Below are 72089 nucleotides of genomic sequence, written 5' to 3'. Positions count from 1 at the left end.
TTGGGAATGAATGGTCACCATGTCTCATAATACTACATCAATTAGGGAGCAATCTGGGAAATTACAAACCAGCAGGTATGTAGAAATACATATCACTTTACACGTTGCCTATCTTATCAAAACAAACTCTTGTACTATATTTGGATGCTAAAATTGTGTGTGGGTTCAGAAGATGACTGGAGAAAATTCAGACAAGAAATGTCCATCAGAGATTATTAAACACAATGATGCAGATCTGAACTCCAGATTGCTGGGAATAGTAAAACTGCCATGGGGAAAGCTTCATTTCATTGCTGCAGCCCTTTGCCTGTTTTTGCAGACATCTGCAGGGCCAGTCTGTGGGGCTGGCTGCTTGCACAGAGCACTGCTGGGCTGCAGTGGAGGGCAGCAATGGCCAGAACTGGAACAGCAATTCCTGTCCTGCTCCAGGCTCAGTGAAGCAGATCACAGAACATTTTGCTTTTCAACCCCAACAACCATACTGGCAGAATTTTCTACTGTAGCAAAATTCCTTGCCAGTGCACCAAGGGTTTTGTAGTACAAGTTCCAGCAATCCCTATGAGGCAATGAGGGCAAGTTAAGCCATCAGAAATATATATTTACACGTGGAAATTGTTAGTAATACTGCTCTTCTTTTCCCCAGAGACAACTCCATTTCCACAGCCTTGAGAAGCACATGCACACACACACAGACACAGAGAAACAATCAATAGATACACTTAGAGAGCCCCTTACAGCATGTCGTGCTCCACGGATTTTGATAATATCAATCATAATTGAGTTAGATAAAATCCATCTGACTTTCAGGATGCTGGGGTCAGCTGGGGACGCAATGCCTCACTTCACATCAATTACCACATGTAGTAAGGTGGTGGTAAGCAATCCCATTTGATAGTTTGCAGCTATAAATAATTATATGGCAATAGCAGTAAAGTTGGCTCTTGGGCACAATACAGAATCATGAATTTTCATTTACTTATATCTCAGAAGCTGTTAGGCCTCCTGGTTTGAAATGTGAGCCCCTGATTAGGTGTATCATTTTTCTATTAATACAGTATGTACAGCTGGTAGGTGCTTTTGAATGACCACTTTATACTTTTTCTTATTTTGTGAGAATATTTTCATTACAAATATGACCACATGATGCACAAGGATTGATTAGAAATTGCTGTGACAAAGCAAACTTGGTTTCAGTCTCCTTTATTATCATATTCCATCTTTCATTCAATTTAGGGTCTGTCCTATCTAAGTCTTTGCAGGATTTCAGTAAACTGGTTTTTTTTAGATATTGTATAATAAATTCTCAGCAATTTGAAAACATACAGAGTAAAGCAGGTTTATTAATCAGAAGAGTAGTGCAGAAAGGTTCCAAAAAAGATCAGATATTTTTTGTACTTCCTTGCTTTGCCTGGATACCTGTTCCTTTTAAAATGCTGGTTTTATTACACATTCTGTATTTTTAAGAACATTAGTCAACAGAGGCAGAAGGGACATAAAGTCAGATTAGGAATAAGGTAGGAGCATGGGATGGAGTTTAGCTGCTTTAGGTGTGAAGATCAGAAAGAACCAGGCTGAGGAACAACTAAGGCCTAAGGAAATCTGGACAGGTACAATAAGAACAGGATAATGGAGCAGAGAACTGGAAGAAGTACAAAGGCCAAGTCTTCGTAAACATATCAAGGTATCTCTATGATCCCTAAAAATGCAATGAAATTCATTTGACATTTTCAAAGCAATGTGGAAGTGGGGGCTGGAAGGATGTACAAAGCCCACCTGAGAAGAAGAAACTCACCACAAGCAGCAGCTCCTGTCATGCACCACCTCTCACCACAGATCAAAGAATGAACAGAGGAACATTTCATGCTCTGTCTCAGAGATTTCTGTGTTGGAAGAGGGGCTGATTTCACTGAGGAGCTTGTTTTGAGAAGTGGTCTGCCATAGAGAGGGGTTGCAGAGCACTCCCCCACAACACTGCTTCCAGTTTGCTGGGGCTGGAGGTGATGAACAGGACATGGGCAGGGAAAAACAGCCCTGGGGCAGTGCCTGGAACCAAATGATGTGAAATGGGGTAACAATGGCTGTGCAATACCAGGCAGGATTTAACAGTCAAGAAAAGAAAAAAGATCCTTCAGCAGCAAGATGGTTGGCATGGGGTCTGATTTTAGGAGTCTTGCTCTTTCTTTCACTCTGACCTGAAGACCAGTTGTGAAAACCATTAGCATTTGATCATTAAGGAAAATCAAAAATTGTTCAGCAACCTGAGAAAGAATTAATCTAAGAAAAAGTTTTCTAAACAGGAGGAAGATTAAATGCATTAAGGATGTCATAGATATTTGAACAAGAGTCAATGATTTAAAGGGAAGGCAGATTACATGTGCCAAAGGAATGCATAGTTGTCACTAATTCTAGATGAGTCACTACAAAACATTTGAATATAAAAGGGAAGGCTTGCTGTAGGATCAGGTAAGAACTGTATGCTTAAATATGATTTGATAGGACAGACCTAATTTTAGTAATGCAACCTATGTAAAAATTGGGCATCCATTGCTTTGGGAGGCCCTGGTCACAGCCCACAGAGCAGCATCTTGCTGATCAGAGAACTGGTATTTAGCAGCATGAACTGAACTGCAATCAACAAGGAGCCTGATTTGTGTTCTAAATTGGTGTTTAGCAGCATGATCTGAACTGCAATCAGGGGAGAACTTACAGCCTTTTCTAGGGGGAGCAAATGGATAATTTCCAGTCTCATTACACAAAATATTTGTAGGATCTTAAATTAGATTGGAAAAGATCCTAAATTATTTTAACATGAGATCTGTAAGAGAACTTTTTGAATATATTTTAGAGCAAAAACCTGCAGAAATGTAAAGGTTCTAGTGAAAGAATTACTCTAAGCATGTCTTTTATAATTTTTCACATTATAAAAGAAAAATCTCAGAAAAGCCATTGTCAATAACAAGTAGGGATTTTGTTGCTGTTTTTTACTCTGTTCCTTCATTAATTTCTCTGCTCTATAGCTCACTGCAGTACCTGCATGAATTGTTTTTTCTTCTGCTTCCCAGAAAAATTTCAACACATCTTGATAAGAAAGGTGTATTGCCTTGTGTCACAGGCCAGTTTCCTGAGGTCACTGCTCAGAAAATACTTGATCATAGCATCAAATAATAATCCCTAGCCATATTCAAGGATTTGGTGGCCTTACAGAGACCCTGATGCCCTGTGCATCATCCCACTGGCACTGCTCTCCCTGTAACTCTGTCATCAATCTGATATTATACCCCAAATACAATATTGCACGTTATCCTCACAATTGGATATTCCAACAACCACCTCCCATGCTGGTTTTGTACATTTTGTGTTTGTCTTGTGTTTTATTTCTTCTCCTATCTCTGTCACAGCCAACGGTCACTGAGAAGATCTGGCTCCCCGGCCTGTTGCCATTGCTCTGCATATTCATGAGCAAAATCTTTCCATATCCACATGGCAAACCTTTCAAACTGTCATAAAGAAGAAATAATCACCTTTTCTTTAAAATCTAACAAAGCCCACCAGAGCTGTGTTCTTTGTATAATAGTTAACATTGTCACTAGTAATCAATTTATTTTACTGGTAAAGACAGTATTCTCATGACAAGTCAAAGACCTTTGGAAACAGTACATCTGTGCCTGCTATTTAAGCACACACAGACACAAAGAAGCAGAATATATTAGAAACAAAAAATATGTCAGCTTGTATAATGGTCCCATTGTTTGCTCTACCAGAGAGGGATTGTGCCATAACATATGATGCTGAATGTGCTTTTCTTGTCCTCCAGCCTTCATAATAAAGTATTTGATGCAAATACTCTAATCACATGGAGAAGATGCGGATGTGAGTTGTCCTTCCTTTCACTGCTATCCCTGCTGCCTCAAGAAATATATTTTTTATGAATATTAAAAAACCCAAAGAGCAAATTGATGGAATTCTACTTTAGTGTGTTACTTTTAATAGCAGGTGCCTGATTCACACTTGGCTCAATATGAGCCCCTCAGCCAGACACTGGAGCTGCATCACAGCAATGTTCAGCAAATGGTGCCTCTCTTGTGCCTTCTCCATTAGCCTGCTTAAATATTTTGAATAGGATAACCCAGAAAAGGTAAAAAAGGCCCAGAGAGCAGCATATATCCTATGAAATTGCTTCATATATAGCACTGTAACTGTATGCAGCCCTTTGTAGCACTTCCTAATGGGTAGTGCCCACAATTTACAGAAAAAAGTGGCTTTCCAGAGTGTAGGAAGGGGTAGAACAGGTCAGTTCATTCATTGATAACACTTCCTCCTGTGCAGGGGAAGTCTCAACTCTAAGGTGCAATTTCAAATACACAAACTGGGAAGGAGCATAATTAATTATGCTGCATGGACCATAGAATTACCCAGTGGTAAAACAGTTCCTCCACTTCAATATTTCTGTTCCTACTCACTCATTTATTAATGCTTGATAAAGAATAAGGAACATCTGCCCATGAGAGAAAGACAAAGGGCAGGAATAACTTTGGAAAGGATGATGGCCTGTAATAAGGACTGGCAGCAGAGAGGAGTGACAGGTCCACCCCAGCCACACCCCACAAAGTGCCATTCTCTGTTGACAGGCAACAAACCCCTTGGCAAGGCAAGCTTGTCCCTTTCCTGGCTGTGCACACAGCTCTGCACAGCTGGAATCTGCCAATTTCTCTGTGAGGGGAAAAAGGGTCCCCCATGAAACAAACAGGACAGGGATGTTTATCCCAGCACACTTTGTTGTAGTACAGCTACATCACATTTCTACCAGAAGCAGCTGCCTCAATCCTATCCTATCCTATCCTACCTAGTGCTGCACATCTCATGGGGTGGTGCAGGAGCTGCCTGGAAAACAGGGGAGTTTCCAGAGTTCTGCTTTGTGAGACTTAAACATGTTCTTCCCAAGTATTTTGGTAGGAATATCATCATGCTTCTCTGCTGTCTGGATTTGGAATGAAAGAACAGAGCAGGTAAATAATCTTCTGCTTTCCCTTCCTGGGCACCCACTCATCAATTGGCTGTCATATCCATGTCTACATGAGAGTATTGCACACAAGCAGCACATGGGGCTTTAGAAAATCAATAGCTTCCATGTTATATTATCAAATTTCATACTTCCTTTCCTTATGGAAACCAAGGAAACTTCGTGTCTGTGTGAGTCAGCCACTGCAGAAAGCAATAATGCATCAAAATCAACTTTAAAGCAGCACTAGTTAAGTGCAATAGACCAAATATTGCCTGCTGCAGCATGCAGCCAGTATGAAACGAGCAGAAATAAAATCAGAGATGCAATTAAAAAGTTCTGTTAAAGGTACCTGATATTAGGCACCAGGTCCACGTGGCCATTAAGGTCTGGCACGAGCACAAGAGGCCTGCAGAGGTTTGTGTAAGGGATGGAGCTCCTTGGGACCCATTAACAACCTCAGCAGCCCTTCCCCCAGACACCAGGCAATGTAACAGAATTCCTACATCTCAAAAACCCACTCTATAAACAGAGATGAAATCTGAATATTCAAACCTCCAGCCCTCCTGCTGAGCACAGCTGAGCGTGCTGCAGCTCAACTTCAAAGCAAGAGAGTCATGAGAAAGGAAGCACAGCCTGGTGGCACTGGGGACTGGGAGCTGGTGCCTGGCTGGGCTGGATGTCTCTGTGTGTGTGCTGTTAAACTGTGCTCTAATGTACACAGCACATCTCCAGCTTTGCAAAAACAGGCTCAACATTTGGCTTTTCTCAGGGTCAAAAGCACCTAGTTATTACTCGACTGTTGATTTGCATTTCAAAAGGCCAGGCCAGCTCTCCATATACCACTGCTTTATAATAACTCACTGGGGCTTGGATAATAATTTAGGTTTTGCAGTGAGAGCAGAGGTCATTTTGTGCTGGGGCCAGGTGCTTCAAGCCATGGAGCATTTGAATCCTGGGGCTGGGACCATGCACACCAATCCCCATCAGCAGGTCTGTGCAGCAAGGCCAGGGCTCTGAGCTGCTGCTGGCCAAGGATAGAAATTCTGATTCCTGGGGCACAACAAATCAGGCTATACTGCAACAGCCAAGACTGGTGATTTAAAAAAATGTTCATGGATTTGGAGATTTAGTTGTAGTTCCCTATATTGCTCAATTCTGAATTTGCATCTTCTGCATGCCTAGCATATAATCAAACCACTGGCAGTTCAGAGGATCACTATCAGTGGTAGGTCCTCAAAACTTAACACTGTTCTGACTTCCCAACTCCTGTCCCAATATTCACTGAAACAAAAGCACCTTTCCTCCAAACCATTTCCCAAAACAGAATGTTTGAAACTTAGACTGGAAGAAAGTAATGTCCCTTTTGAGGGAGTAGTACAAGAAGATGCCATTGTCTTACTAGAGCTTCTGCTGCTGCCCAGGGACTATATCCAGTGTTTTCATCCAGCATTCCGTGCAAGTGTCATTAGAGACACCTTAACTCATTCAAGCTCACCTCTAATGAACAAGCATGAAGGAACCCGGGGTGCTTCCTTGTATAAGTGTGCTTGTAAGGACACTGTTTCTGTAGGAGTGACCAGACAGCTCTCAATTAGGCAGCACACTGTGAAGAAAACTGTTTGTCTGTTTTTTATGACTTAGGACTTTTAAATTGCTTAATTGCAGTTGTTGAGGTTTGTGCTAGGACATTTCAGAGCTTGCAGTTTTTTAAATGAGACATGTACCTGCAATGCAGCCAGACAGAAGCACTGCTGACATCCCTGGCAGAGCTATTAGAAGTTGCTGCATCTGAGGGTAAGATCGATTTACCTTTCTTCATCTTTTAGAAACACAGGCTGGTCTGTAATCTGTTTGGTTTTGGCAGTGGATTTACTTGTTGCTTCTTTTATCCTTAATGGAAACATACATTTACCTTTGGATCACTCATAACTTCTGTTTGCTCTCTGAGCTCTCAGACTGATCCCCCTTATGCCCTGTGAGCCAGCACTTTCTAATTATCTCTATTGCAAGGCCCATTCTAAAAGATAAAATGATAAGAGCATTTGTGCAATCTATGCCCAAGTGTCTCAATATGCCCTTGTCAGGCTGTAACAGCATCATTGCCTCTCACTGAGGGCAGGGCCTCTCTGAAGTTCAGATGGTAGCAATGGAAATGTGGACTGGTAACACAGTGACAGGTTCCATTTTTCACTGTCAGTGAAAGCATTTTTATTAAGCAGATATGTTAAAAGTGAGAGGTTTTTGAGAACGTGCCATGAGGTGAGTTGGAGTTGGGAAAGCCATCTTTACACTGACAGCAGGTGCAGAAGTGCATCCTCATGGGGACCTCTAAAAAATATAGATATGAGATTAACCTTCCTGGCCACTGTATATCATATGCATGTCATCAAAACCTCAGCATAGATCTGGCAGTAAAAATATCTGGTTGCTATTAGATGAGAAGTGAGGTGATGATGAGTGTTTTCCACAGTTCAGCATGTTGCTTATTGTTGGGATCACTGGCCTGGGGCTGGAGGAGGAGGAGCAGGGCAGGAACATTCATTTCAGACCCTGATTCTAAAAACTTTCAAACCTTAGTCTTACATAACAAAAGAACTTGTATTTATGAATTACACATGTGCACAGCCATGTGTGATCTCTGGCACTGGATATTGACTCAGTAAACTGCCTAGCTGGCAAACAGCTTTGACTCAGTAGAGCACAGTTACACCTCTAAACTGCACTGAAAATTCCTACAATCAAGAAAGCTTTCTTAGCAGTTATTATTTTAATGAAGAAACAATCAAAACCAAGATCTGGCACAAAGGCTCTTGTATAACAGGGAGTGAATTGCAAATAAAGATGCTGGGTTGTGCCAAGCAAGAGATAGAGCAGCTTTTCCCTCCAATTACTGACACCTTATTTGTTTATCCCACCAAGACTGAACACAACAACCTGAGTGACTGTCCAGAAGCACTCTTCCTTCCCCAGCTCCAGCACTCAGCAGCTCTAATTCATTATTAGGTGCAAGTTAGCTATAGATTTAATGACCAATTCCTTCCATATCATAGACTGTGGGATTTGATGAGAAATAGAAAGTGCATTAAAATAAAGGATAATTCCTTTTAGGATTATTTCCCATTTTAAAAGGAAAAAAAGGACCCTGACAATCATAGTAAGCCTGTTATACTTCCCTTGTTCTAACAAATGAAACCATTCTTATACAAAAAGATGAATTAATAACTCCTGTGTACCAGCATCAGAGATTGTCTATGGAAGAAAAAAAAATAACCCTTTTCCATTTGGATTGTGCTGATCACATTTATTTTTCTCTTTCCATCTGGAAAGCCTGTGGGTATCATGAGAATTGTAGCCAGGCTGATTGGGGTCACGTGTGAGGGCACTGGGATCAGAGCCAATGTCACGTCCAGCCCCCTGCAGCTCCAGCAGCTCCCAGAGAGAGTGTAAGTACAAATCTGTGGCATATTGGGACATGAGGCTGGTCACAGCTGAGGTCAGTGCCCAGAGTGTTTCACACAGCCTTGGCAGCACTGATGGGCTCTTAACCTGCAGCACATCTATTGAATGAATGGAGTTCCAACAGGGAATGGTGTGTCCTGCAGCAGTGATGCTCTGAACCTGTTGCTTTATGAAAATTGGGTGCAATTGTAGAAATACATGAACCTTATAAATTGCATAAGAGCTTTCTGTGTTCATGAGGCAGAGAAATTAGAAGGTCAGTCTCATACCTCTGGTTTATTCATTTGTTTAGCAATATTGCTGAGAAGAAAATTAGAAAACAATTAAATCAGTATTTTAAAAATAGCTTTCAAGTTGTCAAAGAAAGGCAAAAGTGAGAAATATCTATAGCAGTGGGCTGTGGGTTTCTACACACGGCGCTTGCATCATCTTTCTGAGATTGGAAATTATGTGCAAAATGTACTGTCTATGCTGTAACTCATGAAATAAAATATGAATTACTTTTTCATCCCTAGCCCCAGTCTCTGCTTTAGCTATGCTCTGCTACCATGTTACAAGGGCCAGTGGTACTGCACCAGAGTTTGTGGCCTAGACTGCAATACAAGGGAGGAGAGAACTTGGGACAGACATCCTTTCCTTCCAGAACCACCACTAAAAACCACGAGGAGAAAACAGAGACCAAGCCCTCAGGGACATGAGGAGGACATGTCTGAAAGTCCCCCTCTCTCTCTCTCTCTCACAAACTCAATGTTATGAACAGAGGGGAACACAACTCTGCAATGACAGCTGCAAGACTGGCTGGTGCTCCTGACTCTGTCTATGCTGTATCCAGTTAATGGAGAATTTGGAGTGGCAAAATCTGTTTCCCACCTTCCCTGAGGGTGTTCAGTGTCCCTTGGAGGAAGATTCGCTACCAGACAGCAGGAGCCACATGGGCTCCTTTTCCTTCCCTTTCCCTTCCCACTGAGATGCAGTGTATCCTGCTGGGCAGCAGGACCAGAGCATGCAAATCCAGGGCTGCCTGTCTCCCAACAGGACTTGTGTCACAAAGACTGGATCATTCTCCTTGCTCACACATCATGAACTGTGTGACAGGACAAAAGAAACCAAAGCCCTGCATTTATTTCTGCCCTCTGAGGACAGCTACCAACACGTGCTCCTCAGGGAATTTGAGCCTGTGAATGCCTGGTCCATGAGCCCTACCAGGGGTAGGTATGAGATACATTAAACACACAGCTTTGCCAAGCTGGCACATGAAACTGTCCAGTGTCCTACTAGCAGCAATCATGCACAGCTTTAAAAATATCCAACTTCTCAATAGCATTAGCTACAGTGAAGAAAAGATGCTTTAACTGAGATGGAAATGAATGGGAAATCCTGTAGAAGGAGGCATTTATCTAATGAAAATAGTTTGATAGCTTCAATTCTCTGGGATGACAAGTCTGGGTGGCTGGTAGCATCTCCAGAGAGGGTTCTTCCAAATTAATCTTGTCACCAAGCAAAGAACCACAATTCAACTATTCATCTTTCCAGAGATGAATGTTTTCATCAGCTGCATGTTGGCATGGGATGCACTTAGGTCATCTGCTCTGCCTCAAACCCAGCCCTGAAATTAGCCAGTGCTTTTAAGGTGCTCTTTCAAAAAAAAATCTGTTATGTCATTGTCACTTTACAGTTTTGTACATGTGTCTGTAAACATGTGTGCATTCTCATAAATATGTCTATATGCATACATACATACATCTCTATGTGTGTGTGTAAGAAGAAAACAGAAATTAACATCTGTGCTTTAGTTCAGCACCTGTGCTCTTGCCTCCCTGAAAATACAAGTTTTTTCCTGCAAGAGCAGATCACTCTTGGATCTTTCTCCCATCAGCAGCAACCCTGCACCGTTACACCTCAGTGCCTCAATAGATGAACATGTCTGCTAGTGAGAAGTCCAGCACTCTGTTATTCAAAGCCAGAGTGTTGTTAATCACATGTTCTCAGCTTGTAAACAACAGTAAAATCAGTAGACAGCCTTCAGAAAAATATTCTTTCATTCTAGCCTCTTAAACTGTGCCTGAACTTTAAATTGTGCTTGGACTGCAAAACTATATATACCTTGCATAAGTTGAAAAATTCCTTACAATGTTTTAAGATTTCTTTATAATAAATCAGGTTCTAATTCAAGTGTTTCTTTCCCACTGGATTTGCATGTAAGGTTAAGAGAGCTGGCACATAGAAAATGCAATATAGGCAGTTTACTGCCTGATTCCTAGCATGTAAAAGGAGATTCTAATGGGAGAATCACAGGCTTGAAAGTGAGCATGGATACCATAGGTGTCCCTACTCAGATAGCTACTGGAGCAGTACTGTTTCACTGTGTTCATTTGGTACACCCATTTCATAAAAATAACAAAATCCAAGAAATTACAAGGGCCAAAAGATTTTTCACATGCATGAGCCAACCATTCAACTTCAGCCTATTAGGGAATGTGGTCAGCACAAACGTGATAAGCCTCAAAAATTTAGAAATTTATAAATTAGAGCAGAAATTCTTCTGCCAAATTTTACTGGTTTAGAACCAAGAAAAACCCTTTGAGCAAAAAAATGTTTGGATGATTTGGTAAAAGTTGCCCCTTGTCCTTCAGCTTAGGGGGATAAAATAATAGTGATTTGCCAGGTATTTTTCAGCTGACAGCAAGCTTTTGAATACAACTGTTTTGTTTTCCCTATTTATGAAATTCCTCTCACAGTTGGAATAGATCTCTCTGCAGATTATGGGAAATGCCTGACTTGTTCTTCCTGGGAAGCACACCAGCTTCAATGATACCAGTGATGAAAAAAATTTCATTTTTACAGCTTGTGGTATAACCACAAAAGGAGAGATGGAGGCCTCTGAGGGGAGTAGGACCAAGTCAGCTTGCAGTGGATGAAACTCTCAGTGACATTGCTGTGGGTTCCTGCTTTTAGAAGTTCTCAGGACCAATATGATGGCTCCAGTAAGGGACTGCTGCCCTCAGCACCCCCAGGGACACCATGCAGCTGTCACAGACCCGCTGTGGGGGCAAATTCTGTCCCACTGTAGGAGCTCAGCTGAGCACTGGGCTCCCTGCACTGCCCAACACGCTCAGGAGAGCCAAACCTTTGGATGTCAGCTGCAGTGGGGTCAGTAGCTCTGTTGTTTTAAATTATCTTTTTCCACACAAGAGACCTGGAAAATCTGCTTTCATTCGGGAGCTACAGATATCTTACACAATTCCTGAGTTCTTTCAACCTTTAAGCTGTCCTATTCTATTCCAAGCTTCCCCCCTCTGCTCGTGCTCCTTCTCCCCCAGTTAATATGTTGCATTTTATTTCATGCTGTTACACCATTAGTGGAACCTAATCTCCTCTCTAAAGTAGACTATTAGTGTTTGGTTGGGGCCACTTATGAGGTCATATGCTCACACAGCACTTATCTGAAGTAAATGTCTTGTAGCTAATCAGGGAAAGGTAACATGCCATCACCCTGCCCACGGCTTCCCAGCACCCAAATTCCACTCATTTACAGTGAGAGAAACCCCAAGCAGCCCAAGGTTTGATTTTTCCTTTTACACGACAGAAGCCACAGCCCTTAAGTGACTAGGATGGAATGAGAAAGGAATAAACAATTAGACAGGGCTGCTGGAACAAATCCTCCTGTTTCATTTTTCTTCTTCACTTGTCTCAGCGGGAGTAGTTTTACCTCCTATTGACACCCATTGTGCTCTTGGCTGCTCACTATGATGCAGCTGTTTGCTTAATGCCTATCAACCCTCTCCCTTTTTACCATACAAAGGTGACTTGTTAATACAAATGTTGTTGAAACCCTAATAACAATGAGTCCCAGTTGTGATCAATGATATTGCACCTTGGCAAGGGAATGTATCAATGCGTATGGATTCATTTAAAAGTCATCTGCTCAAGGCTGCCGATTTTTTATTTTAAAAATCTCCACATAAGAAATACAACTGTTCTATCAGACTGACTTTTCTAACTCTACTGGGTGCAGTAACACAGTATTACAGTTCTGCTATTTCCTGTGATACCCACTTAGTCTCATATCTACCATTTTCTATCTGCCCCAGAGAGTACATTTAAACATAACATGAGTCTTCCAATGAAATCCTCAAATTCCAGTTATGCTCAGTCCTCTTAATAAGGTACTTTGATGCACCTGTTCCTCTCCAAAGGAACTTCCAAGGAAGCCATATGATTCCCAATGCCATTTTTTGCTTCATTATCAAAATCTCAGCACAAACCAAATGCTATCACCTCCTAAACACTAGCTGAATCATGTCTGGATTCACTGAGCAATGTGTTAATGTTATTTCAGAAAGTGTATTACCCTTTACAGCTGTGTGTATGAATGGCCACACCTCAAAATGCCACTGTGTTTAAAAGTAAATTTACCATTTTTAAAGATGACAAACTGGTTCTCCTTTCCTTTATGGCACCCTTGTATGGCTGTTGGTCTGGCCACATGGGTAGATGTATGCTAGTGCAAAGTGATACTGGATTAAAAGATCAGGAATGATGAAATTGAATATAGATACCCATATATGTAACTGACAGGGTGCATAATCCATGGAGAAGTGTTGTTTTCAGATGGGAAACAAGCTTGAGTGAACCTCATTCCTCAAATATTCTCAGTTCTGGACCAGGGTATTCTAAGTCATTTCCTACTTAATCCACTCAGCCAGAGACATGATCATTGGACTATGTAAGGATCAGTTTGCCCTAGAGAATAAAAGCTTTTGGTGTTCAAAACATGAAAGCTGAATCATTCAGAATCTGAGCTACACTGCTATTGTAATTCTGAGTAGAGGAACCATGTAACACAGCTGCTTTATGCTTTGAAAACTGTTTCCAGTGTTCCAGTGTCATATATTCCTCCAGATCTTTACACTCTCACATGAAACTAATCAACATTACAAATTGAAATTAATCTAGCAAACACACTGTTTCTCATTAAAAAATTATTAGGTTCCATTACACTGTTTTAAAAATCCACAGAGGGATTAGCTAGAATTTTGACAAGTGTCAACCCCAAAAGCAGGAATAGCTGCTAATGCCTGATTTATAAGTCTTCAGATTTTGTACCTCTGTATTGGGAACAATAGAGTCTTTTTTGGACCTTTGGTTTGTGCTAGGACTCTGAGTCACTGAATATTTTATGGTATTCAATGAACTACAGTATGAGTCATTCATGAGCTTTCAAGTATTTTTGGAATAGTGTTATTTTGCTTAAAATTGCAGAAAAATCGACCAGCAGAAGTGATAGAAAATGTACCACTGTAGATTTAATAAGATCACGTGGTGGAATCAGAGCATATACACATCAGCATAAAAATTAATTTAAGCAAAAATTAGGTCTACAAAGGAAATGAGGGATTCAACAATGAATTGTTAGAGAGTTATTGTATTCTGAACAGGACCCATTTTACTGGAGCTGTTCACGGTTGCCAAAAAGTTCTTGCCTCAGATGCTGTCCGTGCTTACAATACTTATTTCCATACTCTGCTGCAGTTTACCATTCCTACAGCATTCTGCAGACATGCAAGGTTTTCATGAGCACTAAATGATTGCAGAGCTTGATCACAGGGATATCAGACACTATTCAAAGGACATGACCAAAGCCAGTTTCCATTGGTGAGGTCAGTGAAGAAATAAATCCAATGAAAAGTCAGCCCCACTACAGTCTAGGACACAGACTATTCACACCACTCACAGTGTGAAAGAGTATTCCTACATTTACATAGGGATTTTGCTATTTTTTCTGGTGTGGGGAGGGTTTTTTGGTTTATTCATTTTAAATAGAGCCTAAACACACTGTATACTATAAGGAGTAACGCCAGTGTAAGGACCCGAATCACCAACATCACTGGGAGACAGGAAAAATAAGCCTAGCTTTTTACACAAAGCACATGAAGAGCAGTGGCAGAGCCCTGAGCTCACAACCTTGTGTTTGTGGGGACCATCCAGCAGCACTTTTCACACAGGTTCAAACTAAATGATATTTAGTCATGGTTCTCCTGTGCAGAGATCAGTTTTGGCTTTCTAGCAAGGCTGAATTAAAGCCATTTGGAGAAATAATGGGAAGGATTGTGTCAAAATCTGGAAGTTTTTCCTCATTGAGAGCCAAAGCTCTTGTGTCACAAGACTGCCTGAAAGAGAAAATTTTCTTGGATGCATGACTGTGTTGACACTCTTATTCTTGCTTGAGAGTGGCTTTTCATGGTTTTTTTGAAAACCCTTACTAAGCAGTATAAAGTCAAATAAGAATGGGCTCATGGGGCTTATTTGGATGGAACTAATGAATTTACACTTTAGTGAATTCTGAACAAACCTTCCCAGAATACACGAGATGTCAGCCAGGGAGAAATTCACCATTTCTCAAACATTTGTTGTCAATGGGACATCAAATGGAAGGCCATCCCAAACTGCTCCTGCAAAGGGAGCAAGAGGTAACTGTGGAGCTGGTTCCAAATGTCCTTCACTGTTCCCAAGCCTCTGAGCAATTATGGGGTGAGGGATCTGCATGTTCTAGAGTGATGCTATGAAAGAGTCACATCCAGCCTGTCCCAGATGACTTTGACAGCCTTTCCTAGTGCATAACTCCCAATCTGCTGCTGCTGAGTGCCATGCAAGGGCAGGACCTCTCTTCCCACAGAGTTCATCATCTGCTGCATGCAGACCACAGAGTTCAGCTGCTTGTTCATGACTCTCCTAAAACAGGAGGGTAATAGGTATTAGGTGTTAGGAATAGAGTATTAGGGATTATTAATAGATATTATAGTACTAGCAGGGCACTCCAGAAAAATATTTGATCAGAATGCTATGGTTGGTCAAAGAAATATTTCATATAAAATATTTAGAATAGGTCCCCTGTTGACTTGAGAGGAAGCAGGCTATGGGTAAGTTCTCAGCTGGCCATGGAACTAATGCACTGAACTATTCCAAGTAGAATGTGTGCCCATCATCCTTGGTCTGATATGGTGGGAACAGCAGGGAGTGCAAACAAGGTGTATTTGTAAGTAAAAGGTGACATGGCAATCACTATACAAACTGATTTTTTAAATGAAAAAACATTTGAGAGCTCCAATCATCTTCATACAGAAAAATTACCTTTGGGAAAATAGTTTCTGCAGACAGCTTCAGTATTTAACTGATAAAAAAACTGAGGGAAAGGGTTTGTCTGTCACTATAAAATCTGCAAGACTAAATTGTTGCTTGGACTTCAAACTGCTTCCTGTCATGCATGAATGACAGGTGCCACTTGCTGTAGTTCTCTATTCTCCTTTCTGAGGAATTTGAAGTCTGCTCCTCCAAAGAAAGAGCTGACTGCCCACTCACATTCTCAGCTACAATAAGTAGAACTTCTACAAACTTCCTTGCCACAGTTCTTGTTTGGAGGTTAATTCTCCCAAGTTTTAGAAAAATGGCTGATTAAAAATGAAGAGATAAAGGATAGCTGGGAGCTACTGTTTGTCATGCTGCCCTATCAGAGGACAGTGTGAGTTAAAACAGTTTTTCATAAAAAGGGAAAGGAAAAAAGAAAGGAGTGTGTATCACTGAAAGACAAAGGAGAAATCTTTTATTAACATTTTGGAAGAAAGGCTGCCTATATTTCTGCTGACATTTTTTCTCTGAGCAGAGCTAACAAAACAGCATTTGTCTCGGTCAGCCTAGTCTATCATGTAATTGTATCATTCAAGCTTGTTTCAGGTATGGGCTGCTTTTCCATTAATTATATTCCATGCACATGTATACATATCAGAGCTGTTGGGATGTCTATTTCTATTAGTTTAACAAGCCCTGGTATTAATGAGATTGCTCTATAATTGAACCTTTTCATGGGTCCCTTGGTGATGAAATTATGTTAATCTGAATCTGCAACCACAAGGCATCCATCATACTTGATCAAATAGTAAACATCAACAGTGATATGCTGGGAGTGTAAATGTGCCGTTAATTATTACATAAATGAACAAGCCCCATTATTTCATCTTTATATTCATGCAACTTAATAAAATGGGTGAAGACAGCGTGTATCAGTCCTCCACTATGTGGCAGCATGGGCCAGTTAACAGCAGCATGAGCTTGTAAATATTGTTGTACCTTGAGGCCTGATACACTGTGTGTATAAAAGAGGAAAGAAGGGGGATGTATTTCATCTCCCTGGGTCACTTTTGTGGGAAACAATTATACTGATCAACTACATACCTTTAAAAGGGAAATACATCTGATTTCCCTACTGCTATAATTGTTTGGTTTTCAAATCTGTGTGGATCATGGATCATTAAGGGTTTTAAGTGAGAGATATATCTCAGAATGTCTGAAGTGGAATGATCTACATCAACTTCAGAAAATGTTTGTAAACTTAAGCAGATAAGGTTTGCTGTACCTACACTTGTAAAAATAAATGGACTTGCAGGATGCCTGTGCTGCTGCAGGCATCATTTCTCACTGACTGCTACATCACACTAAAGAAAAGAAGGAAGAATTTCAGGCTGCTGTTAATAATAATATGAGAAGGACCAGAATTGCCACATAGCAAGCATAAAAAATATAATTTTTTGTCAATGTTTCTTATTAGGTGCACTGTACCTTATAACTATCTGAGCAAGTACTACATCTCCATGCAAGTTGCTTTTATTTTTGTCTTCACGTGTACAGAGGTAAACAGAAATTAAAAGAAGATGTTATTTGTTTTGTTAGCATTTTAGTCTGACAAATCTCAACCCCAATATTTATCCAGTGACTAGAATATTCTTCCAGTTTCTGTTGAGGGAAAATTACTTTATCAGAGATCTTATGAATATGAAAAGCAAGATATGTGCTTCACTGATGTGAAATATATAGGTGCCAGATGTCACTGACTAATTTCTAAAAAAAAAAAGATTAGTTCTCCTTTCTGAACATGTTTCACTAAGTTCTATACAGGAGTATCTTGTGCTGATGAAATTAAATCTACTTTTTGACCTAGTTTGACTCATGCTTTGCCTCTACCTTTTCAATAATTAACAGAACTACTTTAAACATATTTGTGGAAAAAAGCCATCAAGTTATACATTCAATTAATATAAAAATATAGGGATTTATATTATGACTTTTTGTAGGAAAAACATAGAATTCATTAGAGGAGCATTTGAAAATGAACTCAATAACTTTGAGACATAGCTCAAAATAAGTTCCCTGGATTGGTGCAGTCCTGGGGCAATGTAACACATAGAGCTGCAAGCTGCTCACTCCAAGCTGATTCTGCTGCTGCTAAAATCAAGATAAAGGCCTTTGTGACAGGGTCTGTTCCTGTATTTATGTCACCTCTATAGGCAAGTGAACTACAAAACCCAAGGCTGATTTAAAAAAAAGCAAGCAAACAAGCAAACAAACAAAAAAAACTCCAAACAAACAAACCAACCAAAAAAATCCCCAAAACTTTAATACATTTCTAAAAATATTCTCACTGGGTGAAGTGCTGATGTTTTTGTGTCAATAATGGCATAGAAACAAAAAGGAAGGGAGAGGGGCGCTGCTCTGAGCTCCCAGGCTTTCATGTATTTATCCACATCCTGTTAATGACATTTTGCATTACTGATACAGTTTGCCCTGAGTTTCCTTTACCAAAATTGAATTGTTTTGAGATATATACCAATCATGGTGAGAGCTTCATACTACGGAATCAGCATCTCAAACAGTACCAAGGCACATTCAGTCTTGCAATTTCTTCCCTTCTCAACACTTTTCAGTGGAACTACAGAGGGCTGTTTGTTCAGCACTCCTTCAGAACGCGCCACGTTCTGGGGCTGCTCCCCTTATTTACACCTCACCACTGCTCATTTCAGCAGCCTGACTCCATTTCAAACAGGACTAGAGCTAGGCACTAAGAGATTGTTTCCATCCTTCCTTTTTTTGTTGTTTTTGACAGCATTGCCTAACGCTCTGGTTTCCCTCAGATGTACTTTTGCAGCTCTCCTGCTGAACCAGCAGCCTCTCCTCCTGAATTTCCCCATGCCAGCCACACCGGGCTCACCCTGCCCTGTGACACCACCTGTGAGCCTTAGAGCAGCCCACAAAGCCCTGCCACTCCCAAAGATCAGCCACCAAAATGGCAAGGCACCTGGAGAACTGGAGAGAGGTGAAGGAGGCGGGTATCCTCACCCAGAAACCACCCCAACAGCAAACAGGGAGTAAAACCACCTCAGGTTAGTGGGAATGTGTGGATGTGACCATGGGAAGGGGTTTAATCTCCCTTTGTACAGCTGTGACTGAGGAATGCTGGCATCTGCAGAGGCAGGTGCTGTTCCTTGGCATGTCCCTGAGTCTGCAGAGGCTTGTGCTGAATCCCAAACCTGCTCCCTGCCTTCAGTGGGGTCACAGCACAACCACCCCAGGGACACTGGGACTGAGGCCCTTGGAAACCACCCCTGCAGGAACAGCTCTCCAGCCTTTGCCTTCTGTGTCACCTGAGCTTGTCTAGCCTCGTGCTCCACTTACTGACTTTGATTTTTATTTATTTTTAGACTGAAGATTCCTTAATTCATGCATATATATAAAATAATTCTCTAGATTTCTGTAATGAAAGCTTTAATAACAGTAACTTATTATAGGTATTGTATGAGACAAAAGCATGGAACAGCTTTTCCCAATGACAGAAGATTACTGAAAATTTGTACCACTATTTATAATTATATCTGATTTTGTTAAATAGAGATAGGACAGCAAAACAGCACACTAAAGATCTTTTGTTCATGGCATTTTAAAAATCAAAACTATTCCTACAGTTCCTAATTTATAGTCATCAACAGAAATCTATCCTTTCTTCAGTTTTATTTCTGTAAAATGCCCTTGTTGCATATCTTTATATATCTTTTAGTAACTATTTCCACTCTCTGTCCAAGCAACATCAGCAAACTACACCCAAGATCCTATTGCCCTTGATCTCTTAAAATTTGGCAAAAGAATTCAAGCAGTCTCAAACTATGAATTTTTCCATTGAAACCGGAAAACCATAAACCTAATTTCCATTTTATTATTATTATTATTATTATTATTATTATTATTATTATTATTATTATTAACCATTCCAGTTTGTAATCTTGAAATCACGTTTCTTTTGACTAGATATTTTTACCAGGGGGTTGATTAATTCCTTGGCTCTCCTGTTCTAGAAGTCACATCTCTTAAGATTTCTCTCCCATAGCAGTGATCCTTTCCTATGTGAGACCATTCATTTTCAAATCATGAATGAGAGTGAAACAATTAAAGCCACTAAATTAGACTTCAATCCTTTTACCTTCTATCCATTCAGACTTTCCTCAATAAGTTATTATCTGCTATTCTAATTTCCCAGTCATGCAAGTCTGCCCACTGGGATCTGATAGCAAATTTAGTCAAATTTATTATTAACAAGTATCTCTAATCCTTAATTGTTTGCTAGAAATTCAGAATTGTTCCTTATTTGTGTATTCAAAATTGCATCATAATTTGTGTATGATACTTGCTTGGTTTCCCTGCTGACGAGTTTGTTAATTTGAATGTAAATTAAGAACGACCACAGAACACAATGTTCCTCATTTCAAGTGTATTCCTACCTAAATCAATTCCCTTGTGTCCAGGATACCCCTCTGTACTATTAAAATCAATATAGTCCTGATTTTTTCTTGGTGGGAGTTCCCAAACCACGCAAACAAACAAGTACAACCAGGAAAGGACAGTGCTAAAACTTAAAGCCAACTAAGGTTAAGTAATCAGTGCAGATTTGCCAAAGTTCTTATCATTCAGAAACTCTCACTTGGGTATTGCAGGGCCAAAATTCAGATCTCTCTGGGTATTCTGTTTCTGACTAATTTATCTCAAAAAACTCATGACAAACACCCAAAACAATTGTACCCAGATTTGAAATTTTTAGTCAAGATGTGGGAATTTTACTCCACTTAGCATTATTTTCTAGACAATCGTGGATCCATTGGATTATTAGCTGGAAAGAAGCACTGGAAGGGTCACTCCAAGCTCCCACTCAGGCAAGGGCTGCTGGCAGCACTGAACAGCCACATCCTTCTGCAGCTGACTCTTGTACACCTGCACAGATGTCTGGCCAACCTGGAATGCCACTGCTCATGGTAAAAATGAGGATTCAGAACATATTTCAATGATCTGTGAAGATCAGAGATTTACAGGTGGTCTTGAAAGCTGAATGTTCACCTTATCTAGATGTGGATGGGCATATCATGGGTACAGGCATCACAAAAATGTGATCCATGTCAGCATTCACAGCAGTGCACAGCCTTGCTCTGCAGAGCAACAACAAGGTGAACATTCAAGGTACTCACAGTCTGGTGATTATTATTCCAAAACTCCTGGAGGAGATTTACTTTTGTACCCTTCCTAATGTTTTGTGCCTGTCAATACCTGTCACCCACCTTTTTCTGGATGAATACTCCTCCATCAGTACAACTGAGACAAATGAAATGCCTGTGGATATTCACATGCATTAAATAGCTATACATGCTCAGAATCACTAAGGGATGAGAGGACTGGCCAACCAGAGTAAAGCATGGAAATGGGAATCTTACATGAAGTGGTGATACCATTGTTTCACTGATATTTCAGAGGGAAAGCTGCTAAAAGTCTAGCTGAAGAATTCTAGCTTTCAACACCAATCTCTCAGAGAACACACACATATATATATATGTTATACATATATGTGTTTGTGTGTGCTTTGTCTTCCTTGTATTTACAGAAATAAAGTAATTTTCTTTCAGATCAGCCATAGTAACCTCACTGTGCCTGCAGGACTCTGATCAGGAAGCAAATGATGTAGTTTCAAGAACTTGTGTCATTACTGTAGCGCACAGAGTCGAAAGACGGACTGCAGCATTTTCCCAGGAGGTGTGTACTCAACTCTGCCCACAGACTGACCAGCTGCAATGCTTTCAGCATCTCCCTTTGAAGGGGGAAGGAAGGATAATACATTACCCCCAGATAAGGGTTGTACAGACATCACAGCCTAGAATTAAGAGTTCCAAGCTAGAATTGAAGTGGTAGCACTCTAACTGCTATGACACAGATATCAGCACTGTGTTGGGCAACTAAGGAAACCATGAGCCTCAACAGGTTTGCAGTGGAAAATTACAACTTCCCCCTGCTGAGCAGAAGCTTCATAAAGATGATACTCAAGGTGCACAAGGCAGTCCAACAATCAAAGGCGGCCTGTCAGAATGCTGGCACTTGCGAAACATCACCACAGCACCTGCAGAGGCTGGAAGCTGCTACATTCAGGCAGTCTCCAGAGAAGATTTCAAATTCTAAATGTCAAAGTTATAGCTGTAGAAAGTGAATGGAAATCCCTGGCAGAAAGGTGGGCAGAACTGCAGGGAGCACGGGGGCTTGGGTAGGAGATGGCTGTGTGAAATCAGCTTAGTGTTTGGGAATTATCAGACTGCTTTGGAGTGGGCATTGAGGAACTCCAGGAGACGCTGAGCTTGCCATGGACCAGCCTCCTGCCCCAGAAGAATACCTTAAATAGATTTCAGACTGGAAACACCCTCGGGACTGTATAAATACACCTACCCCCATTACAAGACTGTCTACTTAATGCCCACAATCAGCATAACTTCTATTAGGCAGCAGAATCTGCAGTTCTCACATATGCAAGTAAAGGTCTTACTGCACTAATGACCATTTCCAGCTACATTTGGCAAAATCTGCTTCTGAACAAGTGCTTCACTTACAGCCTTCCTTAAAGAACCTGCTCCCTTTTCCAAAACACTTGGTGGAAAAAAAAATTGTAGACAATCCCAACCTTTGAAATCCTAAACTGCTGCATGTTCAGAACTGAATCTGTTCTCTATTAATCCTTGAGCACTTCACTCACTTTTCTTCCCTTTCTACCTGCATCTAAGGTTTTGAAACTTTTACTGCAATCATTTAATGAGACTTCCTATATAGTAAATGCTAAATGGTGATAGGTTAAATAAGGCCAGTGACAGCTATTGCTCTGCAAAAAGATTCTATGTATGTGCAGATGGAGCCAGGTACCAGGGAAAATGGCTGATGGTGAGATGGTATCAGCTAATTCTTGGCTCCATCCTTTGGAAGAACACAGGTTTAGAAAATGATTCATTGTGTAGTTTTAAAGATCACTTCCCTTCCACACTTTCTTCATCTTGTAAATTTGTGTTTCCACCTTTCCTTGCTCAAAATAATGCAGAATTTCTTAATTTCATACAAGGAAAACTATAGCTTCCCTTAAGACTAGCTCAAATTTGCAAATCTCAGGAAACAGTTAAATTCAAGGTTATATCCCACTATTAGGTTACAGAATTACTCTGTGCATTAAAGCAGCTATGGCTGCATAACCTCAGTGTGTTTACCATGGAAATGGCTATGTGAAAAAGCATTATGCCTTCTTCAACAAGTCATACAGAATCTCTGAATTACTACTCTACAATTCTCTTAGTTTTTACAAAACATACACTGGTAACTTTTACCTGACAGGCCACAGAGACAATAGTTTTTCAGGGTAAATGAGTCAGTGTTTGCTGGACAGATTTTGTCACTATACACTGGATATAGATTGTGTGTGAAAGGGGGTAAACTGAAATCTAATTAGATTTCATTTTAAGTCTAGCTGCTGCAATTATGACTTCTGAATAAAAGTGGTTGTTATTTAGCAGGGTAGCCTAAGCAATGCACATAATTATTATAATTATTAGGTACCTAATGATATCTAATAGGAGTCAGCATTGTAAATAAATGCTGTAGACTGTTCAGCAGGGTGGCCTGCACTTTGCAGAAAACTAAATAACAAAGGTTAATAAATATGTTTACAGATGATTGTTTTACAGGAACCCTGGGCAGCACTATCTGTTGGAGATTAGCTACATTAGAATTCAACAGACCAGAAAACATCCAGAATAATAGTCTTGGTACCGGCTTATAGATGCAGTGTATTAAAATAGCCAAACCAAAATCCTTCTCTTTCCAAATCCTGTCTCTCAAGTATAAGTTACACTGGGGTTTTTTGTTTGTTTTTCTGTTTTTAATAAGATCACATAGTGGGAAAAATTCAACTTAATGTGATAAATCAGCAAATATGAAATCAATCAGCAAATTCAACTTAATATCATAAATCAGCAAATATGAACTCAATCAGCCTTTCGGTTTTTCTGTTCCAAGCCTTTTTTTTCACTCTCAGAATTTAAGAATATAAAATGGATACTGCTATTTGAAGTGTGAATTACAATAGCTGCAGATGCTGCCTAACCCCTATTTGCACTATATTAGCAGAAGAATTGTATTTATGTAATGAAGACAATGTCCACTGCTGATATAGATGACACATTAAAGATTTAAAATTGCATGTGTTTGCAAAGTGCATTTCAGAACCTTCAATTTCCAAAGTCCATTGTGCATTCAATTATCTTCCCACCCAGGCAAACTAGGGAGAGACTAATCAAGCATAATGTCCTCACATACTTCCCAGTATGCCTTCCTCAGAGAGGGCAAAGGGCACTGTCAGACCAGGATTGCAGCTTGCTCTGCCATGGGAAACACTGGTATGATTTACAGTTTATAGTCTCCATCCCTAAATGTGGCCATTAGTAACAGTAAGCCTAGCTACAAAATAAGCATTTGTTATTTAATGTTTTCCCACATGACTTTTGAGATAATTTAATGTTTATAAATTATTTTGGTAGTGGTTGGTTAGCTTCCAGAAAACAAACAAACAAACAAAAATCTAAAAATAAAAAAAAAACAAACAAAACAAAACAAAAGAAAAAACACCAGCCTAGGGTAAATATTCCATTAATGTATTTATGGCTCTTGCATTGATCTGACTGTAAATATTTGTTTTTTGAATAACAACCATATTTGCTGCTGCAAATGAAGGCAAAGGGTGTGCATCTCTCACATGCTAGCAGATGGGTTATTAACTGATTTCTCCCCTGGAATAAAAGGGTATGATCCAGACAGTCACCTAATTGCCTCCTGAACTGGAGGTGTTTAGGCTGAGAACTTTCCTGGCTGGCCACTCACCCACTCACCTGTGTGCTGAGACTGCTCACATTAAACTCTCACTGCCAGGAGAATGAGCACATTCCACACTTCTCTCTCACATACACCAAGCCCTGGCACTGTCGGATCACAGGATAGCTTGGGCTGGAAGGGACCTCACAGATCACCTCGTCCCAACCCCCTGCCATGGCCAGGGGCACCTTCCTCTAGACCAGATTTCTCCATCCAACCAGTCCTTGAACACCTCCAGGGATGGGGCATCCACACCTTCTCTGGGCAACCTGTGCCAGGGCCTCACCACTGCTGGAGTGAACAATTTCTTCTTTATCTAATCCAAATCTACCCTCTTTCAGTACAATTTATCTTCCCAAGCCCAAATTCACTACTGTTCTGGATACATCCATCAGTGCAGCCAGGATTTGGTAAGATCCTACTAAAGAAAACTTCTACTTTCCATGCAAATTAACTCCGTTTGTCCAATTACCATCTTTGACAACTCTCTCCCTGACTCCAGACTTTCCTGAATACCTCATTTTCTTCTACCTGCAGGACTATTGCAATGCTTTCTCCTCAAGGGGTTTCCTCAACAAGTCAAAGAGTAACTGCTTGGCACTTATTATCAGGGGAGGAGGAAATTCATGTAAGGTCCTGCAGATGACTTAATCTTGTACACCCGGAAGAACAAGATCTCTGGGACACTTGAACAGAAGGGTCAAGGTAAAAATCATCCCTGCTGATGTATGTGCCCTTTCCTCTACTCAGGTAGTGAAAAGCAGAGCAGCTGAGGAGTTTTATCCCCCTGTGTAACTTCATACACAAAACGTAAATGCATAACCAGGAACAGCACAACATGTGCCTCTGAACATGGTCCTTTAAATATGTAAAGCATCTCATCAATAATAATAATGAAATACTGCCTTTAACCTAAGTTGGGTTTGTCAGAATCTACCAAAAGTGCAGCTGTCACAGTAAAAGTAATTGGTCAATGGAACATTATTTTATGATATTGAAAAAAGGTAGCAATGCTTTTGGAACAAAAAAGAGCTTTCAATACAGGAATAATGTGAAATTATGAAGTTGGTTCAGCTCAGAAAAAACATAATTTTTAATCACAGTATTTTGTAAGCCACAAATGGAATTCATTTTCACAATTCATGAATTAAAGATATGCTTTGAAATTGAGTTCAGCATCCTAAAAGCATATATTACATATCTATACAGCAAACTTGGGCACTAATGTAAACCAAGTTCTATTTACATTTTGATTGCTACCTCATATCTATCAATTAATGTACTGTATTCATAAAACACAACCTTCAATACCCAGCTGATGTGAAGAACTTCCATATGTATTTCAGCCTCAGCCTCTGAAGACTACTTTGTTGGTAATGCTATGTGTGAAGATAAGTACTCTACTTGTGTTTTTATCTATCCAAAATTTATTTATCTCAAGTTCTCTCAACCCATTATTCTTAGGAAAATTTCATGCCTTAAAAAATACAGCCTAACAGCATTAAAGCAACAAACAGCAGGATTTTGTGTACATGTTAAGAGAACTGTAACAAATTGCATTTGAACTATTTAAACCTTTTCTTTCACAGAACCCAGTAATAGTTTTGATTCAGAGAATGACATTTTCCTCATTTAAAACAAAAACAAGGACCAAACCTAATTTTCCATTGGCTTTAACAGGAGTTTTTGATATGCACAGCCAACAGACCTGGTCTACCTGTTAGGCTCTGGCAATAAGAATACAGGGGAGGTCAGAGTGCCTCTTCACTCAGTGAATAAAGCAGCCTGTGAGAGATGCCCAACCCCACTTCTTTTTACACCCATGTGATTCAACAGCATTGTGAAGGTGAACAAGGGGGCTGAACTGGTGTTACTGTGCCTGTGGCTGACCTGCAGAAAAAGGCAGAATATCCCCCAAGTGATAGATTTGATTAGATAGACAACAAGTTGAACATTCAGACAGAACGAAAGAATCACTAAAAATCGCATAGGTTATCTCTGTTTGTAAATACAAAATGCACATACAAACCATGAATGCTATGGGACTAAACCCACTCCTCTCTCTCTCACTCACTCAAATCAGCACTCTCAGTAACCTGAATCCAGTTTATTGATTCCTCTGGCTGCTGGGAAGGAGGAGGTGCTTACACTGAAAGAAATGGCTCAGCATGTCAGAGAAGGGCCTTTCAGAACACACCACAGCCCAGTGCATCAAACTTCTCTAAAGCAAGAGAGATTATTTGTCTCAAGCAGGTTGAGTGCTGGTTGCATCCTGTGTTCAAACCCCTGGAGAGGCACCATGTGTCCCCCTCTGGAGGCAGATGTTTGTCAGGCATGGCCCCATGAGCTGTTTGGGCAGATCAGAGGCTGTGCAGAGCACAGCACGAGTGTGAGGGGAGGAATAGGAACTGGAATAGAAAGGATGGCTCCATCAGGGCTCAGCACAATAAAGCAGGGTTGGGACAGGCACACAGGCAGTGCAGCTGGCAGAGCCAGAGATCCCTGGTGTGCACACAGGCTGGTGAGAAGCTTTGTGCCATGGCAGAGGGTCAGTGCCCACCAGGGAGGATTTCATGGCTCGGCCACAGGAGCTCTTAAAGGATTGGGTTGCAGCATCCCACGTGAAAAGATCTCCTGCAGTGATCTTTGCCAGTTCATTTCAAATCTGGCCCCTATCAGTGCTATCAGTCATGCTGGATGGGAGTCACAGTTTATTCAGGTAACTGAAGCCTGTTGGTTTTTACTGCAGTCCCAAGGGCTGCCCCTCAAGGGGGAACTCTGGCACACAGGATTGGGAAGCTGCACTTGGGAGCTTTTTCCTCAGAGCTTTCTGCACATTTTCCAGTTTTCTGTGTAGCTGGCACACCAGTGTAGGTGCTCCCCAGGCAAGGGAACCTCCTCACTCTGTGCCTCAGCTCTGCTCTGGGAGGCTCAGGGTGAGCATCACTTCATTACAACATGCTAACACTGACATGTTGTCATCGTGCCTAGAAAGAGATGGTTCCAGGAGAAGGAAGGTTTATCACTACATGAAGCATTGGAAATTACAATGTTTAATCTGGCAGAAACCACTTTTCTGCAAATAGACTTCCAGAGTTGACTATGATGGTTTTTTTCTGACTCCTTTATTTTCATGCTCTGAAAGGCTTCTACCACAGTAAAAAAACAACAACATTGCAATCAGAACAAATCTGACACCAGGGATCTTAGTACCTCAGCAGACAGATGAATGACAATTTAGGCTATTTTTTTTTGCTAATATCATCTGTAGATGGTATTGTTATAAATCTTTTGGTGAGCCTTCCCCTTGAAAGAGAGGGAAAAGAGGACAACAACTAACTTTATCTGTTTAAAGGCTGCTCTTGGCAGCAGTTGGAAGATGTTCTTTAAGCACTATTCAGCTCATAACAATGTTTTTTTATTGGTTTTTTCCCCATCCTTTCAAAGCCCAAACCTTCAAAACAGTTGCTCAAGACATCTCAAACATATTCAGCTATTACATGCAAGTGGGTAATAAAGGGACAAGTTCCTGCAACTAAAGAAGATAAACAGCTTCACACATTGAAGTCTCAAGCATGTCTATATTCACCCTTTACAGAAACCATTGCCATTGATTCACTCTGTGAGATTTAGAAGGTTCCTTATGTTGTCTCCAAATTAGCAAAGATGCTAAAAGATGTGAGGAAATTTCTGTGGTTTTTGCATTTACTTCTGGTAAACAAAGATAAGAAAATAAATTTTAAAAAAATATAACATAGTGATCATTATGAAAGAGTTATCAGCTCTAGGCCCTCAGAATAAGTGGTAGGAGCTAATATATTCTTATAATCATATTCCAATATGATTATATTCCAATATAATTATATTGGAACAAGGCCTTTCAAGTACCTTCCCTTGACTGTGTATGGATTGAAAAATATAATTGTTTATTAAATCTCCTACAGAAGAAATTATTAAAAGAGTTTCTTTTGTGTAGATTTATTTATTTAGATAGAATCACAGAATAAATGGATTTTTATGATAAGTCTATGTTTGGGAGGATTATTTAAATTTGCTACACAAATATGACCTACATTTTCAAAAAAGCCAGTAATAATTTCTCAAGACTTTGATATTATCTGTGCTTGTCAATTTGTTGAGATTCAGGACAAAGGGCTTCTGAAATTTGACTTAAAAAATCAAGTTATGCACTTAATATTCATTAAAAAAACCTCAACCTTGTTATTTCTGGTGTTTATAATTTAAGATTATACAAAGACAGCTCACATGTCACTTCTCCATCAGCAATGAGTTTCCTTACTCTTTGAAATTGTCACCATGTACACACTTGAACAGTTTTTTGGTAACTTTCTAATGGAAAGGGAAAAATCAAGGAGCTTCATTACACAGTCCCTTTAGAGTAGAAACCTTCACCTTATGCGAAGGCCTATTTAAGGTGAAAGAAATTTTAAAAATTGCTTTGCAGTAAGAAGATACATTTTACTCTAGCAGAGCACTACTATTTTTCATAAATCAAATGTCTGTCATATAATAACATTTACAGGATGTATTAGAGAAACCATTTATGTGTTATATGAACTCAAAATTAAAACTAATTTGAATATCAGCTCTCAAACTTGGGAGTTCTAAGGTTTGTTTCAGGTTTTCATACTGATTTTGCTGCATTTCCAAGCTGGTGGGGAAAACATTGGATAGAATGGATTGTTAGTACATATTGAAAGAAGCAGAGCAATAATTGACAGTTACCCATGAGAATGGCCAAGCCAGACTGACAATCTAGACAACAAGAGGTCTGTGGTAAGAAAGGGAAAGAAGGACCTGGAGATATTTTCTAAAAGGAATTAAGAAGGTCACCAGGTAATCTTTTTTACAGCCTCTGAGCAGAGCATGGAATGCCTCTGATGAGAGCGTGGTGGACTGAACACAATATTCAGTATATTCAGATTCACCTGAGTCTGAATTCTTGCTCCTGCTGCAGACAGGGCAGTGAAACTCTCTGCTCATCCCCAGTGAGCAGCTACTGCTGCAGAAGTTTTGTGGGAAGCACAGAGCTCACAGCACTTCCAGCACAGTGAGAGGGTAAATTAACTGGCGCCCAGTGAGTGAAGAAGGGATTCTCACTGGGTATTGCAGAGCTACTATAATCAGCTATCAAAGAACATTTCTGCAGCACTAGAGTGGAACAAGGGTTGACTTAGGCTGTCCTCACTGCTGTGCCTCTCTCGGGGTGCATCAGATCAGAAATTTAGACATGAGAACTATCTATGCATCACATACATTAGCATCATAATTGCCACTGAAACTGAGTTCTCATTGTTCAGTTCAGCATAATAATTGCAATCTTGGAATCAGTCCAGATTCAGTACAGTTAGTTTATAAACAACATCCAATTAAACTCCTTGGAATATGTTCCCTATCAGTTTCTGAGAAACAGGTTAACAAGACACCTATTCTTTCATGAGCTGGAATTGTACAGTTTATCTACAATGTTTTAGTGATGTGTCCTGTAACATACCAGTGAGAACCAGGCCTAAAATCTTGCAAGAAATTAACTGTCCTATTGGAAATAACATGAGAGTTTAAAGTGCCCTGCAGCCAAATTGTGGCACTCAGATGACTGAAACACTGTGCATGAAACACTTTTGAAATGAGTATCCCTCGACAGTCACAACCTGGGGTGTTGCTCATTTCACCTGCAGGGAGAAAGGACAGATTCCCCCTCTGCAGAGGTGATGGAATTGGGAAAACCAAAGAGTTCTCAACATGCAGAAAGCCAACAGTATGGGCACAGGCAGAGGAGGATGTAAATTCCTGAATCTGTTCATGCGCTCCCTCCCTCCCACACTGCCAGGCCAGCTCTGCCCACCTGCTCACCATGTGGCTCTGGGGGAGCAGGGCTCTGCTCTCCCCCTGGCTTCACTGCACTCACACATTCACAGAGCAGCAGCCTGTGACAGATGATGCACTGAGATCAAGACACAGGAGGAAGATAACGTCAGTCTGCCCGTCCATACAGCTGCTGGCCACCTTGCATCCTTCCCCAAGTTTGGCCCTACAGCACTAAAGCAATTCAGGGCTGTCACAGCCTCCAGCTCTCCCTGCCTGCTACACAACCAGCAACCTACAAAAGCAGTAACCTACAAACAAACCTCTGCTTAGGAGTACTGACAATCAAGCCAGGTCCTGCAGCCATTTCAGTACCTTCAATTTTCCCTTTCTGGTGTTCTGTGGCTTTCTTTTTGCTGCTCCACAACCTTTTGTCTTTCTCTCTACTCATGTTCTCCTTTACTCAACTGAGAAAATTCACAGCATTGAATTCAGTCCCACAAATAACTGCAGCTGTTTGGTTTTTGTTGATCAGGCAATATTTTCAGGGGGAAACCCATTTGATCTTTTAAATTTTAAACAATGTTTTGTTTGAAACCTTAATCATGCTCAATTATAACTAAAAAGCCCAATTATTAAAAAATTCAACTAAGCAACGCCAATGATTTACAGGCATGTTAAATCACAGATCTGATAATGTTGATTACTCTGATGTGCTGCCATGTGCATAAATGCTTGTGGTAACTCCAAATGAGCTGCCACCTCTATGTGCAGGTGTGTGAGCAGAAGCACCAGCTCAGGCACACAAAGCTCCAGTCCAAGTGGTGCAATAGCATTCCAATATCACCTTGTTTCTCCTGACTGCAGAGCTGGGTTATCCCACGTTAGAGTTCATTGTCCTTTGCAGTGCAACACACCCTTATGTGATCCGCTGAGACTCCAAGTCCTAAGACTTCAAACCCCAAGGCATTTAAAAGAGAATACAGGATTTTTAATTTACACAGTTTTTTAAAATTCAGCTCTCTCAGTGTATAACCCACTCTGTACCTTCCATTTCAATATGCTTTTATTGATATCGTAATTTACATCTTGAGGGCCTTTATTAGGAAATGGCACCTGCACAATAAGATACTACAACAACCTTTTGTTTTGCTAAATATCAAACTTGACAATGTTACCTGTTCTACTTTAGCACTGAAAGAGAAAAAAAATCAATGAGGATGTTTATAAAGTCAGAAAGGAGAGCTAGGCAGTAGGCTTGAACTGTTCCCTCCACATTGTAAACTCATGTAATACCAATATCTTAAAAACTGCATTACTTTCCATTTTTCCTAGGACAAGACAGGTGATAAGGAAGAACTGCCTGTGGGTTTTTTTTTTTTACTTTACCCTTTCCTTTTCTCTCAATCCCTCCTTCTCACCAGATTCCCATATTTATAAATCACAAGAAAACAAAGAAAAGAACAAACCCTCCCATTGAGACTGTGAACAAAGAATTCATGTCTGAAAGATCAGAGCATATAACCACAAAAATTATATTACTGCAGTCAGATATTGAAGATGCTAAGTCCTTATGAAAAGTGACTAGACAACTGAGCTATTTTATGCCTTTTAAAAAATGTATTTATAATCTGGCAGATGTTTTTCAGATTGTTATCTATGCCAGTCTTAGTAACGCTAAATTTACACAGGACTGAAAAAAAAGTCATCTAACAACTAAAAAGGACAAGAAAAGGAAATGACACTAATAAAACTCTTCTTTTCATTCTGAGTTTAAAAGTTTGCTGATGAATTTATTTGATTATGTTGAAATCAGGTCTCTAACTAAACCCTACTGTAATTTCTCAAATCTCAGATATCAAACTTGATAGCAAATCTTTGCATTCTACTGCCTAGAATATCAATATCTACAGAAATACTCCAGAAACTAATACTCAGATGAAACTTCAGCAGTCTGCAATCCCATATTTCCTTATGTGCTTTTTCCTTTGTCTCCAAATTCTGTTCAAGAATTTTTTTTTTTAGTCTTCTGTAAGGAATTTTGATTAAGTTCCATTAAGTGCCTAATTCCTCAGAAGGTGTATTTCTGAGTGGTTCCATTGATGTATGCCAATTACACCAGCTGACAAACAGCCACTGCATTACAAAAAAAATCCATATTTTTAATGACTCCCTTGCTGTCCTCCATGTCTGTGTGTATGTCATGACACACAGCTTCCCACCATCTGCACTTCTTCCTTTATATATCCACGCATTTTGTATTATAAATTGCTTGGCTGTGATGTATCCTGACATTTGACATAACAGCAGGGCTGGGGGGAGCGTAAGTGCTGATCATTAGATTATTGTTGAAGTATTCTCTCCTTTCCTCCCCTGCTCCCTGTGTTCCCTGGAGACACAGGTGTTAATAAAATCAAACAAAATGAAAATGGGTAAATTATTGCAAGCTATGAACACCTACATTGTGCCATGCCTCACTAGTTTCCAATACCACCTCATTCTTGAGACAACCAGAGAAAAAGATGCAATTTCATCCTGTAGGCTGGGTGGTATAAGGAAAGGACAAAAGAGACAAGATATTGCAATCCAAAGGTCAGTGACCCACTCCCTTGTATAATTATAGCATTTCATTTATATCCTACCAATCTGTCTTTGGATGGCTGATAGAAAATTAAGTAGCTAAAAAAGAACAATTTTGAAAATTCTCTAATAACTAATAACTGAGCTCTAAACCTAGAGCATCATATAGGGAGATGAGCACAAGTATCAGCTTGGAATTTCTTTTCCAAAAAAATGTGACTCAATGCTTTACTTCAGGATTCTTGAAAGCAGATTTAACACTTATTCTAAACACCTCAGAGATTTTGCAGAGCTTCAAGGGTGTGAGTCATCCTGGAGTGCAATATACATCCAATTGAATCTTGCAGGATGGATGCCCTCTGTACCTCTTTAAAATGCAGGTGGAACATTTTTGTGCTGCATTCCTCATTCCCATGATCAAGCACAAAACTCTTCCCCTGCATTCTCCCAAGAAGGTTTCATGCAGTAACAAAATCTGAATGAGAACATTAATGTTGATCCTTTTGCTAATATATATTAACAGTTTATACCTAAATTTAATGGTGGCCCACCTTTAGTAGCTAGCAGAGACCAACAGTTCCCCTGCCTGCTAGCCATTGCTGTTGGAACAGCACTGCACAGCTCCTCAGTCTCATCTAGTGCACAACCAGAGGAGCACAGAAAATAAATTCTAAATCAGAGAATCACTCAGTGTCCCTCCATTCAATACATGCAGTGCCAGTGACCCACCAGGGACACTTTCTCTGGCACAGCATGTTTTACACTTTGATGCAAAGTGCTAAAATGCTGTACATTATAGAATTTTATAAGAAACCAAATCGGAAATAATTCTCTCTAAAGGGTTGGAGGAACAGAACAAGTCAAATGCTCACTGTGAAGAATTCTGGAAACTCAGCTATTAAGGCCAGACACTTCTGAGCAGTCCAATCCCTACAACTGCTGGCAGCCAGGTCACACCCATTTCATTTACACACTAAATATTGACCAGAACTTGGAATTCAAGACTGCAGCTTTATAGAAACAAGCCAATAACTTTCCACTTGAAAAGCTGTCTAACTGTATTTATCTCACCCAGACCACAGCAATTAATATTTATGAGGATGAGTGAGAGAAGGATGCTCATAGCAAAAGGGGATTATGAAAACACAAGAACGTGAGGATGCTGGTGGGACTGAACAATTGGCACCTAAGACACACATGCAGCAGGTCCATGAAGTGACAGAAGGAAAGGACAACAGTGTATGTGTAGCTGCCTACACACACAAGCACAGGAAAACTTTTTTCTGTGCTTTGTTCCACAAGTAATCCAGGAAAAGTCTTGGTCCTCGTACCAAATACATTTATTACCACTGATTTAATGGCTTTATTTGACTGCTACAGGCACCCACATCTGAGACATCCCTGATCCCAGGCCAATCAAAGTAACAGTGCCTGGCACATGTTCCATCCTTCAGGGGTAAGTACTAGATCTGTCACATCTTTAAATCTGCGTGTGTTGCATATTTCTGGATTTATACCTTACATGAATATGACCAATAAAAAGTGGACAGAAGTTGAGAGCTCCGGAAAGAACTTGTCAACAGCATTTTAAGGTGGAAAAAAAAAAAGAAATAGGAGGTTTTGATCTGCAGAATGTGAAGTGTAACAATTAAAGCAGAAGGGTAGATACTTTGAGCTCATTAAAATTTCTTTTGAAGATGAAAGTCATTAGATTTCAATGAGAACTTGGAGCAGAAGCTCACAATGACATGAGAATATTTAACCTGCAGTCTACAGTGCTTCAAGCAATTGAAAGTATGATAAATAATTGCTTGGCTGTAGTAACCACATAGAAGGAAAAAAAGGATTATCCTAATCAAACACAGTCAGCGTGGTGTTGCCTGTCTCTGTGCTCCACATTTCATTCTGAAAGTTTGCAGTTATAAAAACGGAAATCCTGAGTTCTTAAAGAGGAAATTGTAAAGGATTTATTTTCCTGCCACCTCCAAGAAAACTTTGATAATATTCAGGGTCAGCTCTTCAGTTGGCATGATCAGCAGAGCTCTGTGGAAACCAGTGGATCATTGCCAATTTGTAACAGCTGACTGTCTGCTTTTACAACAGGGACAACTTTATTTTAGATTTGTTTTTTCCATATCTCTCTTTCTCTCTTTTATTTTTTTTTTCCTGTTTGAATAAGGAACATTAATAGCCAAATACATTTTTTGTTGTCAGGAATACCTGTCCTCCAAGCTACAAGACTCATACTTTTATGTGAGTTGCAGCAGTGATTCTTACTCATATTTCAGTATCACCACAAAGCACAAGCCAGAACTGTAAAATCCTTTACCTCAGAGGTATTTTTTATGTTATATCTGTGCAAAAAGACAAATACTAACACAACAGAGGGCTAAAGCACAGACAATGAACCCTCCTGAAAGGCAGGGTAAGTTTGTCTTAGACAGCATTGTCATGGGAAACTTCTCGAAGGAAGACATCTAGGAAGGAAAATTGAAAACAAAATTCTTCTGCTTATGTTGAAAAAAGCAGTTTTTTCTTCTGTATGAAAAAAGTGCTCTAGGGAAGGTAAGTAATTTTGTGAAGTCCTTTGATTTTGACAATAATCTTCTTTGGGGTTCAGGGAATACATTTCTGACTGACTTGGGTTGCATAAGCAGGCTTTTGTAGGTCCACAGCCAAGAAACATGATGGTAAGGGATGACTAGCATGATGTTAGACCAATAACCATCCATTTCTAAAGAGACAAAGGGAAAAACCCAGAAACATGCTCATCTACAATAAAAATATATAAATAAAAACCTAAAGACTTTTAGCCAAAACAGCCCTTAAGAAAATTTCCCAAGAGATTGGAGCTCTAGGGCTGGAAGAAGAGTCACTGGGAAAGATGACTTTTGGAAAGCAAAAGTTTTTTTATTTAAATGAGAATGGAATGTTTGGAAAAGACTATGATGGATGACCATCATAACTTCTCAGAGGATCCACCAACCCAATAATTTCCTCATTTGACTGCCAATGAAAGAAAGCAGTTACAATTCTTGCTCTGGTAAAACAATCTCAGAGTCTGCATTCTCATATCCCAGGTGACTGTCAGGACCACCTAAGAGCTGCTGAGTTTGGGCATATCTGTGTCAATGTTCTTTTTTAGATCTTTCACAAAATATCTGATAAATATATCCATTTTTTCCCCACAAATCATTTGCAAGGGAAGAAAAACCCAAAAGTTAAGAATGAAAGACACATCATCTGAGATGTACTCTGTTAATCAGTGCTGACAGCTAAAAACCACTTTAACCTTTCTGAAAAATCTGTTATCTGATTGGATCCTCAGATTTCAACTTGATAAGCACTAATGCTGAGTTACATCTATTTTGTTGCAAAGGAAGTCTTTTGCTATCACATTTTGCTGGAAATCCCACCATTGGTGAAACTGAGAAAAGCTTGTTAAGGGCCTGTTCCACTGGAAAATTCCCTATCTGCTTCTGGCTGTTAAGCAATAAAAATAATAAAAAAAAATTTGTTGCATGCAGCTGCTGAAAAATGTGGGTGTACAAGATCTCGTGCAGCAATTGCGTCTGTGACTGTTCTACAGTAAAGAGCAGTAAACACCAGGCCATGACAGTGGTCACTATGAAAAACCTTTGCCACAGTCACTGGCAAATGTTTCAGTGCAGCAATGTGCTCTGCATTTACAAACACTGTTAAAAACAGGTTTCACTAACATCAATAAATCTCCCTAGAATATGGCAGAAAACTCCCATTATAACTTTAAATAATTCAAGCAAACGGAACCCTTTCCTGAATATATCCTGAAATAAGAATGTTTTCTAAATATTTGAGAAAGGAAAGGGGAAAAAAGCTTAAAATATAAGGGCAAACTTACATAGAATCCTCCCAGTGCATCACTGAGTAGCTCTCTAAACACTGTACATTGAAGATCCCTACCACAGAATAAAGATATTCCTTTGCTGCTTTGTTACTGCCTAGCCCTACAACCAGACTGTCTAGGACTAAATGTGAAAGCAGAATTCAGGCATGCTGTAGCATTCTATGTTTAGAAAATGGCTCTTGTAGTATTCCTAATCCTATTATGTTAAATTTAGCTGGTCAAATTCTGCTCTTACTTGTACTTCACACCTGTCAACTTAGGGCATACAGGGCATATATCAAGGCAGCATTTAGCTCAGAATAGGGAGAGATTTGATATACATTTCATCTTTTGAAAGCCATATTTTTCCAATAATAAATGCAGGAACAAGTATCCCCCAAGGTCCTGCAATCTGTGTTCTTTCCCACTCAGCTAAAGGTGGTATTAAGGATCTAAAATGAGAGAAATATTGTCATTTGGTTATGTAGCATGTGTACCTGATGTGATCCTTCTGACACTTGGGACACTTGGTTTAACAAGGAATTCAGCTGGAGCACAGGAGCTGTGGAGTCTGGCAGAGCGAGTGCTGGGCTGCAGGCTGTGCATTGCCCACACTGTCAAGGAGATAAATTGCTTTCTTAATTATATAAACACATACTAATATTATCAGTTTGCCTAACTTTTACAAAGAAATATTGAAAACTCTTGCAAACAAGCACACAGAGCACTGATTCCTCAAGCATCCCACTGGAGTGCCAGAGGATTAGTCCTATTAAAAATAGTCCTGTTAAAACACCTTAGTTGTAGTGAAAAATTGCTCTAAAATTTCAGGTAAAATTTTAGAACTGTCTGCTTTGGGTAAGTAAAAATCATCCGAGCAAGTAAACTTATCCTAAATATTTACTGTCATTAAAATGTCTTCAATTTCTTATATTATGTACATGAGAATACAAGTCACAGCTGGTCAGAGAGCCAAAGGTAAGAGAAGATACCCATGAAGGTGACTTAGTTTTTTCCTCTGACCCTTTACAGCACTGAGCCAAAACAGAAAACTTAGTGATAAAAATTCCAGTAAATGCCTGTAGTCTGAAACACTGTCCATGTTTCAGAAGGCACAAAATGCAGTATTTTCTTTTTACTATGTAACAGAGGACACAAGTTATTAGCAATGTTGTAATAAACACTTCTATGCACAGATGTAATGACTGTAGGGATTGATGTTGAAATTCTGTTGTAAATGGTCAAAAAATGGGTAAGCAGAGAAAAAATTGGTTTGTATTGTTACACTTTTAAATATATGTGCAAAAGACCAAAACTAGGTCTTTAGAACTGACTAAATGCATTACACCAAGAAATTCCAATAATTTGAGTTGAAACTCTCCAAAATGTCATTTCAGAAACAAAAATCTGGGAACAACAAAACTAGCTGAACTCAGCTTTTTGATCTCATTGCTTATAACTAAATGCTTTTTTTGGGGCGTTTTAAAATTTATTTAGCACTAAAACAGAATCTGGTGAAGCATTATCACTCCTTTTCATTACTGGAAACAACTTTATTTTTAAAAAGTCCGAGAAAATCTAGACAGATTTTCTTTACAGATATTTTAGGTTAAATAGGTAGCTGCATGTCTATTTAATCACAGGCACTTGCACACTTGAACTTGCTCTGAGCTTGTCTGATGAATTATCTCTGATTAATTTTCTTTGTTTTACACAAAGACATTGTCTCCCATCAAATAAAGCAAGTAAATAGATGTTTGAGGCCAGCACAAGCCTTCCCATATACAAGGTTAGGGATATTATAGCCTAGTCTTCTGAGGCTGTTCAACACCTCAGAATTTTACCAGCATTAGTTTGATGTGTTTAGTGCCATAAGTTGCAACATGAGGTTCAAATTTTAAAATGAAATTTCAGAGATAAAATCATTGAGATACTTCTATCAGCTATACTACTGGAATGTGCGTGCCTGCAGCATTATTTACAGTGTCAGACTCAAAGAGGCCACTAGAAAATATCAGATGATGTATTCAATGGCTTGTTTCCTAACCTGAGTCCCACAAGAACCCCAACCAAAAATTATCAGTGCTATTTTTTCCACATTGTATTTTTACATTTCTAATTGTTTATAATTCTTCATAGAAGCCCTTTTAATTCAGCTACCCAATATAATACAGTATACATAATATTTTGCAAGACAAAGCTTCTGCAACTGCCTCTATACCTTCAGGCTTTGTGACTTGATGCCATAATGGTCTTGATTTATTAGAAGATAAACCTTTTCCAATGCTTTTTCCTTTAAATAGTGAACTGTAAATAACTTATCCAATATGAAAAATGCTAAGTAGCTCCTTTGAAATTCTAATGGAGATTGTCTACAGTTACTCACCCACTTCAGAATCTTTGTATCAATACTGTACTTGTATATATGGGAACACACAGGACAGTAACCTGCACATATACTACCAACCCACTATTTCCAGAACACAGTTAAGTGCTTATCACTTAAAACTTTCAGCACTAATTGCTTAGTAATGAAAACTTGAATTGATTGGAGAGTAAACTTCTGCTAAGTGACTGGCAGAATTCCAGCTCCAGTCCATAATAATCAAAATTCACTAAAATAGCATTTTTAAATGTCTTTTGTTTGAAAATCATTCTATACCCAGGTGTGGGAAGATCTAGACTCAAGATAGTAATTTTAAGTGTTTCTAGGATTGAGCCAAAAAAGATGTTTCTGAATTAGCAATTGCTAATTTGGAGTTGAATAATATTTCTGTGTTCATCTTAAAAATGTCTACATTATTAAAAATCATATTTCTCCCTCATTTAATTCAACTGCTTGTGTTGTCAGGTACATCAATCCCTCTTAGACATGTATGCCTCAAAAGATACTGAACTTCCTCCTAACCTGGTGCTCAGGATGGAGACTTTTCCATTGTCACTTTGATACGATTTGCTATTGCTTACCAAAGGTACTGTGTAACCTGAGGAACTTCCCTCACCTTCTAAAACAGCATTCTGAATTTTCAGGACATCAGAGAAAATACTGCAGCTAATTCCCTGTATATTCTGCTTGTTTACTGTGGGTGCTGATGGAGCTGAGTAGGGATGTTTAATGCAATGTTACTTGTGAGACATTGGATTACATTGGATAACGAAAAGGAAACAAATACAAAGTGAATTATTAGCATACTGTTAATTGTTCATGGCATTGGACTGGGTTCCTCTTTCGAGTTTTTAGAAATTACAGAAGAAACACCCGGAAAACATGCAAAGCACCAGTGCTACTCCTTAGCATCTCTTAACTGTATTTAGTCCATGCTCAAAATCCCAACCCATTTCTTAAAGATCTCTTTCATGTCACAAGAGCTTTGCAGACATTTTGGACAGTGTTCCCAAACACAGACCAAGATAGTTTCTTTTGCTTTTACCTTCAGGGCCAGTATGAGAAGCTTCTGGCACTCTGATGTCCTGTCACTTTTTAATGCAAACTCTGTAAGTTCACGGACACAACGCTGCACAATCTGAGGAAGATAAATCACAGTTACTTCAAACCAGTTGACAGCAGTTTAAGCAGCTGCAATCATCAACCACCAAGGGAGTTTCTTCTTTTATCTTACTAAATGCAAAAGTATACCAGGAGCTGCTAATATCACTGGACTATCAGGAGTCCTGCTTTTACATAAATACCAGCAAGCGGTAAGTAAATTCTGTTGACGAAATGTAATAAAACAAAGACGGTTTCAAATATGACCATTCCCTGATGCATTCTGTAGCCCCCTCTTACTCACTTATTGCATGCTGCTGAGATTATAAGGTTTGCTTTTATCTGTCAGAAATCAATATTTCAAACATCGGATAAAAGAGGAAATTGAACTGGGAATAGGCTGAAGTGCTGTAAAAACTACAAAGCACAATTATCAAAAAGCACTTAAAGTACTTAATAGGACACACATATAAAAATGCTCAAATTAATGTCAGGGAACTATAATGAGAACTTTTTCTATGCTTTTTGATCCAAATGCAATGCAATTCGAGTGCAGCCTGGTCAGTCAATACAGTTTTCAATTTATATGAAACCCTAAGGATTTCTAGCAATCCATTTGCTAGAACTGAACCATTACATATGATTGGTTAATATTTCAATTTATTGAAAATACATTATTTTGTGTAAAGTGTTTAAGTTGTTGAGGTTTAATCATTATAAACAGTTATGATAAAAATAGATCTTTGGGTAAACAAAGACCTTACAGTCAAGCTTTTAATAAATACTAGTATAACTAGAAAATTGGATTTTAAGAGGAATAGACAGAAGGAAAAACTGCAGATATGGGGTCACAAGATGAGAGGAAATTGTTGTTTAGAATGGATCTTTATCAGCACACATTAACTGAGAAGGGAAACCAGGGTTATTTTATGTAAAAAAAACTCCTCACTATTAACTTTAGTATTTTCCCCTTGGATTTATCTATTCATTTATCATCTTTAATACTACTGAGCTGGAGGTCTTTACAAAACTATGCTAGATCAGAAATCACTGCAAATGAAAGTACACATGTGTGTATAACACACCAGCATCCATGGAAAACAGACTGAGTGACTTCAGAAAATTTGATATGAAACACAAAGAGCTGCAACACTCAGAGGAGTTACAGCCATGGTTTGAGCAAACAGGATGCACATTAATTAAATGGTTGTATCAAGCTGTACCAGTCTTTCCTAACCTACACCCCACAAGGAACAACAAGGGACTCTTGGGACACTGTCTTTGTGGAAAGTCATTCTTAACACACACACTTTAACTATGATATTTCTTTCATACGAGGGAACCTTTACTCCACCACAATTAAAATGAGCCTCTGACTGGAGCTGCACCCAGCTCTCTGAACTATGGATCAGACTGTGGTTTCCACTAACAGAGAAATTGTTCCAAAAATCAAACACCTTCCCACCACCTTTCCTTGTTACAGTTTTGAGCCTAATACAGTACAACCTCTTAATTAGTATCCCTACTTTTTAAAGTCTAACCCGACTCTTTGCTACTATAATTTTAATCCCACTTTGTCTATTTTATGTGATGAAGAAGAGGTTGTAGTATTCCCTTTTGCAAGAAATTTGACTCTGTAGGCACAATCACCACACAGGATCTTTCCAGCACACAGGTTCTGTGAGTAGTACAGTTGGGCTCTGATCTAGAGAGTTAATAACTTATGCAATTCACCAAGTTAAACTGTCCAATACACAGCCAAAATCTCTCTTCTAATAATTCTGGTCTTGTGTATGTTAAACAAAATGTAACATGATTTAATTGAAGGAACTCACAAAGATATCCCCTAAAACAGTTTTCACATTTGAATACAACTTTGACAAAGCTAAAAAGAAATAGATTGCTTCAGTTGCATACTATATTCACTTGAATGATGTCTTGAATTTTCAGATGTCCTGAAACAACAGACTGATTTTCTCAATCAACAGAATCATCACAAAGCATACAGCATTTTTCACAAAAAAAAAAAAAAACAAAAAACAACTGACAAAAATAGTTTTGTTTTCTCTGAGGAGAAAACCTGCTATGATCTGGTAAAGCAGTTGTAGTTATGGCAGTCATAATTGCATAATGCACTTCACAGAAGCTTCTTCTATTACATCTTATTGTATTTTTTCCTTCAATTATTAAATTCAGAGGCTTAACCTCAAAAGAAAATGCACTTGTCTTTACATACACTTGAATTGTTACTGCCATTTAAAACTAATCAATGTTTTCTTTAGTACCATAATAGCTTATTTGCAAAGCACCTCTTTAAGAGATATTTACACGGCATTCTGGAAGTAAACATGTTTCATGCTCTAAGAAAAACCCCCAACAAAGACAAAGAAGGCTTCATTCTCATCTCAAACTTCAGCACAACTAAAGTGACTTAAAAAGCTGAAAAAATTGTGCACAAAGGGAGTTGCTACTAGATTATACCACTCCATTAATAAATAATACAAGGAAAAACTATGCATTGTACACAACCCCTATATCCCTAGAGATGTCCAGGAAATTAATTTTCAAAGGCACAGCATATAAATATATGCTTTCATTAATGTTAACAGGAAAGCAAACAGTTAAAATTTTAGTATGAACCTGTGTTTAAATACGCATTTCTTAGAAATAATATACCACTCCTGACTTGGACCTTCACTGCATAAAACTCAGAGCACACCAAGGCCTCAATGAGGGTGGAAAGCCCAAACTACTCCAGTAAAGTCAGAAATGCTCTCAGAGTGCAGGAATGACCACACCACTTTCCTCTAGGAACATAGGGGAGATTTTTAAATTAGTCTCCATAGGCTTCTCCAGAAGGAGGTCAGAAAAACCAAGTTAGGTAATGTGAGTATGTGAGTACCCCTAATGTCTCAAGATCTGCAGTTATTTAGCAAAGAGAACCTTGAAGGAAGGAAATTTTGCACAAAACTCACAATCAGGGTTTTTTTTTTAATTTCCAAATGTAAACATCTACTGCTTTAATAAGCAGATCACCCCCAGTTCAAGCTATGCCTGGATTTAAAGACATCAAACCCATTGATTCCAGTAGAGTAGCACTACTATTAATATGATGAAAGTTATAAAACCAAAGCTAAGAAGTGACCAAGCTTTGCCAAAGGGAAGAACCAGAATTACAACTGAAAGCATTGGACAAAGGGACTGCCACAAAGTAATGCAATGACCTATGCCAAAGTAGCCATGTTGCATATAATATAAATTTCCTACACAAATTTTAAATTGTATTTTTCAGTACATTTGTATCTGTGAACTTGGAATCTATTATTTTATCATCTGTAATGCACAGCCAATATTTTGCATTTGCAATCTTGAAAATTTAATGGGGCAGGGCAGAATAATTTTGTTTTTTATCAGTTTATTGTATCTAACTGCTAATGGTATGTGGTAACTATCACACAGTGCAAGTACTCTTACATTACAGAAATCAGTTAATTCCCTGATTTCCTTTTATTAATCAAGATTATCTTTCCAGCTGCTCTTTAATTAAATATTTTGTTAAGGATCATTAAGAAATTATATACTCCTCATAGGTCTCACTGCTAATCACAAGCATTTCATTCAATCATGCTGTAAATCTCAGATTTGCCCCTCCAGTTTTACTAAAAAGTCTTTTTAGAACACGTATTGAAAAAAAATTAAAAGCAAATCATCCAACAAAACCTCTTCATTTCCAAAAGAGATTTTCCCAATTAAATTAACATAAAATAATCAAGAATTTACTTAGAACGCTAAAATCATGTGATTGAAAAATGAATAGTAAGATTTTTCCATTCCTCTTCACTAGAGTTAAAATAAAGGCAGCTCAAATTATAGATGATTTCCCCTCTTTAACAAAGGTAGAAGGTGGTGAGACAGTGCTGGGTAGATGCACAGTAGTAATGGATTATGGAGATTTTTGTCTCCTGGGTCACTGTTATGAATCTGATCCAAGACAGCAATGACGAAATGTCAGTGCCATTTTATGGCTTTTAGCATGAAATCCTGACCCTGTGAGGTCAATGGCAAAACATCAGTAGTGCCAGGATTTTCACCTTTTGAATCTCTAAGATGCAAGAAGAATTAAGGTCTGACTCAGCATCCATCGACTTTAATGGGAGTTACACTAAGTTCAAGGTGCAGGTTTTTATAAGTCCTGAGGTGCTGCTTTGCTCAAGCTTTAACAAGAGCTGGATCCTTCAGATGACTCAAACACTTAAAACTGCAGCATTAAAACTATAAACTTTTATCTTTAAAGTTAAGTGTTCTAATGGCTCTCATCCCCCTGCTGCACTGTCTGGATCACCCTGCTCCATGAGGCTGAGCACTGGACAAGGGCTCCTCTCACCACACCGATTCCCTTCTCCTGCTTCTGTCTCTGACAGCAAAATCCTTGTCCCAGGTGGCACAAGGTCCAAAACCTCTGGGATCATCACGTTTGTGGCCCTCAAGGAATCTGGCATAGACTGTGGCTTCTGCTCTGCATCCTGTCCAGTCAGCTTGCATCAATTCCCAGAATACTCACTCCTGCAAAATGTGAGTCTGGGGAGTAGAGGATTAGTAAACGTTGGGTCACAATGACTAAATTAACAAAGCAGCAGAAATCATCAAACACACTTTTTGGATTGATTAATTCAAATAAATCCCTTATCAATTTCCTGAGAACAGGCAGAGATGGCTTGTTATTATATTTCATTTGCTTTGTTAGTGGGGGCTTTGTAGAAAGGACATTTCCAGCCATTTTAAACCAGTGGCTCCTGCAACCTAACTCTTAAGTCTAACCACTTTGCAGGTTTGAAGATGTTTGATTCTGAAAAGGAAATAAGAATAGAATCCAAGTGAGCTGTCAAATTTTAAGTGTTTATCTAAAATGAAAACAAATTTCCAAAATGAAATTGTTTGATCATGCCCTCCAAAAATACTAAGGTACACAAATATAAAAATTATATCTTGCTGTAACATTTGCTTTCCAGACATATTTCACTTGCAGCTCAGGCGTGTGCTCCTAAAAGTATTTAGCTATGCTGAAAACCACCCAGGAATTAAACTGGATGAAAGCATGCTGAGGAAGTTGTTGGAGGTTTAATTACCTTTTCTTTTTTTTTTTCTCTTTAGTGGGAGTTCTGAATTCTGGAAGAGTAAAACTCCAGTCTCTACTGTATTGAAATGATATTTTTTTAGCACTCCAATCATTGTCTCTACTTGACTAAGACATTTCTGTGCTAAAGCAGGTGCATTTACTTTTCAAGTATTATTTTACTAATCAATTGAAAAATTACCTCCATGAATGACAGAAGTGCAGACCTTTGGAGTATTTCATTAAAAGGAGCAAACATTAATTACAAATCCAGCCCAACCTTTGCAGACATAAATTATGGGACAGATCTATTTTCTCCATGCTTAATTGCAAGCAGTGACTAGCTCTTTAAATTATTATCTCCAAGGCATGAATGAAATTAGAATGGATTTGGTGATATTCTCAAGCTTATTTGTATCTAAATAACTTGGCCATACTGTCTGGAGATAGAAGGACAATTAGGTGAAGCACCTTTGAGCCTTTCAACAGTGCTAGCTTACTGTGAAAAAAATTGGGAATTGCAAAATGGAATTAAACCTTAAAGTCTTTGCAGACTGGGAGGCCTAGATGCAGGCTTAACAATGGGAGAGTTGATAATGGCCAAGTATTTTTCTTCTAACCTAAATTCTCAAAATTTTAGATGCTTGTAATTTTCTGAAGCATTCACGTTTCAGGCAGAATATTCGAGGCAACATTTTTCCTCAAAGGTAATATTTCCATTTCAAGAAAAATAACTTGTTTTTCAGAGAAGTAAAGCCCCCTTCTACAGAATTAAGAAGGCTGAAAATTCTGATTTTGTAATAGGCACAGAGCTGACATGTTTGTGATCACACCAAAATCTGGCAGGAAAATAGATGAATTGATTTGTCCACTGAAATATAAACAGAAGGTACAATTTGCTATTATGAAGAATGAGAAATAGAAAATGTAAGGATTGTTTTTTAATACAATAATGAAGACAGAGATGTATTTTTTAAAAAAATGTATATAATGTATATAATGATTTAGATATTGTATTGGAAATAGGAATAGAACATTGTTTTTTATATAGTGCAGTGGGTGTGAACAAAGCAGTCTCACAAGACTCCATGGGTACTGCCTGACCCTTGTTTTTACTACCCCTCTGCCACAAAAGTTAATAATTTGGCATTGCATACTTTAAAAAAATTAGATAATTACTTGCTTGGAGTTTAATTTACTTGTGTCATGATACAGTAAATACCAAGCTGAATTCTCACAGTGTTAATCATTAACCTGGGAGAGGGCATTTGCTTAAAATGCATTCCTTCAACTTTGACGTTTCATGAACACACTGGTAGATATTTCAACAGCAATTTCAAGTATGCTGAAGATGTAAATAAGTTCAAGTCCCCCCAAAAGCCAAACTCTTTGCACCTTTTAACTTTTGGATATATGGTTACCCTCCATCTGTGCTGCAGGAGCAGCCTATGACAGCAGAATAACAGCAGCTCTGCAGAGCTGGATGGTTTGAGGTACAGAGGAAGCCCAGTTCAGATTTAAAGGGATTAATTGTGCAAGACACCATGCAAAGAGCAGGGCAGGGTACCTATAAAAGGAACATTCCTCTGATGGTACTGATTTTTTTTGAAATTTTCTACTTTGACAGACTTCTCAGGCCCATAGCAAAATGTCCCAGGTACTGAATTGAAGACTCTGTAAAAAACTAGAGTATTTTTTGAAAAAAAAAAAAATTCCGCTGAAAAATATCAAGTTTGGTTCCAAAAATTTGGAAATACCTGGTCCAGCAAAGAGAAGAGTTCACGGGGTTCTTAATTTTAAGTGTCTTGCTTAGGGGAGGGAAGAGTGAAAAAACCTATTTCCTAGAATTTTGGAAGTATTTATGTTCCCTTTCTTCTCCATGGTATTTCATCTTAATTTAAAAGTGAGGAGTTAAAGATTGATCTGGAGCTTGGGAAAAGCATTCAAGCAGAGGAGCATGGGGGACAGAGTGAACCCTTTACCCACATTGCTTGAGAAAGGCACTGCTTTGCAATATATTCCTGGGAATGATAATATCATAGGTAACCTATTTGCTCTGGAATCTAAACCAGAGCACCACACTTCAACCACCTGCACCTACAATGAAGGTAAATACAGAAGGTACAGTTTGCTATGATGAAGAGTGAGAAATAGATAGAGAATGCAAGGATTATTTTTTAATTCAATAATGAAGACAGAGATGTATTTTTTTTAAAATGTATATTACACTTACATCCCACTTACACCTTAGTGGAATGCGTGATTTTTCAGAGACCTGGGCAAATTCCTCAGTTTTGATTGTATATCAGTCTATTCATTGATCGTGTCCTTTATATTTCTTTAGAAAGAAAAACACCACTAACAATTACTGGCTTTAACACCTTGCAGCTTATATATAGCTTCTCATATAAGGAAGAAACACCTTAAGCACAGTGTGAAAATAGCACCAATTCAATTTATAAAATGTAGATATATTGGACCAGAGAAGGTAGGAAATTAATTAAATGGGAGTTTTAAAAATTAAGATACTTTCTTCATCCAGGGTAATGGAAAACAAAGAAAGCTGGTAGAACTTTTAACCAACAGAAACTTCTTTCCCTCTGGACACAGAATTACAGACACAACTTTGCTTCAAGTTGCAAAAATTGTGAACGGAAATATTGAGGAATCATTTTTAACTAAATATTAACCACTGCTGTATTAATTCCTGTTTTACAGCCTAAATGCAGGCAGCTGCTTAGTCAGACATTGCTGTGCACCGAGACAACGTGCATTAATTACAGCTGGGCAGGGTGTGAGCAGGGACTGCCACGAGTCAGAGCCGAGGTCACAGAGCAGCCCCTCAGCCATGGAGGCTCCAGCCCTTCCAGCCAGGCCTGCAGCTCCTCTCAGGGGCTGGCCCCCACTGAAAGGTGCCAGCCACAGCCTGTGACAGTGGGGACAACACAGGGCAGCTCAGTGCAGTCCCTCCATCGGGAGTGCAGCATGAGCCCGCTTGACTGTGGAGCCAGGAACAGGCCCAGAACCTGGTACAGAGCCAGGAACAGACCCCAGGCCCTGGTGCAGAACCAGGAATAGACCCAGACCCAGGAATAAACCCAGACCCTGGTGCAGAGCCAGGTTTTCACCTGAGCTCACAGGGCAGCACCCCAGGGCACAGCTGTGCCTGGCTCCAGTGACTCCATCAGGTTCATGTGCCTGGACATGGAGCACTGCTCCCTGTGATCCCCACAGCGCTGAAATGAGGCATCATCAGCCCAGCATCTCCATTGTTTGTGTGCAGAAGAATAAACTGGTGTGGAGCACCAAGGCCCTGATGTGACCCATGCTGTGCGGGCTGGGAGCTGTACTGGGATTCCAGCACGTGGCTCCCAGGAGTGCTGGTCAGCCCCACACAGACAGACCTACAGACACACACAGCACTCCTGCCCCACACAGACAGAACTACAGACACACACAGTCCTCCTGCCCCACACAGACAGACCTACAGACACACACAGCACTCCTGCCCCACACAGACAGAACTACAGACACACACAGTCCTCCTGCCCCACACAGACAGACCCACAGACACACACAGCATTCCTGCCCCACACAGAGCTACAGACACAGACACAGCATTCCTGCCCCATGCAGACAGACCTACAGACACACACAGCACTCCTGCCCCACACAGACAGACCTACAGACACACACAGCTTGTGGGGCTGGCCATGGGTATCACAAAACACAACAGTTCCAACAGCAAGTTATCTGCATAGTTCTCACTCTGTCTTCTCCTCTCTTTCTTCCTACTCTGTCCAGCAAACTTCACAACAACAAGAAAGACACATCAATGCCAGCTCCATCCAAATGAATGGATATGGAACAGGGAGATGCATCTGTTTAGTGATTCTGAAATGAGCTGACCCCTTGCTGTGCCACCAGTTCACCTTGCCTTATTACAATCTAGTTTATTTTTGTTGTTTTTTGTTGAAATCTGACATGGGGTAACAAATTATTCTTATTATGTCTATTTGAGCTACACCTACTATTTCAGTACTCACATTACCTGCAAACTGAAAACAACCTTGTTGCACATTGAGCAATCACTGTGGATTGAACTCTCAAAGGATAGAGACAGAATGGTTTGAATAATAGTTCTTGTTCTGTCCTTCTCTGACACGTGAATATGAATAATAACTTATTTTAGCCAAAACAACAAATTCCAGGTGAATTTATGTCCTTAATGGGAGATCTGCCATGACAAACAAGAAGGGTTTGGTACATTCTAGTCAAAAGTGGAATATCTTAAATCAAAAGTTTCAGTAGGCTTCAGTGTTCCTGCTAACCCTTCTATTAAATCTTCATAACAATGTCATAAGCTAGGATTTGTTGTCTTCTACTTTATTAAAAAGAGGGCAACCTCTAGAACAAAACAATATTGAGAAATAAAATTTACCTTGGATTAGTTTCATGTAAACATAAAAATCCCAACTTCTCAGAACTCATGTGAAAAACATAATGTAGTTAATATTAAATACAAAGATTATGCAACCTATTACTTTTACAGTTTGTGCTCCTGTGTCCTTGATTTTGTCCCTGTTTTGCTTATGATTAATGAATGACTCACCCTCAGTACCCTCTCATTTATTTCATACCTCATTATGAATTTGAAATGCTCAATTTGTTATTTGAAAACAGCAAAACAAGCATGGAAGTTAAACAGTGCAAAAAATGCAAATGACATTTTTATAAATAAAGTGTTATTCTATCACATTTTAATGGCTTACATTTTTAACTGCTTTTGATAGAATTCTGAAGAATGTACTTAAGTTATTCCTATAGATTACCAGATGGAGTTTGTCTATGTGATTTATTTGAACATCAGGAGTGTCAGTGCACTCTATACAGTCACACACAAACCCTACAACGACACCTGGTATCCTTTACAGTTTTCTATTTTGGCTTATCAAGATCCTATGCTATAATTCCCCCATGGATTATCATTTGTTTTGCTTGGAATTATTTTACCAGGGTATGATACTTTATAAAGTTTTTTGATTATACTGTCAGCATTAACGTAGGGACAAAATAAAGGCTAGAAAAGAAACTTTTGTGAATGTTAAGTAAGTTCACAACTGTTAAAACAAAATCCACTTATTTATAGTGAAAACAAAGTTTCATATCAACAGTTCACAGTATTACTTTTTTGTTGTTATATCATTTTTCAGTTTTGATAATTACTTTCATCAACACAATTTGGTAGTTTCAAATGCTTTCTTGAGCAGAAAAAAAAATTGGCTTGGGTGACATCAATGCTAAATACCATTCTGGGCAGCACTCAGAGGAATAAAGCAAAAAGCCAATCCTTTCTCTGTTTACTGGAGTAAATTCTGACACTGCACATTCTTCAGTGTGGGATAACCCACTCCCTGCAGAAGCCTGTGCAGTTTTCTCTTTTCTCATCACTTTGGCAATACTGTCCACACCAATGACAGGAGCTCAAAGTTCTGCAACAAAGACTCCACTGTGTGAAGGCATTGCCTTTAAAGCCCCAGCGGCAGCTGCACCCAGCTCCTCCTGCAGAAGATAATCTCCATGCCTTACCTTTTTCAGTTTCTGGCTCATGATGTGCCAGCAGCAGCACCTGCACCTCCTATTTCTGCTCTATTTCATTTGCAGCTGAGTTATGGCTGTGAGGTTTATTCAGGGTGGATAAACCATCCTCCTGCTGAGGCTGCATTCAGCAGAGACAACCCAGAATGGATGCTAAAAACAGACAGGTGGAAATCAACCTCAACCAATTGCATATTCTTCACTCTGTACAACATGCATGCCTATTTGTGGTGCCAAGTTCAGTAGCTTAAATATTGTGTCATCATAAAAATAGTATAACTGAGCATGGTTATTAACTGCAGGCTGACCTCCAGCTTTGGCTTTGCTTAATATTGTCGATTTATCTTTTCCCTCCCATTCATTCAGAATGCTTTGTAGAATGGTTTATTAAAGTATAACTAAACATTGTCCTTTTTCTTCATGTATGTTTGGAACAATCCCAAATCTATGATCTTTTCCTTGAATTTTGTCAACACATTCATTACAGGCCTTTATTCTTCCTTCAATTTCATTAAAAACTACAAAGATCACTGTTTTAAATAAATCCCACTGCTTTAAGATTACTGAATGTGTTGTCCTTCAAATTAACAAAATCAAATACCCCTCCCAATATCCTCTTATTCCTGTCAAGCTCTGTATTAGTTTTCAGTGTGCATTTAAAAGATAACATCTTTACACATGGCAAGTGTAAGAGGTAATAATAAAAGGTAAATTTGACATGAGTAATGAAGTATGTGCAAAAAAAAAATATATAGTAAGACCCTCCCCCTGAAAACTTCATGAAGCTGTAATAAAAATGGAGTTTGTGACAGATATTGTAGAAAGCAGAAAAAAACTACAAAAAGCAGGAAGAATTTATTACTACATTGTTTGATCATTATCCTCAATATAGAATGATCAAACTCAAAACATGGTGTAGAGGAACTGAAGGAATGTACTGATGGGTTTACCTCCAAGGATTTGATCTCTAGTAAGAGGCTTTCTGCTGAAGCAATGTAAGTATTTGCTCTCCTTGCCTAACTGGAACAAATCAAGGCAAATGCTTATAGATAACTAAAACCAGTCTGAGACTTAACAAATGTTACTTGTTAAGTGCTCAATTTTAAAAGATAATTTATAATTTTTTATTCTAAAAATACTGAGACATATCTCCAGGAACTATTCAGTCTTTATTCTGAATCAAAAAGTTCCATTACTGTGTTATGCACACCTTTCATTTTCCTTGCAGATCCCTATTTATTGACACTTACCCTGGGCACCCAGGGCAGCCCTAGTAAAATGTGCATCCTACAGGCTCAGAGAATATAGCATTGAAAATATCATTATCAAATCTGCAAACTACATGAAAAGATAGAAGACCAGATTCTGCCTTAAAGCTCTGTGAGGCAAATTCATCAGCAGTGTGACTTCACGTGTGTGCTCAGAACCTGAATGTGCAAATTACACCTTTGGCACTCTCAGCTAGCAAACACCTGCAGAACTGTGGGAGTTTAGCCTACTGTTCAGAGGATTGGGTTCTCTTTTCCTGCTTTTTGAAGCCTGGCTTACAACAGGTGAGGAGGCAGAGTAAAAAAAGCTGTTGGGGGAAGGCAAAGCCCTTGCTTGTTTAGCACATTTTATGGATGGGTCGGGATGTAGGACATGGATGATGTGAGAGGTAATGAGGTAACTGGCAGCAAAGAACTCTGAGCTGGAGCAAATGTGAAGGTAAAAGAGAATCGAAATAGTGAACCATCTGCTTTCTAATGAAAACAGCTCCTCTTGTCAGCAACATCCAGAAAAAATGATTTCTTAGTTGGAGTGTATAACCGAGGGAAGTAGCTTTTTTGCTATATGAGGTAATACACTCAAATGATGTATGACTTAGAAAATAGTGTGGGTTAATGATCTTCAGCTGGATCAGGGAGTAAAACAAAGTAATTTCATAATACAGAACATGATGGATTAAATCATGTTAATACTGGGTATATACATTAAAGAAAATGATCTTTCTGGCATACTAAATGGCAAAATAAAAAGCACTTTTAGTAAGCTATATGATTAATTAGTCTGCCCTTTTATTTATGTACCATGATAAAGTAAAATGTACTTCTTCTGGTTACCTCCCAGGCAATTATTCTAAAAGTTATATTGAATACACCAGCTTCATTGTATTGCATCAGTCCATCAGGGACTGCAAGTAGGTCCCTGTCTTTGTTTTAAGTCAGGGGTTTTCTTTTTTCTCTCCCTCTCCTGTCCTCATTTACTAGAGATTACTTGGTGTTTGCATGTTTTTTAACTCACAAAAACATGAGACATATATTGCAAAAATATAAACATTGATTTGTCTTAACACTATTACTTACAGAGTGCAAAAAATTCCAGTGAGTGAAAAGTTATAGCTCACATGTAATTCAGGCAAATATTTAAATATGGGAATGCAAATGCTCCAGACTTCTTTCAGATTCTGAGCTGTTTCATTTCCTGCCTTCACAATTTAACTATATCTTGCAAATTTCTACCACAGGTTCAATCACGTGCAGAATCTTTTAGAAATGAGCTGGGAATGTATTTTCAAAAGAGATTTCAAATTAAACTAAAATCTCAGATTTCAGAAATAATGTTACCTGCAGAGGAAGGAATATTATCTTTGAGAATTATGTCTTCCAGTCTTATTACACATACTTATTAGAAGTTATGCCAATGATGAAAGACACAGAAGCTTCCTCTAGTACAAATTTACATGGAAGGATTAATTAGCACTGAATTTACTTATTTCTTAAAATCTTATGAACACATAGCAACTGATAAAATGCAGGAGTTAAAGAAAAGTCAATTTCAATGATATTTTTAAAAAGAATATTTAGTAAGCTGGGATAGCTTCTGTATTTTATTAATGATTCACACAGTCCTTCAAACTGGATTACTTTAGATGTACTTAACAACACAGGAACTGTGAAAGACCAGACTTGGACATTTCTAATGTTAAATTCAGAATTCAGGTGGGGAGTGTTTTCAACAGAGAGAAACATATTTTTATAAGGGGCCCAGCACTTACACAGAGTTATTCTGTTATACTGCTCCACAGACATGCACAATAAAGAAAATCCTGATTCTCAAATCCTATGCTAAATGGAATGTCTTTTAAAAAAGAAACTACCTAAGAACAACTGACTTTTTTTTTTTTTGATAGTCAGTAGTGCCATACGTTTGTCTACTACAGCAAGAATTTGGAATTTCTGCATGATATTCTTGCAAAGTTCTAATTCTGGATTATCTCACACAGATTCCACCTGCCGACTAATCTTTTGTTTGCAATGCCACTAATGCTTTCCTCTGACTCTGGGGGTTTTGCTTTCTCTGCTGCAACATGAAATTTTTCTTTACTGAGAGTTAATTAAATCATGGTAGTTATAAATCCAAATATTTTCAATATTTATTTCACCTGTGCATTTTGCATTTATCTGCTCTCAAATGAGTTGCTCTACCATGCAGCTCTACAAAATCACTTTTGCATTTTAGTGGGTGTGAAGGCAGTGAGAGTGCTCTGTCCTTCTGTCCTCTGTTACAAACTCATCACCACTCAGGGTGTCCTGGGCAGTTTTCAGATCTGAGATTTCTGTTTAATGTAGAAAAAGGCACATGAATTTTCGTCTTGTCAAAAGTATCTCAATTTCATCCTTTTCTATGATCAACACCCCCAAAAATTACTCAGGCCTTGTTTTCCAAATGTTCCTTATTCTAAAGAGGATCATAAAGGCATTAACCAGGAAGATTTTGCATGCTGCACAGCAGTATCACACCTGTTCTAATTTTTTAAGGGAGAAGATTTACAATAAATTTTTTATTTATTTCACCAATTCATACCAATATAGCCTATAACTGTTAATACTAGATACTGCCTAGAAATTACAAATAGATAGTGACGTTCATAAATAGAAAAAACATGGACACCTATTTACAACTAGTAAACAACTTTTAAAGCAGATTTTTTAAGATATGTGAATTAGCTCCTAGTGAGGCTGTTGTGAGAATATAGAAAATGGGTGACATGTATCACAGAGAAAGCTTCTTCAAAGTGTTGGTCTAACTTTAAATTTTTGCTACATTTTAAAGTTTGTAGAATATAACACCATGTAGAAGTGTGACTTTAAAATTAGTCTTTGCAAGTGCCTGAGATGAAGGTGGGGGGTTTTAGCAAGCAGCAGGCTTTAAACCTAAAATTACATTAATTTATTTGCTGCAACAAAATTAGGTAGATTAGTTATTGTTCAAATGGACTTGTTACACAAAAGAACAGTTTTTATATTTAAAAAAAAAGCCCCAAAACCAAAACCCTAGAAAAATAAGAGAAGTGTTAGGGCTCTTGTACTTCAATACTGCTGGCAAGACTCAACTAGAAATGCCAGATATGTATAAAGAGTAATTTTGTCTCATTAAATGATAACACTAGTGGTTCCTCTTCATCTCCTTAATTCATTTCTTGTAGTTTTTCTTGTCACATCCACTTGTTTTATGGCTTACTAACTTGCAAGTTATGGTCATAATTTATGGTCAAAATTGAGTGGTAGCAAATCACAGAATATTTTCATTGATTACCCTAAATTGTCTAATCTCCTGTATGTTTTTAGGACTTGATTGGGTGGTATTTACTGATTGCCTTCATCTAATTTAAAAATCAATCAATAGCAACAATGAGAGGTGGTGGATAAATCGAGTCTAATGCAGCATAACTGCAGCAAATATCCATCAAAGGCTCATTCTCAATCAAATTTGTGGGAAGTTTTAATACATAAACCAAAATGTCTAAAAGCCTTACTTCCAGAGCACATCATTTTTAAATTGTGCTCTGCAATGTGACATCTTATTGCTCTTATGCTGTCTATTTAGGGCAGTTTTCCACTGCTAAAATGAACATATTTCACTACAATAAAACTGTAGCAAACAAGAAAAAAATGTCATCAGCTTTGGTTTAAAGGCACTTTGTTCCATCTTCCTCAATATCATCTGTATATAATAATGGGAATTAACATAACATCAGCTTTTCATATAAACTGTGTGCATTTTCTCTGAGATAAACATTCTAATAAGTGTCTTGATAGGAAATGTGCTTTCTACATTGGGAAATCAATTCACTAAAGTTGTTCCTTACATTGTTCTTTTTTAAAAGCATCTTTAGTTCCAGAAGTTTTGGATTGCAAATATGAAGGGAGCTATCTGGAAGGCAGTATTCTAATTTCTTGACATTATGAGGGCAAAGTACTTCATGCAGTAAAGAAGGGCAGAGAGTAAATACAAACCTTCCTTTTCCAAGTGATGGCAGTGCAAACATAAAATGCTTCTATGTAATTTGTCATAAGCAAACATGACATAAAATAAATTACATTTTTTAACTAGGCGTGGATCTTCAGTTTACATTAAGTCAAGGTAAGCCTTCTATAGGCATACAGATGTGAACAGTTACCTAAACTGAGGTCACAACAATGCTGTCATTAACAGCTGGATGGGGAGCTAGTCCTACAGCATTGAAAAATAAGTCAAAACTGGCCTCTGTTCCTGGAAGACTTAATCCATATCCAGAAACAGGTATTCAGTGCTACTATTCAGTGTCATACCTGTTACTTGCTCAGTAAATTCTATGTAGATTGCTGAGGATATTCAGCTTTTATTTTCTGACAGCATGGGACATGTGAAGCTACAGACTTGTACAATAGGGGGTTCTGTGACTCCATTGTGTAATAAATAACCAATAAAGGAGAGAAACTTGGAGGTTTGTGGGTTTTCTCATACTTTGCAGGTATTTGATTTTTATTTGAGTCAAGGGGGGCTTATTAATAGGTCAACATGTGGAAAAAATATCCAAAAGCTTTGAAAGGTTCTGAATTCACTGATAAAAAAACTCCTTTTTGGCATCTAAGGAAAGTACAAATCATATGGCTACAATCCAGCACAGCTACAAACAAAACCACAGATATGTAATGGATTGGGAAAACACCACCACTCTGGAAAAGAATGATTCTGCTCTAATCAATTGTGAAATATCCTTTGTTACTAAACACTCTTGAAAAATCTCAGGCCCGAACAAGAGATCACAGCACACATTACAAATATAAAAGACAACCACCAAAGAGAACCCTACCAGCAGTCCAGGGTTTATTAAAATTCTGACATTCTGAGATATCTTCTTGCCAAGGGCCCTCTTACAATGACATCTGTACACTTGTCATTACATTGTGGTTCACATTACTTACATAAACATGCCACAGGGAAACCATGACTGATATGATTTTTGCAAGATTGAAAGGTAGCCATCGTGATCATTAAAACAAACCTGAGAGAGCCTTCCTGATGATGGAACAGATTCAGTTACTTCTTCCCTCTTTGTGGGTCATTAGTTAAAAGGGGGAAGGTGGGGGAGGAGGGAGAGGAGGCCATATACTGCAGGTGTTTTATCCTTTGTAAGGAGACTGCACTGAGACAAATGATTCTAGCTGGCATTTTGTACACACCGGAGATTGCTTATCGATCCAGATCAGAATATTCAGGCTGGCCCCGGGGAAAAGGCAGAGTATTTTCTGAGGGAGTTAATAACCTGGCAGCTGAGCTGTCTTGTCCAATTCACTGAACCTAGGGCTCTAATCAGGCCAGAGTTTTTATTTTGAGAAATCTTGCCATATGTGTCTGCTATCTGCCTTCCACTCTATTGGAACAGTGACAGTGATTGAAATGACAGCCTATAGATAGAGCCTAATCAAATTGTTTATTATCAGCCTAAATCAATATGTATAGATTGTAGAAACATCACTGTCATGCCTTGAAAAAGTCATACTAATACTACATGCTGCAGGTGTAATTCTAGAATGTATTTTTCCATCCTAAATTACGTCTGAATTTAACAAAGTAAAAGAAATTAGAATGGTGTATGAGACAGTGAAAAATATGCAGGTTTAAACATTTCAATAACATTAAGGATTAATGTTATAATGCCATGTTGTTCATTGCTCAAATGTTATCATGTTTTCAGTGAAGAACATAGCTGTGGGAAAGGAAAAATAAAAATTGAAAAGTTGTTTTGCCCTTTGTATAGAAAGGGAAAAATCTCACAGTGATCTGTGTAAGCACATAGTGCAGCTTGAATGAAATTCCAGCACTCTTAAAAAGCCAGTTTTGAGGCATCCAGACTACAGAGATGAAGACACAGCAATGTGAATCCCTTTGGTACCACACAAATATTACTCCCAAGTGCCTACCAAAGAAGCTTGGACCATGAAATCTAATGATTTGATAAGAAGCTGATTTCATAAAGCCCTCTCTTCTGCAGACTGTTGGATACCCTTGTTGCACAGAAAAGATATCAGTGCATCATATGGAAAGAACAAAAAGTATTTATGGTGTGTCACAAACCAGATTCTACAGGCTTAATTATGATATCAAACAGAATCATCCAAACACAAAACATGAGAGGAAGGAATATTCCTGAAGGTGTGGCACTGGAGGAAAATATCTCACATTTGGGAGAGGACCAATAATCTGTCTGGCCAGTGAAGCTCACCTGAGTGTACAAATCTGAAATTCTGCTCCAGTGGAATTGACTGAAATGGATAATCCTGGGAGGGCCTGTGGCCCAGCAAGAGTCAGCTGTGTAATTCACAACTTTTGAAGTTGCTCTACTGGCGGAATTTGTACTGCCTAACATGTCCAGGGGAATAATTTATTCCTTGCTCCTCAAAAAAGAAATTTCAAAACTATTTTAAAGTATTCTGGCAAAGCAAAGAGGCTGTAGCCTTAGAGCAAATGATATGTTTTGCCCTGAAGAATGGTGTGAAACAACCTTCTGGTTAATTAATCTTTGCAGTGCAAAGAATAATTCAAGCTCTTGTTTGAGTATCGTTTACATTGTGTGATTATTGGGCTGAGTCAAACATATACCAGCCTTTAGCATTACAGCATACATGTTAATAAAAATAATATTGTGTTGCAGGTTGTGCTCATTTAAAGAGGTATTTTTTTTCCCTTGGATAAACCTACTTTTCTTACTGTGAGCATGTAAAGCTCTCCAAACAGCAATTATCTTTGGCTGAATGTATCTAGGAATTTTCCTATTACCTTCAAAATTAGAATTTCATGATTGCCATTTTAAAAAATAAAGGTACTTATTCAGCAGAAAATGTTAGTGTGCAAGTTTAAGTACATGCCTAAGTCCCTCCTGAGTCAGGAAAGAGGTTAAGCAGATGCATATCCTTAAGTTTTAAATTACTTCAGTGGGACTTTGTCTTGTCTTAAACTTTGAATGTACTTGAAGTGTACTAATGGCTGAGCATAGTATATGAATACAGGTGGTTCAGTTTGGCCCACAGCTGGCAGAAAACCAAAATTTAACATTACTTTTAAAGTGTTTTGACTAAAATCCAGCAAAGTACTTATGTCTACACACAGTGCTGATTTAACTATCTCAGTTTATAGTTACACTGGTGCAATTTCCTAGCATGGATACAGTTCTGCTGGTATTTGTCTTGGCATAATTTAGCAAGGCACTTTTACAGAGCTGAATGGCTCTGAAAGTCAAGGAGGCTGGGGCAAACCTGTGAGAGAGAACACCAAACCTGATTTAGCTGAAAACACAGCACTGAGGGGACATGAGAATGGGAGAAATTTCCCTGTTGAAAAGGTCATCTTCAAAACCTTCCACAAATTAATGGTGCCACTTCCAGCACAATGTGGCTGCTCACATGTGAGTTCATTTCCCAAAGAGCAGCTCCTTCCAGAAGCTGTGGGTGAAATGCCCAGATTGTACCTTGTGCACTGTAAGATCCGCTGAGCTGGGAATGCTCTAAGTGATGGCTGGAAAAAAGGAAACCTGCTTGAGCTTCTGTATGGCATGCAGGGAATCCCCTGTTACAGCCTTCTGATTCTGCTGAGAATAAATTATATTTTTATCATTATTTTGCTTTTTGTTAAAACTTATTGCAGCCAAATGACTCATGATGAAAGAAAGTACAATTTTTTTTCCTTCCCAAAGGATCTTCAAGGAAGAGTTTAACCACAGAGAAGGGTGATAAAAATGAAGAAATAATGACCTTATAATGTATATTTACAGTGCAGAATAGTGATCTACACTGCCACATTTATCCAGCTTTTCAGTACTTGGGTTCTCAGTTGTATACCATCTATTAATGGGAAATACACCCAAAAACTTAAGTTTTACCTTGGGAAAGGACTGTTTCTAGGATCCTCCTATGAAACTAGTGAAATTCTTATTTATATCCCACTTAGTGCTTTAGATGGGCCATTTCTCTAGATCCATTCATTTTCTTTTGGGTTATTTCTGTTATGGGCTGATTTGCTTTGTCTTTGCACTAAATGGGATGTAAAACTAAGTGCTACTGATACAATTTCCTTGGGTTTATTTGTTGCTTTTTTCCACCTTGCCTTTTTAGACAGCAGATGTATTAAGAGAAGATGCACAGCATACTAAATTCTTATCTCATTCGAAGAACATAGTGCTTCCAAATTAAATAGTTCAAGATGAAAGAATGACAGTATTAAAGTCACAAGAGCAAACCTTAACCTGTCCTTTTCCTCACAAACATTCCAGCTGTCAGAATGTTGCCATCTTTCATTAAATGCATCTTCATCTATCAGCATATGGACATATTGAATGAATGAACATTAGCCCCTAAACACTTATTCTCTGATTGTATTTGGAAGTATAAATAAAAATTTCAAATTAGTCCCTTTAGTAATTTCAGTCATCACTATTACACCTTAATTTATTCCTCTAATTTTATCTACAATGTAATAGTGACAGCATTAAGAATAGAAGTTTAGCCTCCAGCAATCCACTTTCAGTTTTCATGGATATCATAAAGAAATTACCTATTTCCCTTTTTCTTATATGAACCATACAGGCACTGACTCTATGATTAAGCAGATTTCTCCACTACCAACAAATGAAGCCCTATTTGTTTCTCTTTAATTGCAATTGTGTTACTAAATCCAGTAGCATCACAGCACAGTCTGAATGGAAGTCAGGCTCAGAAACTTTGCAACCTAAACATAAAAACTAAAAAACCACTATTCAAGTAGGATGGGAAGATATGGTATGATGTAGCCTCATGTCCCACAAAACCTCTGCACACAATACTGCTTCGCTTCAGATGCACAAAAAACTGATGCACTGCACAAATCAGGCCTGCAAGCATGGTGTGCCTTCCAAACTGTACTTCAAACCTCACTATATTTAATAGTCCTGTACCAAAATGCCAAGTATTTAAAAAAAAAAACCTGGCCAGGTTTACATACTTAAAAAACCCCAAAAAACTACTGAAACACAGGAGCATGGAAAAGTGTAACATTAGAAAGTTCTAAATACAAGCTGCACTTCAGGAGTGTAAAGAGGGATTAGTGATGAGCTGTGATGGTGAACTCTTAGAACGGTCTAAGAAGTGAAATTCATTTCAGCAGTGTCTGTTGTGCTGTGAGGCTTAATTGTAGCACCTTGCCTTCATCAACTGGAAAAACTTTTGCTGTGCTGTTTGCAGACAGGGCTGCCAACCATGCTGAGTATCCTGCATTCCCACTCTGGGAGGAGCTGTGTGCAGCAAAGACTAGGAGGGATTCTATAGCTAATAGCTAATGTTATTCTGTTTAAACACTAGAGAAGTGGTTGTGACCATGCTGACCTTAAGAAAGATGTATGGAAGAGTTCATCAGTGCTAAATTAGTGGAAGGAGGGGAGGAAGGAAGGAGAGGAAGGAAGGAAGGGATTTCTGAAATACTTTGTGAAGCTTACCTTGATAAACACTAAGGAGAAATCCAGGTATTTTTGTCTACACACAGAAAATTGTCTAAATTGCCTGGAAAAACTCATTGACCCAGTCAGATTGTGTGAAGCTTTTGATCACACACAGCTCCAGGCTCTCCTGCATCTTGCTCAGAACACATAGCTCAATGGAAAATCCCAATATTACATTGTGATAAACACTACAATGGAATGATGTTCGCACTGGCATGTGTAGATTGCTCCTCTTTAGGTGGCATGGCAACGTTATATTCAGGGGGTTTTAGGTGTAAATTTACAAGCACCACATGCAAAGAATTTTAAGGTTTCGTTGTTCAATTATTTTAAGTAGAACAATGAAAACATCAATGCTACAACAATACAAATTACTCAAACAACAAGAAGTAAGGCAATTAAAGCTGAGCACTTCTACAATGCATATTCAAGAGCCTGAGTAATTAGGTGTAACTGTAGAAAGACTTAAATGTCCTTTTCTGTATATCTATGTATTCTATTTCACTGAGAAATCAAATAAATTATTTTTGTGGATGATTTTGGATAGCTACAAAAAATGAAGGAGGAAAGCTAGTCCTCTAATTTAGAGCATGGAATGGGAGAAGGAAATCTCTTGAATCTTCAGACTTCCTAAGTAGTTTGAGGCAATGACTTAAATTCCCAGCTGTAAAAGAATGTGGCAATCCTTCTGTGTGCTTATCTGGGCTAGGAGGAAATGCATGTTAAGAATTCTCAGACAGAGCATAGAAATGAAGAACAGTATCACTCCAAGGATACAACTACACAACTCACCCTGACACCAGTGTTCTATACAGCATTAATTACATCATGGTTTTATAAATAGAATTTACACAGGATCCTTACCTGAATGCATGTGGTTTGGACTGTAACTTTCTCTCTTAAAGGTGTCATTGTGTGGAGAAAGATCAGCATCATTTATCCTCTTGTTACTCTGAAACTGCCAGTGGGCCTCTGAAATGGGGAGCAAACCACACAATTAGAAAATTATCCACTGCCAGCTTGCTATTATCCTATGGCTTTTCTAAAAAGAACAAAAGGTGTGCCACACTGACAGTACTTCACAGGCAATACAAGGAGCTCTCAAGAGTTTCCAGCATTCTTCAACATAGATAACAAACAGGAGATAATTTATAATATGGCAGGTAAAGATAAGGCCTTTAAGGAACACATAACCAATATACTTAGTGTACAGCCCTAGCAGTGAAAATCACAGTAAAACAGTGGTTTCTTAGGCTGAACATTTTATCTTAGGCTGAAAATTCCAATCCCATAAACGGGGGCTTCAATCTTCATAGAAAGTTGTATTTCTGTAACAAGCATATTAGCACAAGGGGACTTTTGCCTCCAGGCTCCCATTGTTAGATTATTCTTTATATTGGATTGTCACAGAAAAGGCTTGTTTTCTTTTTCTTTTTAACAAACTAAAAGATCTGAAAGAATATCAGCAGAAATTATAGATAGGAACACAAAAGAAAGTCCACAGGATAACATTTGGATAAAAAGGCATCAACACTTTGTAAAAAAATCTTGAATGGGGAAAGAGGATTCCTCATATCAAAGCTGAACAGGGCTCATAGTTGATGGATCTTTTCTGCTTGAAATACTCAGGTCATTGATATTAAGTATTGCTTCTGTGCCTCTTTGAAGAATTTCAGTGTTACACAGGTGCCGTTCACACTGAGAATGAGGAGATTGCTCTGTGACTCTGTCCCGCAGCCAGCAGAGCCACCAAGGCCCAGGTGCTCTGCAGTGCTGCTCCAAGGTGCAGGCAGCCTGGGAGGATGGAAGGAGCATCCTCTGCCAGTCCCTGCCACAGAGCACGAGGTAGTGCTGGCATGGTGCCGCATTTCCGGAAAATGCTGTCAGAAAATGAAGGTGTTGTTTCCATCTCAAACACAATTCAAGATTTAGACAAGGGAACTCATACTGCTGTCAAAAAAGTTTTGGCCAAAGGTTAGGAAAATTTCTGGTGAGAACATTGTAAAGGGAACTTAAAATATATGTCTGCAAGTGAGAAGGAAACATTCTATTCTTACTCTATAATTATGTGTAGAAAACACATAACAGGGTTGTACCTCAGCTAGTGCTCCATGAACTGTGACAATCTTGTAGTGCATTCACCCATGTTTTCTGTAGTTGTGTTACTCAGGAAATATTCACTGTATCCACAGATGGCTGCAAACATTGTATCAGAGACCCAGCAAATTATTCATCTCACTTCTAACGGGCACAGGTTCAAAAACCTGAATGACTCAATAATAACTATCTGGTGTGAAATTCACCTTACCATCCTCTTTTTGCTTACAGTTACCTAAGGTTTACCTTAATGAAGTGAATTAAAGGGTTACCTGCTTTCTGCTATCACTGTTAAATATTTCAGAAAACTCCCAAATCTCAGGAGTTTTACAATGCCACGGCAGTTAACACATTCTCCAATACAGTGCTTTTTTTTTTTACACACCACGGCATAATGGCTCAGCTGTAGAGCTTGAATTTGGACTGAGCAATGTTACTTTCCAACATTTTTTTCATCTTCCCTGTGGATGTCAAGCTGCTTGTCTTGCCAGGCCACATCCTACATTGAAAACAAAAGTGGGGAATGTGTGCAGTGCTCCAATTTCACTCCCAGTCTGGAAACCACTCAGTTACACTGCATAAGATGTCTTCTTGATGCTCAGGTACTGAGAATGAAATTCTGTTCTTGGATTTCTCTCCTGGGCTGCTGTCTCTGTAGTCACTTGCAGCGTGTCTGCAGTCCTAGCAGACTTTCTACTGGAAGTTAAATTTTACAAATTCCAAATCTTTCTGAACCTTTACCTTTTTTGTGTTTGCTAATTAAATAGGGAGGGCTATTATAGAGTCTGTGTCCCATGTCACAAGGAGAAAATTCATTTCACTCTGTTCTTAGAAGAGTTTAACTACTGTGGGGGAGAGCATCAAAGGTCACAGGGAATTGTATGATTCTGAAAGGGAAATTTGAAAAAAAGGACTAAAAAAATTTCCTTCCATCTGGCATTAACACATTCAGAGAGCAATAATGTACATTCTTAACCAAACTCCAATAGAGAACCACTTTCCAGTATATTCCATACATGCATTCACACCATGTTTCTTAAAAATAAACAAGTGAAAACTAAAAAATGCAACTGCCAAAGGAAGGTTATTTATGGTCAAACTGTACCAGAGAAATTAGTCAAGGGTAATTCATGCATGTGAAAATATGATTTCTAACACTGCCAAGGTCAATAAGACCTTAGGGAGTAAATGCTGACCACATAAATCAAAGATGCAGTTTTGAGGAAGTTTTGAAGACAGAGTGGAGAGGCTTTAATAGTTCTAAAAAGCTTTTTAATAGCCCAAAAGAATCAGCAATGATACAAGAAGAGCAAATAACTTGTTTATGAAAAGAACAAACCATGCTTGATGTCCTTCTGTGGATTGGATTGCCCAAGCCCAGAATTATAAAATTCTCTCCCACATTTCAGAAGTAAGGATCTGATTATTTCTTAAAACTGAAAAAATTAAAAAGATGCACCAATCTAAATCTATCCAAACTGCCCTACTGGTTTGCTAGCAAAAATATTTTAAGAAAAAGACAACTTCAGTGACTGAAATACTGATAGGAACATTTCCTGTTTTGCCAAGATGTCTAAAGAGAAATGCATTTTATCTGAAAATGCATACTGGATAGCAAGCTTTTTTTTTTAATTTAGTTTCCTGATTTTGTTTGGTTTTTTTTAACAATTTCCCCATGGTAGGTGAACAAAAAGCAAATAACTTTTTCTCCCCGCTAAAACAGAAAATTGACAATTTTTCATTTTAAGCTCAGACACTGAACTAAAGAGTACTTCTGCCTGCCTGGCTCCCCATTCTCCTTTGGTTGCCACTGTAATATCTGAAAATCTCCTGTTTCAGGTTGCCTTTCCAAAACATTGTGTAAGTTAGAGCATACCCATTTCCCACACAGCTCAGATATCTGGGATACATATCTAGTGTGATATTTGAAGATATCTGAAATCAAAGAGAACTTTACACCAATCTTTTTAAGGAACTCAGTTTGCACTATTAAAAACTGCTTGAATTACTAACAGGAGGAGTTTGTGCCTGAGTCAGACTCTTCTAAGCCTTAAACAAAGATGAATTCTGAGAGCTGGCAATTAGGACTCTGTGTATTTATTCATTTGTATTAATAATTAATAGTATGTTTTTGAATGTTCCTGTGTTGTATAATTACCTCATATTTTAGAAAATACAATCCATGACAGCATCCTGATTTTACTACTAAAGGTATTTAAACCATTTTTTATGTTGCTTCTGTGTAGGTAAACTGCTAAATTTCCACAGCCCCTTTCAGCACAAACTCTTCACCGTCTCATTCTCCCTTTAACAAATTCCAAACTATTCCTCTTCTCTTCTTGGACACTGCTGTTTAATAGCTCTGCCACCTAGATATCAGGGAAAAAAAAAGGTTGACCAGACATGCAGATTCCTCTGATTAAGGGATAATTAATCTGGCATAATCAAAACTTCCTCATGAGCAAGCAGCAGAAGTCAGAATAGTGAGACCACAAGGATGCTGGGAGGCAAATGCAAGCAGATACTTTGGGATCAGTTGGACACAGGCAGAAGAATGGAACCTAAATTCTTGCAGCCAATGGAAATTTGTTGTCAAAGGGGGCAAGAGGAAAAGAAAGAAGGCAAAGAGGGAAGGCATCAGCCAAACTGCTGCACTCTACTCCCCACAGTTATGACTCCAGGCAGAAGCTGGGTAGGTGGTGTGGAGTTTGTCTATCTAAGAAGCAGCAGGACATGTCTCACAGCTAATCTTGATGTCGGAGACACTTGTGTTTCTGCATCAATCCTTGCTATTTTTTAGCCTTTAAAATTTCTGTGTTTTCATTCATTTCCCCTATTCCTTAGTCTCAGAACCATTCTGGACTCAGAGTCTGGAGAATTTGTTTTAAATTTCCAAAGAGTGAAACAATATTTGATTTAACATAAGCAAAATTTGATCAGAAACAGTGGCAGTGATCAAAAACCAAGTGCCACAGTCCCCTAGGGTTTTTCCTATACAGGTGTGCACTGATTCCTATTCATGCAAGACAATGAATTGAACTTAATAAAGAGGAAGTTTTCAGAGTCCTCTCAGTCTGGAGAGGGTAAGAGTTTGAATAAACTGCATGGAAAACACAGATAGAAGATAGAGTAAGACCCCACTACACATGACAATCACTGGTAACACCTCCCTGAAGAACACATCCACAGCTGTCCAAGAATTCGAGGTGCTTGAGACTAGACCTGTACACAGTCATTTCCTCACAAAAATTTCTACCTTCTTTTCCTCTCTGCAGAGATGGAAAAGAAGCTAAAATATGAGTCCTCTTCCTTGGGATGAGTTGGTAAAGATCAAACAGTATTTGCATGAAGCTTCCAGTGAAATTTTGCCAGAGGACAAAGGGCTGCATGGGCCAAGAAAAACCAGAAGCTCTACAAGTGTAGGAGGACTGTGTTTGTTGGCTGAGTTTGAGAATAAATTGAAGTCAAGCTAAAGAGCTAACAGAGCTGTTTCCCAATTTTTATTTTATTTTTTTTTTTTTAATCCCAGCACAGCACGCAAATAATTTGTTATGGACTTGAACAGGAGAAACCAAGTATATAGTATTATGAAACTGAAATCCTAAAATAAAATACTTCAAGTTAGGAGATCTGTAGATGGTAAGCCCAAAAGACTCTTTGCATTCAATTTTCTGGCTTGGTAGCAATCATTCTTGCTTCCTGATACATTTAACTAAAATATGCAGGTATTGCCTCACATGCACCTCCTTTGGCTTTTCCCAATGCCTATAAGCATGTGCAGAATGTTTTAGAGCACCACCAGACTTTAGTACCAGCAATATCAGTTTCTGAAGGCTTTTTTGTTTAATAGAGTGCAGTGAAGATTTCTGTCTGTGGATGCATCTGGAGGTTGCTGGAACATTTTGACTCATGTTCCCAACATATTCTCATAAAACTGATCAGCTGCTCCCTCCCAGCACACACCACTGTGAGAGAGAGCAAAGTAAAAAGTATATAAAAATAACATATAACTCCTTGAGAGGAAGAGCACCACGTTTTCTTGAGCCACTCTGTAGCTCTGGGAGTTGGCTGTTGTTCTTTCCCTTAAACTCTTTCCTGATCTCTCATATCCACAGTTTTGAGAGGCTTTCCCACAGGGCATGCAAGGAACACACTGCTCTCCATGGATCCATTGGAAGCTCATGTGGGTCATTTTCTCAATCTGGCATCAATCCCTTAGCATGGTAACACTGCCCCACCTTCCCAATGGCCGGGAAAATTCACATTATCTTCCATGAGCATTCAAAAAAGTGCAGATTTGATTGCCCAAAGAAACAGGCAGAAATAGAGGTATTTTCAAAGGAGTTTTACTGCTATGGTAGCTGATCTGAAGTGTTTCAGAGTCACTTCAGACCAAGTTCAGGATTTACACAAGCAGAAACAAGAAGAAAAAGTGTAATAGCTTGTATGTTCTTTTCTTATCTTTTTAGACCAAAGTGACATGAAATATTGTATTTTATAGGTAGGAGTAATAAAACCAAAGGGGCATGGCCACTTAAAATGTACATTATTTTAAGAGATAAAAGGCAGATCAATTAAATGATGTTTCAACCCAACTAGTAATTTATATTAGCAGAGATTCTGTCCCTAAATATTAAAACAGAAATCATGACACTTCCTTTCCCCCTCACAACTTTAGACTTTAGAGACAATTTGTAGCTCAACAGCACAGAGTTAGAGAAACTCTGCTTTATGCTGCTTCTGGGTGATAGCATAGCTATCCTCTGCACCAAAATAACTCCACAATTGTGTGGGTTTTCTAAAAGACAGAGTGAAGAATAACAACCTAACTATAAGCACAAAGGCAATTTTAGCTAAGTAAAATACAATTACACCAGCTAGAATTTCTTTTGGACATGATTAGTAACAAACGTTCCTTGTCCTATGAAAATGTGCCAGGAAATTTTAATTGACTGCAAGCATCCAAGGCTGCCATTAAACACATCATCTGAAAGATTAATGTTTTTGGCCCACACTTAACTACCATGTAACCTGCTTTATGGTTTACAAGATGGAATGACTTTGTTTTACATGACAGTTATTGGGCCTAATTCTGCTCACAGTTATGCCAGTGAGAATTTTGGAGCAATTCCATTAAAGTCAATGGCTCTATAAAATAAGAGTAAAATTAGACTCAGGCCCACCATGCAATTTAATAATAACTATTATTACAAGTTAGGCCAGATTCTGCTTTTCCAATTGTTAGCAAGTGACCAAGCACTAGATATCACATTCTTGTAAGACAAAAGGTGCCTGAAATAAGACTTGGCCCTTCCACAGACAGCCAGGCTTCCATACCTTCTCTGACATGACAAAATGTGATGAGACCACAGCAGGCATGGATATTCCCTGCCACTCTGGGAGGAAGGACCTCATTGTGAAAATGCAGAAGAAATGCGAGGAATTCAGAAAGGGATTTTTTATTATAATAACATTTGCTTGCAAATAAATTCAGGATTACAGATTCTCTTTTTAACAACAAAAGTTTGAGTCACTGCTGTTCCAAAACCTGTAATTTCAATAAATACTCAATTTGGAGGCTTTTGGACAAAACTAGATATAGAGTTTACTCACAAACTGTGCTGTAGGAGGTGAACCCAACATTACCTACTGCACGAGCCATTGGACCTGACACAGCTCTGGTCCACAGACAGTGGGGGACAACAGGAAGCAGAAAAGGAATAAGATCCTGTATCAAGATAAACACACAGGGATTTGTTCCCCTGATTAAGAAATTAGTTAAATTATTATTTTCTTGGGCAAATCATATTCTGAACAAGCACAAGTGACTCTTGTCCTCTCCCTTCTGTTTCTGGTGTTCCATTACCACACACTGCTCATTGCTTGCGTTTTGAAACTGTAAACTGTTGCTAACCAGCAGTTTTACAAGGACTACATGTATATGAAAAGCAGTGCTTCCTTCTCAAGTCCACTGACAACCAGATGACTTGAAAAAGTAGGTTTCTGTCTATTACAGCACATGTACAGGTTGATAGCTTTCAAATGATTCAATTTATGTAAGAACTGGTAAAGTGATAGTCTATTATTTCATTGAAAATCAAATGTATTGAGACATTTCATACTGTTTTCCATCTTTCTCTTGTTTTTTTCTTGTTTGTGATTTGTGCTATCTAACAACTAAAAGTTATACAAAATAATTGTTGTACATTACATCCATTGCATTAAAGATTACCTGTGTTTATAAAACAAGATTGTTTTATGAATAAAATACACTGAGAAAATAGAGCTGTCTCAACAGCAAATGTGTCAGGTAAAAATACAGTGATATCGCTTGAATTTCTACACTTCAGTGCATCTCTTGAGGGTGTGAAATGCTTAATTGATGGTAGCATGCATTATTCTCCAAATCTTCTTTTATATACCTATTTCAAGTATTTGATTATTGCCTGGCTAATAATAGTTGCTTCATCAGCTGAAGAACAGACCAGAGAAGAGAGTGTAAATTGTAGCATGCAATTGTTCCCTGGCTGTCACTGAAGATGTGTGGCTGCTGCCATATGACAACTTTCCTCTGCTCTCTGCAGCCACTGTTTCATGGAACAGCAATGAAAGCTCTGGGAAATTGGGAAAAACACCCAGAGACCAATCCCCCAATCCCACCCCACTAATTTTTAAGTGCACAGAATTCTCCAGAGGACAGAAAAGCCCACCTGGGGCCAGTGAAAATACATCACAGCAGGCACTGATTTATTGGTGTTGGGAGCTGGGTGGTGAAAGGGCTCTGAACCTTCCAGCCTCACTGCTCATTGCCCCTTTCCTTGGGCTCCTTCACCTTGGCCACCCAGACACCTCAGGGAGACACATTTTAGTTGCATCCTACCCTGAAGATGTACAGAACTGCATCTGAATTGAATCTGGAAGAGGCCAAGGAGAATGGCAGCCAAAACCCATTTCTGAGGCTGTGTTATATGAAGGAGAGTCCTGAGAGCAGTTCTGTGGAACAGAGCAGTGAGGGGCTTCTGAGCCAGCCACACATAGATGACTGCGTTGCAGAAACAGACGGACTGAAGCCCCAGAAGCTGATCAGAAAAGAGCAAGATATGGAGGACCTGAAGCAGAAAGTTACTCTTGGAGTCTACTGATTTTACCTTTCTGCAAATTCAGCAACAGTCTTCAAGGGAAAGATAAATGGATAATGTGGCTTTTGAATTGCAAAATAAATGGCTCATCCCTGAGGCTCCAAAAATTTTAATGAAGTAACACAAACAGGAAGCATTTCAACCACTCTTCTTCCTCTCTGCAGTCAACAAATACCTCAGAGTGAGGCTGGAAGCACCACAGGCCCAGTGACAAGGACTGCACAGGTTACTGGGGACAGAAGAAAATGGAAAAAAATGTGTCTGTACTTTCCTGAGTGCCAGCCCACATGCTCAAACCACCCTGCCCTACTGCTTGCTACCCCCCCTCAGCACACTCACAAATTACTGAGGGCCATTCTGCAATAAGCCAATTGTGTTATCCAGCCCTTTAACACTTAGAGAAGCCTTTTCATCCAGCAACAACATAACAGGGAAGGTGCCAACAGATCCAAATGGGCTTTGCAATGATTTATTCATCCTAGGCTTCTAAGCCCCTTTTCCTCAGCATTAGTGCTAAGATTAATGCGTCCCACCAGTGCTCTGCCAACAGGAACTTTAATAAAAGCAAGAACAACTAGTTGGCCAGGCTTGCTTTCTGCTTAAGGTTAGGACATAAAAACAGCAGCCTACAAAGACTTTCCCTTTAATTTACTTATTACTTGAAATAATGAAAATAATTTCATTCCATTTAAATAAAACACACAGATTACAGGATCATAGGTACACTATTGCCTAAAGTCAATCACTAGTCAATTTTTAAAAGGATAAGAGTAATATATCTGCATATTTTAAAAGGTGCATACGCATCCTAAAACTTTCTAATAAAGTGCAGACAGGTGTATTTGACCCAAAGCACACAATTCTTATGAATGATGCCAGATCCATAGTGACAACAGCTGAAATCCATGACAGACATGGTGCATCTACAAACTAACATTGAAGAATTTGTTAGACATGAAAGAATAATTGTTTATATAAGCATTGCCAAAACTGTGCCCCTTTTAAATCTGTTTATCCCCACCTAATGCCAGGGGCAATCAAGTGTACCAGGGCAATAGTCTCAGCCCTTAAATCTCCAACTGCCAGCAAATCACAACAAACTGAGCTAGAT

The 72089-nt window shown here is 38.7% G+C and overlaps 1 long non-coding RNA gene across 1 annotated transcript; it reads right to left on the bottom strand.

The window, feature by feature from the left end:
- Positions 1-14810: 14810 nt before the first annotated feature.
- Positions 14811-62717, bottom strand: LOC135452814 (uncharacterized). Its single transcript, XR_010441702.1, has 4 exons — positions 62607-62717; positions 40202-40294; positions 37268-37384; positions 14811-15193 (listed from the first exon to the last, which is right to left on the bottom strand). It is a non-coding gene; the product is annotated as an uncharacterized LOC135452814 (long non-coding RNA).
- Positions 62718-72089: the final 9372 nt, after the last annotated feature.

Source organism: Zonotrichia leucophrys, chromosome 11, assembly GCF_028769735.1.
Source record: "Zonotrichia leucophrys gambelii isolate GWCS_2022_RI chromosome 11, RI_Zleu_2.0, whole genome shotgun sequence".
In the NCBI taxonomy this organism is placed as follows: Eukaryota; Metazoa; Chordata; class Aves; order Passeriformes; family Passerellidae; genus Zonotrichia; species Zonotrichia leucophrys.
This window is presented reverse-complemented; position numbering and strand designations above follow the sequence as displayed.